The following is a 69,043-nucleotide window of genomic DNA, read 5'->3' on the forward strand; positions in this document are numbered from 1 at the left end:
GAGGGAACCCGTGCTGGCATCCATCCAGGGAACAGGGTCCAAGCCAGTGCTGGGTCAGGGGAGCTGGAGGAGGCAGGACGAACAGGGACATCCTTGGTTCACCCACGGATCTGTGGCAATCCCAGGGCTGGGAGAGCTGGGACAAGGGAAATGGGGGACCCCCATGCTGGGCTGGAGGTGGGTGATTCTGTCCAACATGGGCACAGCCGGACTCTGAGATTTCCAGCAGTGGGGAATTGGTAGGGAGACACCTTGTCCACCTCTGGAAAGGTGGTGGCATCTCCCAGTTCCAGCCTGGCCAGGGGCTGTGAGCCCCTGAAGCATCTCAACCTCTGGGGAACTTTGGGGCACTTGGAGCACCTCGTCCTGTAGAGCATCTCAGGGCACCTGGAGCACCTCATCCCTTGGGGTCACCTAGGACACATCTCCTGGAGCACCTCAAGGCTCCTAGGACACCTTCTACCATGGAGCACCTCATCCCCTGCAGTCCCTCAGGCAAGGCCACTGGCCACTGCCAGTCCCAGTGCTGAGCAGCATCCTCCTCCAGCAGGTTTGCTGACACATCTTCCCACCACAGGCCATCGACTCCTGGCTGCCTGGCAGCCTGGCAGGGGCTCCTGGGCAGTCCCCTCAGCTCGGGCAGTGCACATCCATGTGTCCCTCCTGGAAGACATCGAGCCCAGGAAGGGTCTGGGCTGGGTCATGACGATGAAAACGTGCTCTGATAGCTCCAGTTTGCTCTGGGTTATCCGAGGGGATGAGCTGTGCTGCCCCAGAGTGCTGAGAAACCACCATTTTCCCTCCTTCCACTTTGAAGTTTGAGTTTTCCAGGCAGCCTTAAGCAGGGCTGGAGCTCTCCCAGAGATGCCTCGTGGCTCTTCATTCTTCCCGTCTCTCCTGCCTGCTCTCCTTAACTCAAAACAAGAGCCGCTTGAGGAGGGAGATGCATCCCCAGCATCCCTCCTCTCTCCCTTGCAACGAGCACAAAATAGGTATGGGCCCCTTTTCCAGATGGAAACGTGAGGCCTGAGGATGGATAAAGAGTTTTCTAAGGCTTCGGAGCAAGGTGTGGACAGCGCTGAGAATAGCATCGCGAAATCTCAACTGCCAAGCCCTTAGCCTAACCAGAAGGTTATTCTTCTTCCCTTATGCTCATACATATCCATTAGGATGAGACCATATGTGTGAGATGTAGATGAATTTCTTTCCTCTTGACAAGTCCAGTTGGTCTTCCTAGGTAAGGAGATGGTGGTCTGTTCCCATCCAACTCCAGGCTGGCTCTTTGCCGTGATTTCTTCGGTTGTGTTTGCCCCGGAAGAAATGGAGCTACACATCAGAGCTTCAGGCCTAACTCTTCTCCACACACCAGTTCTTTCGATGCCAGACATCCCTGGGGGGCTGTGGAAGTACCCCCGGAGCGTGGGGAGTGCAGGGAAGCTTTCAGCCAAGGAGAGCAAGAGGGTGGGATAGGGCAGGGGGAAGGGCTGCTGGCCTGTGCCCAGCCAGCTCCCAGAGGGATTCCTGGGGAAGGGGCGGCTTCTGCGATGGCAGGAGCAGTGGGTGAGTGCAGCCCTGAGCTCCTGCTCTTCAGCTGGCTGCACAGGACGTGTCCCAGAAGACCTCGAGGGGACCCTTGCACACCTCAGCTCACCCAAGACCTGGGGGCTGCCCTTGCAGCTGAACTCTGGTGTTGAGAGGTCCCTCGAAAACAAAGTGAGGAGAGAGATCTCGGAGGTTTCAGGTGGTTACAGATGTGATGTGAGACACATCCAGTTGTTGCTCAGCTCCAAAACTTCCCACCAGGAGGAAGAGAGGCCTGGACAGAACTGGTCCTTTTGACACGTCACCATCCATGAGAGGTTTCAGATCAGTGCAGGGCTGACATGGTGGGTGGTGTTTGGGTGACCAAGGGGGGACAGTTTCTCACACCCAGAGCCAGGTCTGTCAGCCCCTTCCAGAGATCAGTGCTGCTGCTGATGTCTGCTGTGGGCAGAGGGGAAGGGGGTGGGTTCTGGGTGCTGCTCCAGCCTGTGAAAGTCAGGGGGTGATTTTTTTCTCAGGGTGATGGAGCTGGGCAAAGGAGACCAGCCTGAACAGAGAAAGCTGCCTTTGAGAACCCCAGAATCACAGAATTATGCAGGCTGGAAAAGCCCTCTAAAGACACCAAGTCCTGCCATTAACCAACACCACTGTGTTTACCATGTCCCCAGGTGCCACATCCACATGTCCTTTAACACTTCCAGGGATGGCAACTCCACCACTTCCCTGGGCAGCCTGTCCCAATGCCAAAGTCCTTTCTGCAAGACAAGGTGAGCATGTTTCACCTCCACAGTGTCCTGGTCAAGGCTCAGCTGCAGCGGTGTTGATGGGAAGAGGGGATGTGGAATTGAGGGAAATGCATCCAGGTGGGATCTCACAGGGGAGGGACCCCATGTGCCTGTTCTCAGAGGCCTCATGACCATGGGAGGTGACAGGGCATCCCCTCCTCCTCCTGTGCCCACAGACACTGCTGGCTGCTGGCCCACAAACAGCTGCAAACTGGATTTTATGCTACACTTTCCAGGCTTCTCCATGGCCTCCATTAAACACAGACATGCTCAGGTGGCTCTCACCATCATCCTCAGCATCCCAAATCCCTGCTGAGGCTGTGTGCAGCACCTGGGTGCGGGAGCAGGGGGGTGGAGTGCTGGGCAGGAGGCAATGACCTGCCTTCCACAGTGGCCAGGAGGAGGCCAGCAGGGTTTTCACCCTCTTTCTCCAGGGCTCCTGACTCAAGCATGCCCAAACTAGCTCTTGCCATAAGTAACTTTGATATTTCCAGTGGAAATCGTGTAACTGGCACGTCTGCTTTTAAAATCAGGGTTGCTCTGACCTTTCTGTACCCTTGTTTGTGTGGACAGGCAGGAGAGGTTTGGAAAGCCCCATCTGGCTCTGCTGTCCTGGTGGTGACACGAGGAGGGACCACATTGGGCAGGTGTCCTCCCATCCCAGGTGCTGGGGCTGAAGGATCCTGTCCCACCAGGGGCTGGGGATGGCTTTGAGATGACCACAGGGCTGGCCAGGGGATGAAATGTGGGAGAACATGGGTGGAGCAGGAATAATTCCCCCGTGGAGCCTGGCTTGCTCTGCATTTCAGCTCCCAACTGAAGGGCAACATTCTCTGGTCTGAGAATGGCTGTTTTCATGTCCCTGGTGTCTTCCCAGAGCTGGCTGCTGAGCCAAGAATCTCTAGGTAATCACTGGGGAAACCCTGGTGTTAACCCAGGTGACCCAGGACCAGTGTCCCCTGCCCGGCCATGCCCCACAGCACTTGCCTGTCCCTCCATCCATCGGTGCAGCTTGGGCAAGGCTTCCGTGCCCCCCACAGCAGCCTCGGGAAGGGAAGGGATGGGAAGGGATGAGAAAGGATGGGAAGGGATGGGAAGGGATGGAAAGGTAAGGGGTGGGAAGGGAAGGGACGGGAGTGTGCCGACGTGCCCCAGCCCCGCGGCTGCCCGCCCTGCCTGCGCAGGCAGATGGCTTTTGCAGGGCGCTCCGGATGTTGGAGCCAGGCTATTTTGGACCACGTGGGCGTCTGAATTCCAGGCGAATCCCCGGCTCAAAAAAAAAAAAAAAAATTCCCATCGCCTGCCAGGGTCCCCGGAGGTGGAAACGCTGCAGTTCGAGTGTCCTCGTGGTTCTCCTGCTGCCTGGCACGTAGGCGGGACTCTGGCTGCAGCCCACCCGCAGCACTGACCCCCTGTGCCCGCTCTCCCTCCCCCTGGCAAAGGCTGGGACAGCCGTGCTGTCCCTCGGCACGATGTGAGCAGCTCCTCAGCCCCCTGAAGGGCCAGTTTGGCTGCGGGTCTGGCTGTGCTTCCTTCCCTTCCCGCAGGCTGGGGGATGCTTGCCGGGGCGGGGGGCTCTGCTCAGCACGCTCCCCCCTCGCTCCACCGTGCCGGGGTGGGACAGGACAGAGCGAGAGCGGCTTCCTGCCCTTCTCCCAGCCGCCGGCGCGGCGTCTGTTTGCTTTGAGGCCCGGGTCCCTCCTGCCAGGACATTCCCGGGCAGCAGCCGCTGCCGTTTGCACAGGAGCCAGGGGGACATCCCGGACCCCCCCCCCCCCCCCCCCCGCCCACAAAAGGCGGTGGCTCACCCCTGCCCCGCGTCCCCCTCCTCGAGCAGCCCAGGAACCCACGCTGGGCTCCCACGAGGGACAGGAGCCATCCCGTGAGCCCGTGTCACCGCCCCGGTGCCCTTTCCAGGAAGGGGTGGCCGGTCCCCGCGTGGCTGCGGCGTGTCCCCGGTGAGCTGGCCCGGCCTCCGCCATGTGGGAGACAGCTGGGGTTAAAAATTAACACAGCAGCCTGAGTTACGGGGCAGCGGGGCCCGGCGGAGGGGATACGTGCTGCCCGCGGGACCCCCGAGCTGGGACTCAGGGCTTGTGTCACAGGAAGGTGGGGACAGCCGTGTCCCTCCAGCCGGGGGGCTGCGGTGTCCCCTGCGCTTGGCACAGCCCCGTGCCGCTGCAGCAGCCCGCTGAGCAGGCTGCCGGGTCACTGCGACCCGGGCTCTGGGAGGTCGGCACCCAAAAAACACCAGCTGCTCCAGCCCTGTTTTCCAGCACCAGCAGGACCAAGGGGTTCGTAGCAGTTTGAGTCCCGCTTGCCAGAATGGGGGGGTGTCTCCCAGCATAGCACCTGGAGGGGCTGGGGTCCCCCACGCAGCCCCCTCCCCAAAATCAGGGATGCCACCAAGGACCTGACACAGCATCTGGCTGGATTTGGGTCCCCTCCACCAGGAGACACCCAGCACCCTGCACGGAGGAGGTGACAAGGCGGTGCCGGCTCTGTAACCCACTTGGATGGCAGAGGCTGGGCTGGGGGAATTTGGGGCTGGGAATTTTGAAGGTGTGTTTGAGCTCCAGAGACTGTTGGGATGCATCTCCCAGTCATGCAGCCTTGGCAGCCCTCCAGCCACTGTCTCACCGTGTCCCAGTGCCACCCTGGGGAGGGGGGCATGGACCTGCATGACCCCCCCTCACTGCTGCGGGGTCAGGCTACTCTGTGACACCTCCATGTCCCACCCCCAGGTATTCCTGGCTCTTCTCCTGGAGCTGGGCAGAGCTCCTGGATTTGTCCCCCAAGTGGGGAGGGGGCAGTGCGGCCCCCACTGCCAGAGCCCCATGCCCAGCACTGGTGGGGGAGATTTTGGCCCTGGCTCTGGCAGGCAGCGAGCAGGGGCAGTGCTGCTGTTTGCTGACAGGTTTCTGCCCTGTCCCTGTGCCCTCTGTCCCCATCCCCTGTCCCATCTATCCCTGCTCCCTGTGTCCTCCATCCCTGGCACCATCACTCTCCTGTCCCTTCATCCCTGTCCCATCTGCCCTTCATCCCTGCCCCTATTCTGCTCACCCTTCAACCTTGTCCCACTCGCCTCCCATCCCTGTCCTGTCACCCTCCCTTCCTGTCCCATTTGCTCATCATCCTCGTCCTCATCATCCTCCACCTCTGGCCCACTCACTCTCCACCGCTGTCCCCCTTGCCCTCCATCCTCATCCTCCTGTTCCCCACAGCCCCCAGCTGGGGAAAGGCTCCAGGAGCAGATTGGAGGCTCAGGGACCGTGTCCCCTGTCCCCATGTTGTGGGGATCTACCTGTCTGGGAGCTCTGGGGGACCCTCCTCTGGATTTGGGGGACTCCCTGTGCCTGGAGAGCTGGGGACTGGGCAATGGGAACACTGGGGAGCCTGGAGGTTTGCTGGGGGCACTGGGCTGAAGCCGCAGCTTTGCTGCTGTCGCTGTCAGCACGTCCCAGCTTGGCTTTGTGCCTCAGTTTCTCTCCTCTTTGAGGATTCCAGACCTCAGTAAAGGTGATTTGAAGTTCTCCAAACACTCTGAGCAGTGAAATGCTGCTGCATTTGGGGACCTTCAGTGGGTGGCAAAAGTCCAGGTCCTGCCACAGGCCACAGGCCCTGCCTCGGCAAGGGGGACATCAGCAGCCTGTGGTTCATGGCGGCATCAGGGGGTTGTGTCAGGTCCTTAAAAATTGCCAAAAAGGGGCAAAGAAAATGCCCTTGGTGAAGCCCCCGTGGGTGAGATGGTGGTGTATTCTGGGCAGTGTCACCTGGAGTGGTGCTGTCCCTTCTCCCGTGTCACCAGTGCCACCCGCATCCCGTGTGAGTGGCACAAGGCTCCTCTGCCCCTTTTTTGGGGGGCCTGAGAGGCTGAATTGTGGAGGGAGGAAGGTTGGGAAGACACTGAGAGGGCCAGCAGAGGAGCTGAAAGGGTGCCCAGGAGGATGGGACCGCGCTCCCCCATCGCTGCCACCCGGGAGGGAGATTTTTTGGGAAGCTGGAGCATCGTCACAGCACCCGCGGTTGCAAATCCCAGTGGCTAAATCTGCGAGAGGCGCATAATTAACGAGACGTGGATCAAATACAAACAGCGCATCCGCGCCTCTCTCCCCCCCCCCGCCCCCCGCCCCATCGCAGATTTTTTTTGTTTCATTTCGAGGCGGGAGCGGGGTGGGAAGAGATTTCGCATTCCTGTGAAAAAAAAAAAAATCAACGGCAACACAAACCCAGTTTCATTTTTGTCAGGGTTTCTGCTTTTGAGAGGGTTTGGGTATTTTGCTGGCAACAGAAAAGGCTGCAGGAATTGGGGGTGGTGGGTTTTTTTTGGGCTGTTTGTCCCTGGAAAGCTGCTCTCGGCTGAGGAGTGGGGATTTAAGGATTTTTTTTTTTTTTTAAACTTCCAATATTTCAGTGCCCACAATTCAAACGGGAGGAAAAAACCCAAAAAACCCAAACCCAACAACAACTCTCCCCCTCAGGAGCAAAAAAAATTCTGGCGAAAAGTTGAGCAGGAAACTTCTGGGCCAAGCATGTTATCCCCCCCGCGGGGCGAAACCTCGGGATTTGTCCCCTCCCTCCGGCTGACTTATCGGACCATCGATTATTTGCTGTTTATTCAGGGGGATTTCAGCGATGTCCCGCTGTGGGACCGTGAGGTCCCTCCCGGTGGCGGCAGCAAGCCCGGGGCTCCGGGACTCCGGGGTTGGGGCTCCGGGACTCCGGGGTTGGGGCTCCTCTCCCAGAGCGATCCTTGCTGTGCCCCCGGGCGTGCGGGGGGAACCCGGCACCCCTCAGTGCTCTCCGCTGCACCTCGGCTACCTGGGTGTGACCCTTCTGCCAGCTGCACCCCACGGGGGGACCGAGAGATGGGAACACTCCGTGGACACCCCACGGGAGGGGGAAGAGAGGGGCGGGCACCCCACGGAGAGATGCAGAGGGATGGGGGACGCCCCACACTGGGGACAAGGGGTGGAGCGGGGGGGGCATGGGCAGAGGGATGCGCACCCCCCGGAGGGACAGAGGGATGAGGAACATTCTGGGGATGTGGATGCACAGGAGGGTGTCACCCCTCGGGGAACAGCGGGGCGGGAGGAGGTACAGCTGGGTGACAACCCCGAGAGAGGATGGTGACATCCCACTGGGCATCGGTGGGGATTGGGGGGGGCACGCTGAGGTGGATGGGACATGGGTGGGGGACATCACGGCATCACATGGGCTACACAGTGGGGTACAACCTGTGGGGGACAGGTGGGACATGGAGGGGGTACGAAGAGGATGACATCCGTGGAGGTGGATGGGACGCGGGATGGGACATCCCGCCCGTGTGTGACATGAGGGGTTGGGACACCACGGTGACACTCGGGGGGGCGGGGGGGGGGCCAGCAGGGACACGGAGGGCGACACGCCACGGCAACACCCGTGTCGGGTGTACAGCCCACGGACGGCACAGCACAGTGACACCCATGAGGACACGAGGGGACACACCGTGCTGACACCCACGGGGGCAGCTGGCACCCGGGGGAGGGTGGGCACACCACGGCTACACCCGTGACGGGGAGCGTAGATGATCCACGGGGGTCACAGCGGGATAAAACCCCGCGGGCGGTGTGTGGGACGCGAGGGTCACGCTCCGTCCCCACCCGCGGGGTCGGCCGGCGCACGGCTCGGCGGGGTGACACCCGTGGGGGCGGCGGGGACCCGGGGGATGGGTGTAGCCGCTCGGCGCTGGGGGTCGGGCGAGCCGGGGCGGGGGATGCTGGCAGTGCGGGCGGCGCGCTCGCGGGGCGGCGGGGGGCGCGCGCGGCGTGTCGTGCCGTGTCGCGGCGTGTCGCGGTGTCCGGCGGCGCGGGGCGCTCGGCCCGGTCCGGTCCGGGTTTTGCCGGCAGCCGCGGGCAGCGGCGGCGGCGGCGGCAGCGCCGTGCAGCGCGGAGCGGGGGCTGCGCACTCCCAGAGCGAGCGGCGATGTGGAGGTGGGTGTGCGGCGGCGGCGAGGCACCGAGCCCGCCTCGGCTACCCGGCCCCGGCCCCGGCCCCGGCCCCGGGCAGGTGCTGACCTCCTCTCCCTAGCCCGCTCCCTTCCCCTCCTGCCCCCTTCCCGGCGCCCGGGCAGCCCCCGCCGCTCCCGGCAGCGCTGCCCGCAGCGCGGCGGCTCCCGGACCGCCGCTCGGTGCCGGCCCCCGGGGCGCTCCGGCGGCGGAGTTGGGGTGGGGGGTGTCGGGGGGCCGTCGGAGAAAGGGGAGGTGGTGGAGAAGAAAAAAGTTTGGCGGGGGGACCCGCGGCTCGCCCCGCCGCCCGGCGCCGTGCCCGGGCTGCCCGCGGCGGCGGCGGGGCCGGAGCTGGCCGCCTGCCCGCCTGCCCGCGTCGGGCCCGGCCGGTGCTGCCTGCGCGGCGCCCGAGCGGCCCCGCCGCTCCCCGGGGATGGGAGGGGAAGGGGGGGACGTCGGGGTAACGAGCAAAGTTTTTCTCGGCGCGACTGAACCCCGCTGCCGGTACCCGCAGCCCGGCGGGGATGCGCCGGGAGCCGTGGGGAGGGATGGAGTGAGCCCCCCACGTCTCCCCCCTCCGCCGCCCCGGACCGCCGCGGCAGCGCCCGGTGGTTTCCCGGGTGACAATGGTGGCGGCGGGGCCGGGGGGCGGCGGGGGCGGCGGCGGGGGGGGGAGGCGGTGGGCAGCGGGGCCGGCACCGCCACCCGCGGCGGGGTTCGCGTGGGGGGTGCGGGGGGAGCCCCCACCCGGTGCCGGTGTCCGCGCGTGGGTCGCTCTCTCCTCCCCGGGCTGCGCCGGGCTCCCGCGGCAGTTTGGCTCCGCCAGCGGTGCCCGGGCGCGGGGTGGCCGTGGGAGCGGCGCCGCTCGCCATCGCCCAGCCATGTGCGACAACTCACCCAACTTTATCGTCCCCCCCCGCGTTCCCAACGAAACCCCCCCACCTCGCCCCGCTTCGCCGTCAGACGGGATTCCCAATGCCCCTGCTCCCCCCTCCCGCCTCGGGGAGGGCACCCCACGCACCCCGACACCCATCGAGCCGCCGCGATCGCACCGTGGAACATCCCTCGTTCGCACCGCCGTGGGTGCCACCAGCCCCAAAACCACCGTGGGGGCTCTGGATTGTACCCGAATTTGGGAATTACGGCCTCAAACTCCTCTGAACCGCGGCCCCATGCGCCCCATGGAGGTGTGGGGTGTTTTGTTGTTTGCTTGTTTTTTTTTCTTTTTTTTTTTCCTTTCCTTTTTATTTTAATTTTATTATTCCGTTTTTTTTTTTTTTTTTTTTTTTTGCGCCGCATCCCGCAGCCGGCAGCGTCCTTCCTGCGGGGCCGGGGCTGCTTCGGGTCGGGTTATTCTTTGCTGGGATGATTGATTGGGGAGAGGAGGATGGGGGGATGGCATGGGGGGTTAGGGGGTGGGATGGGGATGGGAGGGGGCATCCCACGCACAAACAAAGCTGCGCACACATCCTGCGGTAACGGCCCCGCGTGTGCGCTGACCCGGCCGGGCAACCTTCACCCCCCGCCGCTCCCTGCCGGGGGGGCTGAGGGAATGATGGGGGATGCCGTGCTGTGGGAGGGCGGGCGAGGCCGGCTTTGGGGGGGCGTGGGGGGGATGCCCATCCCGGCTACCTGGGGCGCGGAGCCGGGGCCGGCGGAAGTTTTGTTTCTCTGGAAACGGGCCCTGCTGTGTCAGCGGCCCCTTTGTGCCGCTTTGTCCGCGCCCCCCGGCCCCCGGCCCGGCGGCGGGGCCGCACCTGGGGCTGCGGGGGGGCGGGGACCCCTCCGGCCTGCCCGGCCCCCAGCGTTCCCCGGCCCCCGCTGCTGCCCGCGGGCTGCGCTGCATCCCCCGGCGGGGCCGAGGCGAGGGGGGTCGGATGGGAAACGGGGAGGGGGGGTGACTCTCCCCGAGGTCCCGCGCAGCGGGAGCGCTGGTAGGCATGGAAACCTCGCTCCGTCCCTCCGTCTGTCCGTCCGTCCTTCGCTTTCCCAACGGGAAAAGCTTCGGGGAAAACGGCTCCTCCAGCGGCCCCCGCGGGGCCGCCGCAGCGCATCACCACCGGTGGCGGTGTCACCCCAAGTGTCCCCGAGCTGGGTACCCCCGGAGATGCCCCCGGAGATGCCCCCGGCGCTGCGCCCCCTCCCCGGTGCCGGTACCGGCGTCGCCTCGGCGCGCTGGCAGATGTCGCGCCCTGACCTCGGGGACGCCGCCCGGGGGGGCTGTGGGAGGGATGTGGGGGGGGCGGGGGGACACACGGTGACGGGACGATGGGGACGGGGACGCGCCGGCGTGTGACAACAAAAGCAAAGTAACAAAGGACCCGCCGGTGCCGTTCAGAAGTTGGTCCCGGCGCCGTTCGGGGCTCGGTGGCCCCGGGGGCAGGGTCGGGGGGGGCTGTGTGCCTGGCGGGATGCGGGGGCAGGGGGTGGGGGGATTGTGCCGGGCGTCACGAATGTCCCCGTGTCCTCCCCCCCCGCCTCGGTGGGAAGAGGCAGGAGCCGGCCGAGGCGTCCTTGACATGGATTTTGTGGTGGGGATGCGGACCGCCGGCATTGCCCGCACCTCCCTGCGCTCCTGCCTGTGCCTCCTGCCCGTGACACGAGGTGCGTGGGCAGAGGAGAGGAGCTCTGGGTGCTACACCCCAAAATTCAGCCTGTCCCACCTCTTCCTCCTCTGTGGCAGAGGTTTGTGCCAGAGGAGATGCTGTGGAAGTGTGTGCGTGGGTATTTTGAGGATCCCCGACCCTGGGGGTCCCTCAGCCGCCGGCATCCCCTGGTGTCACCAGGGCCTTTCCAGACAGGTGGCAGCAGTGCAGGTGCTGCTTGTCTGCGACCTGGGGATGCTGCAGGGTTTGGGGGTGACATCCTCTTCCCAAAACTGTCCCCTCTGACAAACCTCCTGTGTGGGGCACTGGGGGGATGGCCGGATCCAGGGTGCTTGGCCCTCTCAGCCAGCACCTGGCACCTCCTGGTGTGTCCATGCAAGGCTTGGCTGAGGTTGGATCCAGCCCCAGCTGGTCCCAGACCCTCCACCTTCCCCAGCAAGGACATTCCCCGGGGTGGCCACCGTGGGTGCCACCGTTCTCCTGCCTCCCTGTTTTGTTTTCCCAAATCTTGGCTGTAGGAACAACCTCTTGATTAAGTGTATTAATAGTTAAACTTTCAGCTCATAGCTTAAACTCACCAGACCACGAAAAGCTCCCTCCTTTACTCATGCTCTGGTGCTCAACTAAAATATTGCACTCAAAAGGCTTGGGGTTTTTTTTTCTTGTTTTTTTTTTTTTTTCCTCCTTTCCCCTTCCTTTTCCCCTGACTCCACTTTGACTCCTGGGAGCATTGGGGGGTCTTATGTGAGTCCCAATTATCACTGCTGCCGCTTGCAGCCACCTCTCTGCACTGAGCCCAGGCATGGAGCATGGGTGTCCCCAAAGTGATTGGTGCTCTTGCAACTCATCCAGGCTGAGGAGGAGGATGGGAGCCACTGCCCCAGGACGAGGCTGGTCCTCCACCCACCTGGGGACACGAGACTGGGTGGGCTCTGGTGGCTTGGGAAAGCATGGAGGAGCTGGCAGTAGATGCTGTGTGGCATTGGCTGTTTTGCTGCCAGGCAGGTGATGGGGAGAGAGGAAGGTGGGAGGTTCAACCATGCCAAGTGCAAGGTCATGCACCTGTGTGGGGACAGCCCCCAGTCCTGGCACAGCTGGGAGGATGGATGGGCTGGGAGCAGCCCTGTGGAGAATGGCTGGGGGTGCTGGTGGGTGACAGATGGGACATCAGCCAGCACTGTGCACTCACAGCACAGAGATGAGTGTAGCCTGGGCTGCACCACGGGCAGCAGCGTGAGGAGAGGGTGCTCCCCCTCTGCTCTGCTCTGCTCTGCTCTGCTCTGCTCTGCTCTGGTGAGACCCCCTTGGGGCACCACATCCAGCTGTGGGGTACCCAGCACAGACAGATGTGGAGCAGGTCCAGAGGATGCCATGGAGATGGTCCAAGGGCTGGAGCCCCTCTGCTCTGGAGACAGTCTTGGAATGTTCTTCTCTGTAGAGAAGGCTACAGGGAGACCTTAATGCTCTTTCCAGTGCTCAAAGGAGTTTCAAGAGAGCTGGAAAGGGACTTTGGACAAGGGTCTGGAGTGACAGGACAAGGGGTGAGGGTTTTAAACTGTAACAGGTCAGGGTTAACTTGTACATAGGGAAGAAATGTTTTACACTGAGGGTGGGGAGGCCCTGGCAGAGGTTGCCCAGAGAGGCTGTGGCTGCTCCATCCCTGGAAGTGTTCCAGGCCAGGCCAGACAGGGATTGGAGCAACCTGGGACAGTGGAAGGTGTCTCTGCCCATGGCAGAGGGTTGAAAGGAGGGGAGCTTTAAGGTCACTCCCAACCCAAAGCATTCTGTGATTTGGTGCAGGGAGCAGTGGTGTGGGAGGGGGGTGGCTGGAGGAGGAACCACCTCCAAAGGTGGCCAGTGGGAAATCCCAGGCTGGAGTGGAGGAAATGTGAGTTCACTGCTGCTCAGCCACGAGGATCAGCTCTGCAGCTGCCTTTGCCTTCAGCAGAGGGACGTGTCCTGCTGGGGAGGCTGGGGCTCGCCATCCTGGGGGCTCACTGGGGAGCATCAGGACATGTGGGTGAGGAGCAGCCTGCATCCCTACCCATGTCCTGTGTCCCTTGGGACCCCCGTGGGGCTGGAGCACCAGGAGAGCTCCAGGGACAGCAGGCAGCAGGGCGGGGTGACCCCAGTGAGTGTCTGAGGGTGACCTATGGGTCCCTTCACCTTTGGGAAAGTCCAGAGGGCACATTTACCCTGCTCATGGGCCCTCAGGCACCTGACATCCACACTCAAAAAAGCTTTGAGATCTGTCAACATCTCAGTGCTGGTGGTGTGCCCACCCTGTAGTGTCTCTTTTTGGGGTGCTGCAGTGCTGGTCCCTTTTATATTCAGAGTGATTTCATCCCTGCTTGTCTTTCCCCATGGCTTGCAAGCAGGTGGAGTGTGTTGATGGTCCGAGATGACAGCCTGTGCTGCACATGGGTGGCAGCCTGTGATTATGTGGATAAAAGGATTTTTGAGGTCAGAAGGTTTTCCAGTGGCTGCCTTGGTGTCCCTGGTTTCCACCGTCCATGGAAAAGGGACTGGACTAATGGCTCCCAGCCTGAGAGCTTGCCTTGGGATGTGTGGGTCTGGCTCGATGTCCTTGTCCTGGAACAGTGTCACTTGTCCCAAGGCATCTTCCATCACCTGAGCTGGGACATCCTTTGTGCTGGGAGGATGAGGATGCATCACCTGCCCAGTGATGCTGACAGCCTGGTGGCCCAGGCATGGGAGGATGTGTGTCAGCTGTGACCCTGGAAGTGGTGGCAAAGAATGAAAAAAGAAAAGCTGTTTTCTGATTTTCCAAGCAGGATGTGCTTTTCCATCTCCACCCTCCCAGCTCTGAGAGGTGGGAGCTGGGAAAGGGCTGGGGTGACGGGCCCTGCCCTGTGATATTTCGGTGGGGGCACAGTGTGGGTGATGGGTGGGACCTGCCCACGGGGTGAGATGTACCCTGTCATTTCTGGGTCACTGCTGAGATGGGCTTCATCCCCAGGGTCTGATGGTCACCTGGGTGGTGGCAGGGCTGGGAACAGTGCTGTCCTGGCCTCCTGAGTGTCTCCAGTGGGGTCTGGTGGCTGCTGCCACCCGTGATACCCTCGGCTGACCCTGGCACGCATTTGCTCAGCTGAGCTCCCTGGGTACGGTGCCTGCTGGAACAAGGGCTGGGTCGGTGCTCAGGTGTGATGAGTTTGGGCATGTTCCCCTCTGGCCTGCTCTGCTGCTGCTGTCCCTGGTCACCTCCTGGTTTGTGGGCGTTTGATTGTGGTTGGAAGCAGCCCTCGTTTGATGGATGTTTTGGTTTTGCCTTTGCAAATCTGCCTTGAGCCCATGTCTGTGCTCCAGCTCTCTGTAGGGATATCTGGGCAGTATCTCTCTCCCAGAGTCTTCCACGTGGAGTTGTTGTCCACGTCCAACCAAGCAATGGAGCTCCATCCACTCATCCTCCGGGTTCTGTCTTGGTGTCCCCAAGGATCTTGCTGTCATTGGTTCTCACTTCCTTTTGCTAGGACTTGCCCTTATGTTTTTTGTGCCTGTTTCTCTCCCTCAGAGATGGGATTTTGGGGTCCAGATCCAAGCCCAGTGTCTCATTTGAACATCCTGAAGGCTGAGACGTTCTCAGTTGAACATCCCAACCCTGAAGGGTCCCAAGTGTTTGCAAATCCAGATGTTCTTACCCTGTAAGAGCTCCTATTCCTCTGCCCCTACTTGCTGCTCAGAGGCAGCTTCCTGCTCTCCTGCCACTCCTGGACCTGCAGCAGGGCCAGGAAGGACCATTCATGTCCAAGCAGATTTGCTGACTTAGGAAGGGTTAATGAGCTCTGTGGGATCTTGCTCCTTCTGTAGACTCCTAGAAGAGTTTGGGCAGGAAGGGACCTTAAAGGTCAATCTAGTCACACCCCCTGCCATGGGCAGGGACACCTTCCACTGTCCCAGGCTGCTCCAAGCCCTGTCCTACCTGGCCTTGGACACTTCCAGGGATGGAGCAGCCACAGCTGCTCTGGGCACCCTGTGCCAGGACCTCCCCACCCTCACAGGGAAGAATTCTTCCTAATATCCAATCCCAAACTTTTGTCTTTTAATTTTAAACCCTCACCCCTTATCCTACCATGATAGGCCCTGGTGAAAAGTCTCTCTCTGACTTTGGTGTAAGCCCCTGTAAAATGCTGAAAGGTTTTTCAGCAGGTCCAGGCCTCACCTGGGCCATGGGGAGGTGGCAGGGGCTGGTGGCCGGGACATGGCAGCACATTAGGTTATCCATCTCCACCTTTCCCTTCTGCCTCTGCATCGCACCCTGCTGGGATCACGGCGGAGAGGCAGATCCCAGCACCCATCCATCACTCCCGGGGTGCCCGTGGCTGCTCTGTGCCCGTGCCCCGCTGCCAGCCGGGGACTTTTCCCCCAGTTCCCGTGGCCGCTTGGAGCTGTGGCCGAGGATCGCTGCCTGGGAGCCGGGAGCGCTCCTCTTGCCCTCTGCTTTACCTTCTGCATCCCACTAATCTGATGACCGGAGGTATGCGAAGCATTTCAAATATGGCCTCGTTAGCTGGCTCCGGACAGAGCACGCCAGAGCCGTTTCTTCACACTCCTGTTGCAGCCCTCCCTCCTCCCACGGGCATCCCGCTGCTGTTTGTCCCGTTGTGGCTGGGATCGGCACAGCCGCCTGAGCCCATCCTGCCTGGCTGGGGAAGGAGCGTGTGCTGCTGGTGCCTGTCGGGCTCTTGGACGGTTTGGGAGCAGCACTGGGTGTGTGGGTGAGGGGTGAGCGTGTGCCAGGGATGGGGGTGTCCCCTCTGCCCCACCCTTGGCAGGTGTTCAGTCCTCCCACAGTGGACTCGGTCCCCTCCAGGACCTGGAGGGGATTCCATGGCACATGTGACAGTGGTCTTGGGGAGTCTCAGGGAATCTGAAAGGTATCAGGGTGGGGGATGTGGGATGGTAGGTGCTGGCTGGACACTGAACTGTGAGTGCCAGGCTGGGCTGCCCCTCCCCACCTTTCCCTCCTGCATCCCTGGGAAATACCCAGTGTAGGGAGTGGACTTGGAGGGTGCACTGTGAGAATGGGTGCAGGGGAGAGGGGATCCTGGTATCCCCATGGAATGGGTGCTGTCCAAGGGGCCTGCAGCCCATCTGCATCTGGCTGGCCAGCGTGCTCCTTGCAGGGCTGCCATGGCTCTCATCTCTGTGTCCCTGGGGTGGCAAGCAGAGCATCCCATCCATCTGTCCATCCGTGTCTGTCTGGGTCTCCCCGTTCCCTCCATGCCCGGGGTTGGCACAACGTGCTGCCTGCTGGAGGGGACTCCGCTGTCACCTGTGCTGCCAGGCTCCCAGGGCCAGCACTGGTGGGGACCCTCCACTCTCCATGTCCCTAATGTCCCCTGCCTCAGCACGGTGACAGCACGAGCCTGGCACCATCTCCCCATTCTGCTATTTAAAGCTGGGGCTGGGGGCAAAAAAGATAAGCGCGGAGGATGAAGATGATGATGATGGTGGCTCTGAGCGCCCTTGGGGACAGCTGGCCCCGCATCGGCGTCCCCGGGGAGGGGATGCCATGGCCTGGCACAGCCGGGCACAGGGCTGGGAGCTGGACGCCAGGCGTTTGCGCTTTAATGCATCAGGACAGCTTGCAAATTCCAGGCTGGCGCGGCGAGGTGCCGGGCCCGCGCTGCCACAGCCGGTTAGCTCGCCCAGCGCCACCGGGGCGCGACGCCCGCGGGGGGCTCGGGGCTGGGCACGGCTCCTGGCAGCCCCGGCTTCCAACCGAGCCACGGCACAGCTCGGGGGGCAGCCCCGCTGGGAGAGGGGCACAGCGGGAGGTTGGCGTGGAAAGGGCAGATTTGTAGGGGTCTGTGTGTCGCCTGTGTGCAGGGACCTCTGTCCCCTCTGTCCCCTCTGTTCCTCTCCTGTCCCCCACATGGGCAATGGTGTCTGATCTTCTGCAGGGAGCCCTGTCCTCAATCTGCCAGGGCCCCTGTCCCCCTTCTACAGAGCCCCCTGTCTCCTCATCCGTAGGGACCCCTGTCCCCACTTCTTTAGGGACTCCTGTGCCCCCTTCTTCAAAGCCCCACGTTCCCTCCAGGCATCCCTGTCCCTCTGTTCTGCTGAGAACCCTGTCCCTTCAAAGCTCTGTGTCCCCTCATCTGCAGGGACCCCTGTCCCCCCATATGCAGATCCCCTGTTGCCCCTCTCTGCAGAGCCTCCCCTGCTCTCCCAATTCTGCAGAGCCCCGTGGCCCCTCCATCCACAGGGATCCCAGAGCCCCCACATCCATGGGAACTCTTGTTCCCACAACCCCCCAATTCTCCCATCTGCAGGTCTGGGTTGATCCCCAGTCCTGCCCCACCAGGGATGAGCTGGAGGTTGTTGAGGGGCAGCTGGTGCCGTCTGAACCCCCGGAGAGGGGGTGACCTTTCATCTCTACACACGGGTAAACTGAGGCAGGGAATGGCATGGAATCCTCTCTTAAGAAGTGATTTCTCATCCTTTCCCTAAATATTCCCCCAAAATCTGAGCCTGTCAGGGGAGCCAAGACCCCCAGGCTTTGCCCCTACCTGCCCATTACTGTGTGATCTCCTTCCCCCCATCCTCACATTCAGATTCCTTAAATAAAAAGAGCCTTTAAAAAGGTGTATTGTTGGGAAGAATTCACCTGGAGTGCTAATTCCGAGGCACCCTGGGGCTATGGGTGCTTCCTGGACCTGCTCCCGAGGGGCTGGTGGAGGAGGGGGTCCTTTGGTTTGCGAAGGCGTTGGGGGATTAGTGGGAGGATTGGTAAATCTGACCCCAGGTAAAGATTAAGTCCCAAAAAAAAAAAAAAAAAGGAAAATCGTTGTGTTTTTTCCCCTGTGCCTGATGCACCGTGAAGATTAAACTGGGATGAGTCTGTGAGGCAGCCAGTTCGATTAGGGGTGGGGGGCAGCAGGGAGGGATGTGAGATGGGGCAGGGATGGGGGCTGTGTCTGGGGGTCTGGAGATGCCAGAGATGGGGGGAAAGGGGAACCTGGGGGAATGGGGGAGGCCTGTGGCCAGTCCCCCAGGGGTCCCCAGGCTGCCTGTGGTTGGTGCTTTGGGGGACAGCCATATCCATAACCACTGCCAGCCTGATCCTGGAAAGAGCTGGCACTGGGCTCTGTGGGGGCGGCTTCAGCAGCTCATCCCAAGGGCCCAGAGCTCGATGGACAGGGCTGGTGAGCACCCTGGCAGTGGAGAGTGAGTCCTCCATAGCCAGCAGCTGCCTCCTTTGGAGGTTGGATGTGTTCTCATCACACCCATCCCCATCTCATCTGCATCCCACAAACCATCCCACAAACCATCCCACAAACCATCCCACAAACCATCCCACAAACCATCCCACAAACCATCCCACAAACCATCCCACAAACCATCCCACAAACCATCCCACAAACCATCCCACAAACCATCCCACAAACCATCCCACAAATCATCCCAAAAACCATCCCACAAACCATCCCACAAACCATCCCACAAACCATCCCACAAATCATCCCAAAAACCATCCCACAAACCATCCCACTAACCATCCCACAAACCATCCCACCATGCAGCCACCTCCAAGGATGACCAGGTGCCCAATATTCTTTACCTTGCTCCAGCCCCCCACCCTCCATGGCTCTGGGGCTGGGGAGGTTCCCAGCAGAGCTCTGGGAATCCTGTCTGTCCCGCTGCCCTGGGAAATGATGGGAAAGGGGACAAGGGGCTCCCTTCCAGGACACAGAGTGAGGGACATGTCCCTTCCCACAGCCAGCATGTTGGGAAGGGATGGCTTCCCTGCCATGGTGCTCCTCTGTCCTTCTGCTGATGAAGGGGCAAAGGAAATTGGGGAGCCCCCCTGAGGGCTGTCTGGCCCTTCTGAAGGACTGTGTGACCAGTAGGTGGACTGGGAGGAAACTGGAGTGGCTGTCCCTGGGGAGGACCATGGACTGGCTGACCCCTCCTTTGGGATAAGGCTTTTTTGGGGGCTGAGCACTGGCTTGGGGGTCAAGCAGCACTTTGGGGTGTTGAGCACTAGGTCGAGGGGCTGAGCACCGTTTTGGGGAGCTGGCAACTGGTTTGGTGGTCAAGCATTGTTCTGGCTTGGGAGTCAAGTACTGATTTGGGGGTTTGGTGTTTTGGGAGGCTGAGCACCAACTTGAGGATTATGCACTATTTTGGGAGGCTGAGCACCAGCATGAGAGTCAAACAGCATTTAGGAGACTGAACCAGCTTGAGGCTCAAGCACTGTTTTGGGGCCTGGACTCCAGTTTGGGGTCTGGGCAGCAGCTCAGTGGCTGGTTCAGGGGGCTGAGCACTGCCTTGGGGGTCAGGCACTGTTTTCAAGGGCTGAGCACCATCCCAGGGGTCAAGCACCTCTCTGGGCTGTTCAAGACCCTCTCAGGGGTTCAGTGCTGGCTTGGGGGGATGAGCCCTGGCTTGGGACTTGAGCACTGTTTTGGGAAGCTGAGAGCCAGTTTGGCCACCAAGCACCAATTTGGGGGGCTGAGTACTGGCTCAGAGGTTGAGCAGTGGTTTGGGGGGTGGTTTAATGCTGAGCCCCAGTTTGAGGGGCTGGATCCTTCCTGAGAGGGCGAGGGGGCACCCCACTGAGGCTGTGATCCCATCTCATGTCCCACACCGGGGTCTGGCAGTGCCAGGGCAGGGAGTTGTTCCTGCTCTGTCTTTGCTCCCTGCCCTCAGCACAGAGGAGCCTCTGGATGGGGAGTGCCAGGAAAAGCTGGCTCTGGGTCTCCTTGCTGTTCCAAGTGTGTGGGCCCATCCCAGCCCTTCCCTGCCTCAGTTTCCCTCCTGCAGTGGAAATGGAGCATCTCCCTTCCTCTTCAGGGGTCTCCCCGCTGCCTCCTGCCCACAGTGTTCTGGCTGCTCTCCCACTGGGCTGCCACAGGCATCCCTGCCCAGACAGGGAGGGTCATCTCCATCCCCACGTCTGGTGGCTGGGTGCTGGTACCCTGGGTGTTCCCCTGGGGGCTCGGGTGAGGTGGGTGTCCTGGCACACCCTCACACAGCCAGCTCTCTGCTGGAGCCTCAGCCTGCAGAATCCACCTGCCTGGAGCAGGGTGGGCCTCAAAGTGGTGTGAGGAAGGGCGTGGGTGGGTGCAGGGGCACTGTCCCTGCCAGCTGAACTGCTGCCATCGGAGCGGGGAGAACCGTGCTCCCCTTCCCAGGGGTCTGCAGGTCTGGGGAGGAGAAGAGGAGCACAAGATGTCTCCATCCATGAGGCAAGGAGGGCATATTCTCTGTGCTTTGCAGGTCACCTTGAGCCCTGCTGGCCCTGGCTGGCCTGGGAGCCCTTCTGACACCCTGCCCATGCCTGGGCCAGCAGCAGCTGTGCCATGCCCTCTGCCCCAGGCAAGGCAAGAGGATGGACAGGGCTTTTTCCTGGCCTCAGGGCCATGCTGTGTCCCAGGGCTTGTTCCTTGTGCCAGCACCTCCTCTGGAAGCAGCCTTGGGCTCCTTTCTTCCTGGGGGTGCAGCTCCTTGGATGCTCCTCTCCTCCAGATGGGTGGGGGACACATCCAGACCAGGAGGAGAATGCCTGTGGCTCCATGCCCAGGGTCTACATCACCCCATTGGGGTCATGGCAGTGTCATGGCCCCACAGGATGTGTTGATACTGGGAGCTGGTCAGGGTGTGATGGTGGCAGGTCTCCTCATAGGAGAGGGGTGCCAGTGGGGACACAGGTCTTTCATCCTAGAGGACAAAATCATGCTTTTCCATCCCCTGGCTGGCTTTGCCCTGGGATGCTATTCTTGGCAGTACCCCCAGCTGCTTCCCAAAGCTCTCCTGGGGGATGACCATGGGGTGAGAGGTCAAGGGTCTCCCTGTGCCCACCCCAGACCTGCCCAGGAACCCCATCCCAGAGCTGGAGTGTGTGCCCTGTAGTGGGGAGTCATCCTGGGTCCCTCGGGAGCAGATGCAGCACACCCAGCCTCACTGCCCCTGAGCACCCACCGCCATTCAGTGGGTGAAACAAGGAGAGACTCGGGAATCCAGGGTTGGAGAAAGGCCTGGGGGTGCTGGGAGGGAGGGGGGGTGGGAAGGGACACGGTGCCCCAGGCCAGGATGACATATCCTGGGTGATGCCGGGATGCTGAGAGCATCCCTCTGAGTATTCCCCCGGGAATGCGGCCCTAGGTATGCGCGGGGGGAGGGTTGGGGGCTCCAAAAAACACAAACCCTCTGAGCCCTCAGGCCTGGCAGCGCCACGAACTCATCTCAAGGGTGAAAACAGCGGTGGGGCCACATCCCTGCCCGGCTTTGCTTCAGCCACATCCTGTCGGGGGCGGGGGGGATGCGTGGCCCTGGAGGGACCCTCCGGTGGGCTTTGTGCCGGGGGGGCCGTGTCGTGTCGGAAACCACGTGGCTCTGGGGCTCGGGGCTTTACGGGAAGCGAGGGTTGAGGCGAGGGGCAGCTCCCATCCCCCCGGGATGGCTTGGCCGGGGCTCAGCTCTGGATCGGGCCCCGGGAGCAGCTGCCCCGCGGCGGCGGCCGCCGCTTCCCGGCAGGCGCGGGGTGAGGGGGGGACGAGGAGCCTCCGTGGCTCCCCGGAGCAGATGGTCCCTCGGCAGCAGAGAGAGCTGCCCCTTCCGCATCGATTACCCGGGCCGGCCGTTTAACGATCGCTTTCCGGGGTTAATTAAACTCTCCTCGCCGAGGGCGGCCCTACCTGCCTGCAGCCCTGATGCACCCCCCCAGAAACGGGTGGGGGACGAGCCTGCGCCTGGAGCTGAGCTTTGCTTCCAAGCCAAACCTTAATGCCCATCCTGGAGTGCTCCTTCTCCCCGGGGCACCCGGAGCAAGGTCAGCTCCGAGTCTGCCCGTATCCATCCCGCTTTCCAGGCAGCACGGGGTGCTGGAGCAGAGGCTGCCCGCTGTTTTCCCCTGCCCGCCGGTTTTTTGGGAGCTCCGCGGGGTTGGGTCTGCGCCCACCCGTGTCTCTGTTCACAATGATTCTGGAGGAAGGCGTCGAGAGCTCGGCGGCAGACGGCGGCTCCGGAGCAGCACGGCTTTGCCGAGCGGGTCGCAGCCCTGGGATTGTCAGGAGTTGCTGCTTTTTGCATATCTAAATGTGCCCTTTCAGCCGGCGCTCTCGGTCGAAACTGCCATCTTTTGCCTCATTGTCAGCCTCGCCGAGGTTACGCATCGTTTGCTGACTCACAGCCTCCTGCTCTAATTACTCGTTCAGTTCCCTCCCCGGAGCCGCCCGGTCCCGGCACATCCCTTCCCGCTGCTGCTCGGCCGGCCGGGGGCTGGAGCCGGGGCATCCCCTCGGAGCCGCTCCCTGCCCCGCTCCCTGCCCCCGGGCATCGCTCCGCGGCTCCTGCTGCCCGTGGCTGCTCCAGCATCCCACTGCTCGCAGCCCTGGCATGGTTTTTTTTGGGGTGCAACCGGGGCATCCATGCAAACCCCCCTCCCCTCACCCATCCCTGCCCGTGGGCATCTCCCCGAGTCTCCAAGAGCTTCTCTCCTGCTTGCCTGCTCCAGCTTCCCACGCTCACCCCCCCATTACCCTGATGGTTTTGGGGTGCAGCCGGGGGTTGGTGGGGGCTGTCAGGGCAGACACACTGCGCAGCCCACCCACCGTCCGTGCTCCATGCCGGGGGGGCTCCAGGCTGGCCATCCCCCCGGGCATCGCCCCGCTGAGGGATGCTCGCCCCCAGGCACCCCCCGGGCTCCCCAGGAGCCCCCCCTCGGCTGGGACGAGCCCCGCGCTGAAGCCGTAAGCTGAGCCTCTTTGATCCCTGTCCGATATGATCAGGGAAGCTCTGAGCCGGGCCCAGTGTGATTTCCAGCGTCGCGGGGATTCGAGCAGACGCCGCAATTACCGATGGGATCGGGCTGATCCCGCTCTTGGCCTGCTGCTCCGCGCTGGCTGGGGTCCTGTCTGCCAGCAACGGGGAAAGCACCGCCTCTGACCTTTTTAATGTTATTATTTTTATTATCATCATCATCAAACTATCCCCCCTATCCCAGGCTTGCCATCACTGTCACGCCAGTGGGAAGAGCCTGCCCTCCTCTCCAGCATCTCCCTTTTTAGATCCTTACACCTTCCAAGGTGAGGGGACCCAAAGTCACCCATCCCAGCAAGCCAGACGGGTGCAGGGGCTCAATTTAGCTTTGATTAACTTGATTTTTTTATCTCCCTCTGTTTCTGAACGGTAATATCGAGGTGGAAACAACATCCCTGCAAATCCATCTTGCTAAGGGAGGTGACACCAAGCCGGGTAATCCGGTGGTAAGGACAGCGCTCCGACGGGTAATGCAGCCGTGCTTGCCTTGGAAGAGGAGATATTTTATATATTTATATACCAAGGAAAAAAAAAGAGCCGTGTATGTGTTTGCACAGGCTTCTGCCTGTCACAAAATGGTCCAACCACGCATCTTATCTCGTAAAGCCATATTTTGGCCCTTTTTTTTCCCCCCAAGAAAGTGAATTTTAAGCGCCAGGAGACAGTGATGGTTTCTTTGGAGCTGTTAGGATCTGCCATGTACAATAAATCTGTCTTAGTTTGTGGATTATTGGCCCAATAGACCGTAACAGCTCTGTCAGCCCCTCCTGGCGCGCTGTGTCCGGCAAGCTCAGCCTTTGGTGGGTTTTCCTGGTTTTTTTATTATTTTTCAGCAGGAATTTGCTAAGGATTTTTCTGTGCCATGTGCGTGTACAGCAGCTGATAGGGAATTTGCAGGAGCTCAGTAACGTTCTTAGGTTTTGGGGTATTTTTTTTTTGCTTTTTAAAAATATTTCCCCTCTGGAAAAACCTAAAGACACAAAGTCCAAACCCCCAAAACAGGATGAAGAGGAGGGCAGAGCCTTCCCTGCCAGAGTGCATCCAGACAGGGGCTGCCTCCCCAGAACTTGTGCTGGTTGAGAATGGGGTTTGGCTGAGTGGGGTTTTACTGCTTTCCAGTAGGATTTTCCCTGGATGGCCCCGCTCCTGCCGGCTGTTGTTCCCAGTCCACTGGGCTTGATCCAAGCCTGGAAAAACAAGATTTCCAGGGGATGGCGTGGGATGATGTGCTGGCCCCCCCAGCCTTACCAGGCTGTGTAGCACATGCTCCTCTCGCCTTCAGCCTGAATTTGAGGGGGTCTGAACACTCCAGAGTGGGGAGGATCTGCAGCTGGTCCTGCCCCAGTGACAGGCACCCCCTGGTCCTGCTGCTCAGCGTGGCCCTGGGTGGTGATATGGGGTGAGATGTGGGGTGCAGGTGTAGGGTGAGATGTGGGGGTGAGGAGTGGAGCAGGAACCACAGTGGGGTGCAGGTGTGGGGCACAGGTTACAGGTGCAGGCAGGGAGGTGCGGGTGCCAGGCTGGTGGCATGGCCGGGGGGAATCCGCTGCAGGGCTGGGGGGGGGCACACATATCCTTAAGGAGAGCAGGAGGAGGGATTTGGGATTTGGGATGGCGAGGGAGCAGGCTGAGCGCTCGGTGCCGTCTGGGACGGGGCTGGCGGGTGGCCCCTGGCACGGCGAGGCTGCCAGCCCAGGATGCCTCTGAGTCCCCCCGGGCGCTGCGCTGGGGGAGCTGCTCCGGTCCCAGCAGCTCCCTAAGCCCATTAAGAGCTCAGGGAGCCTTACACCTCGGGGGGCTGCAGCAGGGACTTGCACTGCTTCAGCTTAAACCCCTTGAGCTGAAGCGGGGGTGCTGCTGCGGGGACACGAGGACGCCCGCGGCCATCCTCTGGAGACGCCCATCCTGAATCCCCGACGTGGCTGCCGGCTGCTTCCCCCGGGATAGTGAGGGCTGAAGCCCTGGCACCAGGCTTTGTTGCATTGTTAAAATGCATTATCAGAGTGAAAAAGTACATTTTTTGTCTGAGAAGTCCTCAGAGGAGGATGTTCCCCATCCGGGTGCTGTCGTTCAGCATCACGGTGTGCAGGAGAAAAGTACAGGGAGGGCAGGTAGATCCATCTGGGATGGGGAAGCCACACTGGTCGAGGGGAGCCTGGTCAGGAATTGCCTGGGAATTTTTCTACCTTAACCTAGATGTGCCTTATGTCAAAAGTGTCAGGAGCTATGATAGTAGGAAACCCCCTTCTCCCCCCTCAGAAGGTCTTTGTGAAGTTTGTGGGATGAAAACAGCTTTGTCAGAACACTGAGGGAGACATTGAGGACAGTCCCCAAAATTCCAGTGGCTCATTCCAGACACAAGGATAGGTTTCTTTTTGTTGCCTCCACCACCACCAGGTCCATATCTGCTGGTGCTCCAGTTTGTTGGGGAATGGATTCTGTGGGTGCTCCCTGCCCAGCTCATCCCACAGCTCCTGCTTGTCCTGCTCGGGCTCATCCTCCATGGATGATTCCTGCAAAGACCCTTCTGTGTAGGACCCTCTGGCATGGGGAAGAGGGAGGAGGATGGGGTGGAGGAGGCTGGGGAAGCAGCAAATCATGGAGGATCATCATGGAAGCTGAGAGCCAGCAGTGGGAACCCATTTGGTTGGGAACCCTGTGCTCTGGAGCTTCTCTCCCATGCCAGGAACTTGCCAGTGCTGCGGGAAGACCCATCTGGAGAAGGGGATGTGGATGTTGGGTTTCAGAAAGGATCAGACCCTTCCCTGGTGAGGGAAGATGGTTCTCTTGCAGGGGGGTCACCAATCTGGCAGGCAGGTCCTGGGAGCAGGCTGGGAGTCCTGAGCCTGCCCTGGGCTTGCTGGAGAAGGGCTGGACCACCACGTGGCAGGCACCAACTACACCCAACTTGCTCCTTGTCATTTCAGCCTGCCACCTGGGAAGTGAGGGAAGGCAGAAGCATTGAGATCTAGCTCTGGTTTTAGTGAAGTCCCTCAGAGCTTGGGGCCAGGAAGGAGCAGTGAGCCCAGACAGAGGCTGACACCCTGCAGTCAGTCCCCTCAAAGCACATCTCCAGTGTGATAAACCCTTTCCAGCTCCCACCAAGTAGTGTTTCCTTCATGTTTCAGCTTCCCCAGGCTGGGTCTTGTGGCCCTTCCCTATCTTCCTGTGTGTTGTGACAGCTTGTAGATGGCTTTTTCCATGGCTGCTCTCCTCGAGGTCATGGAGTGAATGCACTGTGAGTCCTGCAGCTCTTTCAGCTCCCATCCTGACTCATGCTGTGGCTGCTGGTGGTGATGGTGACCCCTTCCTCCTTCCCAGGAATCCAGCTCTGCTTTCCAAATCTTCTGGGGTTGGTTCTTTAGGATGTCCAACCTTCCCCCACCTCACTTGTGCTTTTTAAGAATGGCAATAGAATCGGAAAGTGCTTTGGGTCAGAAGAGACTATTGTTCCACCCCCTTCCACTAGTCCAGGTTGCCCCAAGCCCTGTCCAACCTGGCCTTGAACACTTCCAGGGATGGGACAGCCACAGCTGCTCCAGGCACCCTGTGCCACCCTCACAGGGAATTTCCCCCTAATCTCTCATCTACCCCTGCCCTCTTCCAGTTTAAAACCTTTGTGCCTTGTCCTGTTACAACAGGCCATGGTGAGAAGCCTCTGTCCACGGATGCTCCATACCCCTACATACAGAGAGCCCACGGTGGGGTCTTGTGGCTGTGCAGGACCCCCAGGGACAACCTGAGTGTTCCACAGCAGACCCAGTGTTTTCTGCAGACAGACTGGTATCTGATCAAATACAGAAGCTCCCAACCTGGCCCTGCCACCCCATCATGGGCCTGAAGCTTTTCTGGGAACAGTTTTCCAGGACCAGTTTTCCCAATAACTCTTGCCAGCAGGTTGCTCAGCAGTGCTGTTTCTCTATCCTCTATTGCCATGTACAGGGAAGGAAGATGCCTTTCATTTCAGGCTGATTCTTGAAGCATTAAGAGACAACAAAGGTATCCAAGAGGAATTTCTGAAGGGGAGCTTGGCTTGGGTCAATCCAAACATGTCCTCTGGCCTTAGGTGTGTTTGCTCTCCCGAGAGCACGCTGTGTGTTGGGTGCAGGTCTCCCCAGCCATGTCCTGGTTGAAGGCAGACCTTGTGTCTGAGGACATTTGGTCACCACTGATGCCAATGTTGCAGTGTCCCCACCACCAGCCAGGACGGGGCACCCCTGGGGCTCCCTGATCCCCAAGACATGGTACAATCCCTGCCTGTGGCTCTGCTCTCCTGATGATCAGATGCTGGTTGCTCCCTGGGATCCAGCAGGTGCAGAAGGGAGGAGCATCATCTTCCTCTTGATCCCAGGAAGCTCCAACGTGCCTGTTTGTTTGGGTGCTGTGTTAACAAGCTTTCCTTGACTCCCTTGCCCTAGAGTGTGTGGATGGCTTGGGAGATCTGGGTCTACTGCTATGGCCATCCAACATGGAAAAGCTCAGGGAAGGGAAAAAGACCGTGAGAGGTGCAGGAGAACTGAGGACCAGTGAAAGCAGCCCCCGAGGTGTTCCCTAGGGTGAACCAAAATGGTGGAGCACCTGCCAAGCATCCCAGTCCTGGAGGTGTTGGCAGCAAGTGTCCCCATCCTCTGGCACCAGTGTCCTGGGCAGCACCCTGCCCTCTGCCAGGGCTGCAGCACTCTCCTTTTACTCAGCACCTTCCAGCCTGCTCGCCTGTGCTGCCTGGAGCTGTCCTGGGCTCTCTGTTTCCATCCCCAGTGCCTCCAGCAGGGTCTGGTTTGCAGCAGGGGTCAGGCACCTGTGATGTCTCGGGGAGCAGGAAGCTCTCGGGGTGCACAGCAGCGAGCTCAGCTTGTGTCTGAGCTAGAGAACACCAGGGTTTGCTCTGTGTTATTCTGGATCTAAAAGGAAAAAAAAATAAAAGGGGTTGCTCTTTCCCAGTTCCTGCATTTCCTGAGAGCAGCCTAGCTCCTAGCTTATCTTCAGACAGCCTCAGGGGTATTCCCTTGGAGTTTGGGAGTTTAATCAGGCATTGCTGGGGCATGTGAACTCTGCGGCGAGTCGCTGTTCCCAGGGAGGGGAGCGCCTCTCGCAGATATTTGGGTTGGCGTGCCTGGGCTGGGGGCTGGGCTGGCTGGGAACGCGCTGCTGCTTTTCCTGGGGATGCGACAGGGAATGGCTGGGGGTGATGACCTGCCTGCCTGGGAGGATTGTGGGCAGGGGGGGTTCCCCTGGACATCCCCGCTGCAGGGCTGCCTGGGCTTTGCTGTGCTCCTTTGGACCTTCCATCCCCTCCAGTCCTGCCTCTGCCACCTGCCTCTTTTCCTTTCAAACCCATGGATTTTCTTCGTAGCATCCTAGGTGAGAGCTTCTGCTCCACACCAGCTTGCCTGATTATGACCTGGTGCCCTTTTTCTGGCCCCTCTGGCCATAACCTGGCCCCGCTGGTCTTTTTATTTTGGGTGATTTTGAACTGGGCAGAGAATCAGAATTCCAGTGGAAATGCCCGACGCCGGGCTCTGCTTCACCGGTGGAATCGAGGGCTTTGTTGCTCGCTCTTTCACAGGCAGTATTTCTTTTTTTGGGGGCTGGATGTATTTCTGGCAAGTAAAATGACGGATGCTCTGTTTCGTTTCCAGTGGCAGCGTTTCAGATTCCTTGCTCCAGGGCAGGAGCCGAGCGAACTCCGATTCCAGAGCAGCTCTGGTACCTTGGCAGCTTAAAGGCCACGGGGTTTGCTTGAATGACAAGCGGTGCTGAGCGTGGGGAAAGCTCGGGAGAGGCAGTTTTGTGCTCATGCCTTCCATCTCTTGTAGGAGCGAGATCCCACGGAGTGGGGAGAGGCATTTTTATCCTGTCTTCCTGCTCTGCAGGCAAACTGGGAGGTGGTGGAAAGATGTGGAGAAGGATGGCAAGCCCTGCCTTGAGGGGATACTCCCTGCATTGCTGCTGGGGACATGGGGAGAAGCAAAGTCTTGAGGCATTTCTGTGTCTTCTCCCTAGGAACATCCTCTTGGACGCTCTTAGCCCAGCTCTGCCTCCCCTTGTACCTGTCTCAGCAGGATAGAATCATAGAATCATGGAATGGTTTGGGTTGGAAGGGACCTTAAACTCATCTCATTCCAACCCCCAGCCATGGGCAGGGACACCTTCCACTATCCCAGGTTGCTCCAAACCCCATCCAACCTGGCCTTGGACACTTCCAGGGATGGGGCAGCCACAGCTCCTCTGGGTGACCTGTTCCAGTGTCTCACTAGTGGCTCTGTAGTGATCCAGGTGTGGATCTCAGGGGCTGGCTGAGGTGCACCCTGCCATGTTGGTGAGCTCCAAGCTACCAGGACCTGCCAGCAGGGCTGGCCTGCTGTTGGGATGCTGCAGTGCTGGGGGTGAAGTGTGGGGAGTAGGAGTCCACAGCCCAGGGGATCAGGGTAGGTTGGGGATCTGTCTTCCTGAATCTACCTGGCTTTTTTTGGCTTCTCTGCATGGACCTGAGACACGTGTGGGTCTGTGGGCACGGCTTGCCCATCCCTCAGAGACCTCCCCTACACTTGGTTTTAGTGACAAAGAGAACCCTGACTGCTGCCTGCCTCCCAAAATCTGGACCCCAAAACCTCTCAAGCCTCGCTGGCCCACCGGGCTTACTGGAAGCAGCTCCCCTGGGCACCAGTGAGGATGGGATGGTACCAGCCCCATCACTGTGGTGAGTTTTGGCTGTGCTCAGCAAGGCTGTGGGGCTGGGAAGAGACCAACTCGGTCCCCCTGAGGGCTCTGGGGTGCCTCACTTCCCCCTCCCAAAGCTGAGCTGGTCTTCCCCCCACCAACCCTGGCCAAGCAGCCTTCCTCCCCTTTCTCTTCTTCCTCCTATTTCCCTCCTGCCAGCGAGGCCAAGCAAAACGCGGTGCTGACCAAAAATAACAACCGCCAGCAGATCCAGACAATGGATAAACCCCCGGTGAGGGCGAGGGCGACCCGAATCCTCCCAGAGGAAGACGGGATTACTCGCCGTCCTCTTAGACATCTGTCAATAGCTGCCGTCTGCGGACCCGCTTTCCGACGGGGCCGCCGCCTTCCTGCTGGGAAAAGTGGTTCTTCCAAAGTGGTTGCCTTCAGGAGCAGGGATCATGGGCATTTGGGATCTCATCACTAAGCACCATCAGGTCCCCACCACCCATTAATGGCCAAACTCAAATGCACTGAGATGGCCCCGATGCTCTTGAGTGGTGACAGTGACACAGGTGCTGGCATGGGTGCACCGGCCCATCCCGGTGCCAGCTTCCCTGGGATCTGGAGCAGCCTCTTGATGTGTGCTCTGCCACCGTGGAGCTGCCTGGTGGGATGTGGAGGGATGGGGTTTTGAGAGAGCTGGGAGCACAAGGGCACCTCTCCAGGCTGGAGCTGTTCTTGAAGATGGCACTGATGGATTTGGGCACTGCTGGAGGTGGCACTTGTGGTGGCACTAATGGATTTAGGCACAACTGGAGGTGGCATTTGGAGGTGGCACATGTAGACTGGAACACCACTGAAGGTGGCACTGGTGGCTTTGGGGCTCTTTGCCATCCAGTATTCCCTTGTGACTGTGCCTACAACTTTTCCCCTTGTTTTTAATCAACTCTGCCCATGCTGGGTCTCTGTGACCTGGCTGTCAGTCAGACCCCAATAATCGACGCTGTAATTGCCCCATCTGTTAACAGAGTGACTCACACATCTCAGCTTGGCCTGGGCAGGCCATGTGTGGGTTTCCCTGGGGCAAAGCCACCTTCAGCCCCCCAGCTCTTTGGGGGTCCTGCTGGGATGCCCGTTGTTGTTGGCTTCTGCCCCTGGGCAGTGTCTGCCCCTGCCCACCTGTCCCCGATGCCCTGGGGTCATTCTGCCTGGTCCCCTGAACCTCACAGCCCTGAATCACCCTGGGGACCTCACCTGGTGGACACAATGTGGGGAACTAGTTGGGCCAAGGAGTCCCTCCAGGAAGGTCTGGAGGAGATTTACAGAGGACAGGGGGCGTTCTGCTGGGCTGGGATTGATGGCGCATCTCCGGGGCGATGCCAAGCCGGGGGGAGTGGGCGAGCGGCAGAGCCGTGCCACGGCGCGTGAATGTCAGATGCTGCTTGGCTGCGAGCTGGGCTCGTGCGAGAGCAGATCTGTTCAATCCCATTTGGAGAGGGGGGAGAGGCAGGGGGGGGCTCTTCCCCAGGCTCAATCTGGTAGGTTTTAGTTACAGTCATTTTAGGATTTGGGCAGCGAATTGGTGCAGCTTTGGCACAGGGGGGGATGGATGAACACCGAGGCTGCCAAGCCTCCCTCATCCCCCGGAATTGGGGTAGGGGGGGACCACGCAGGTGGGTGCAGCCCCCGGGCTGAGCAGTGTGGCCATCACCCGGCTCTCTGGGCAGCAGCTGGGCGAGTGGAGGAGGGGAGGAGGTGCCTGGCGTTGTCCGCAGGGCACCCGCAGCCCTGCAATGCTCGGGTGGACGCTTCAAATCGCGTTATCTCCATAACCGCCCGGCTCTGGCCGCTCCGAGTGGCAGCGGAGATAAGTGGATTTCTAGGGAGCGCCTGGTCGTCTGACATTTAAGACTCCTTAATCCGTAACCACCACCCCGCGGAGGCAGGACACAGCCACATTTCCCAGCTGGGGCAGCCCCGGGCGCAGGTCGGTCCCTGCAGTGGTGGCTTCAGCTGTGCCAGGGCCACACGGTGAGGTTCGGGGAAGTGCACGGAGGCAGTGGTATCCCTGGGCACTTCCTTGTCCTCTCCACCATGATAAGCTCCTTGGAAGTCCAGGGCACGTTGGTGATAGGCTCTGGGCTGTCTTCTGAGTCAGGCATCCGGGTGTGGCTATGCTGGCAGATTGCTGCAGCCATGGGGCTACATGGGAAAACCCAGCAGCAGTGGAAGAAAATATGCCCTTGCTGGATCCCTGGTGGAGGGAGCCCACCTGGGGAGGTGGCATCACCTCCTGCCTGCTCAGCAGGATGTGGCATGGCCTCACCACGCTGTCCATGAGGGTGTGCTTGGCAGGACACATCCTGGCCCACCCTGTGTATGTGTCCAGAGTTGCTCCTGGGGGACATCGGCGGGGCCGAGTGGCTGCCTGCGAGAAGGAGACGGGTGAAAGCCACTCTGTGCACCATGATGATTCACCATCTGTTTCCAGGGCAAACTCCAGATGCTGGATTTAATCTTCCATAGCCTTTTTAATTCAGGAGTTGGCTTCTTAACATCCCTCAGTGCCACCTCGGCAGCAGAGACAAGCAGAGTGGCTGCCACGACTGGCCCTTCGAAGGATGTTCTGGAGCACAAGAGATGAACTATGTCCGTGTGAGTTGCCCATCTGGCAACCTGTCATACCTTGACCTGTCGTACCTCTGGCTCCTTAACCCACCCAGGGTGAGCCTGAGCATTCACAGCACTGCCCAAACCTTTCCCAGGCCCAAGCCTTCTCCAGGCCTCAGTGTCCTCTCTTGATGTCTGGAGAAAAGGTGGTGGGTGATGGTAACTTCCATGGCTACATCCAGGAGTGGATCTTCTGGCTGGACCAGTTTTTGGGAGGATGAATGCAGAGAGCAGAGCTTGGGGGCTGCTGGGTTGACAGAGGTGATGGCTTGCAAATAACAGGCTTGTCTTTGCCTCAGGCACCTGATTATCAGGCACCATGGATGGGTGTCCTGTAGGGATAATCAGCCTTGGGAGATCATGGATTGATTTTTCTCTTGGTTCACCTGCTGCTGGACATCTGGCTGGTGAGGCTGTGGTAAGACATCACTGCCTGTTTCAGCTGACCTGTGTCACCTGGTGGAGGGAACAGCAGGTTCGACTGTGCTGCAGAAATGGGCACCTGGTAGCTGAATCAGCTGTTGTGGCGCTGGGGTCGGGGCTGCTGTGAACCTTGTTCTGGTGGGCCTTGTTCTCCTGAGCCTCCGACCTGGGTTGCTGCTGGACCTTCTGCCTTGTGACAGTGCTACAGGGCCGTGGTGCTGTTGGACGCACTGGGTGTCTCATCCCAGGATGTGTTTCAGACACCAGGATGCCTCCAGGGTGTCTTGTGTCTCCCCACGCATCACTTCCACCACCTATGGTCCTGTGCTCCTGGCCATCTCAAATTCCTGTGCCAGGGCACCTGAGGAGCACAGGGACCACCTCCAGCTCCTCTTTGGAGCTGCAAGGGGAAGGTGCCTCTGGCTGCAGCCTCCCTTGACCTACATCTTTCCTGGGATGCCTTCGAGAGGGGCACACGCTGGCGGTGGGTGCCCTACTTTGGTCGGTCTGTGGCATGGCTGAGTCCGTCCATCTGTCTGTCTGTCCATCCATCAGCAGGGAGTGATGCTGGTGGGGAGGAGGTGGGGGGGCCATGCTGGGCGGGCGGCCACGCGGCGAGGGGGAGGAAGTGGGGACAAAAACGCTGAGGAGGGGACAATTGCAGCCTTTCTCCAGGCTGAAAAGACGCCGGGGTCCCTTCCGTCCTCGTCCTCCGTCTGCTGCGGGCGGACAAAGCCACCGCCCCCAGTGCCCACCCAGTGCCCAGGGATTAGAAAAAAGGCGAATTTTGATTTTCTCCTTTTGTTTCTGGAGCCCGGGAGCAGCTCAGCTTCAGCTTTGCTGCTTTCTTCTCCCTTTACGCCGTGTCTGTGCACGGCTGACCAACCGGCGGCTTTTCTGGGAGGAGGGTGATTTATTCAAAATTAAAGGAAAGCAGAAGTTCTTTCTTGAAGACGAGACTTTTTAGGTCGGCGGGAGCTGGTGGCTTTCCAGCCATGCAGTAAAAACACAGGGGATCCAGCTGGAATTTGCAGCTTGTCATTTTTTTTAGGAGAAGCGAAGCTCCTCTCCTGCTCCCCTCTGACAGTGAATGGTGCCTGTGACTAGGGGTCTCTCAGTCCATCGCCTGGCAGGGTTTATTCGGACCACCAGGGATGATCCTATTGCAATCTATATTTATTTTGGCGTTGTCAGGACTATTGCAGTGCAGTCCCCTGTGTGCTGGGGTGCAGGGAGCCCTGGGGCAGAGCACAGGAGGTGAGGGGTGGTGTGGTGCTGAGAGCTGGGGGAAGACCCGGGTAGAGGAATTATCCCATTTTTTCCCCCACAGCTGCCTTGCCCAATCGAAACATTCCAGGCTGATGGGAGGCAGGTCTTTGGGGTGATCCCATGGAAATCATAGAATCACAGCATGCTTTGGGTTTGAAGTGTCCTTAAAGATAATCTCATTCCACCCCCTGTCATGGTCAGGGACATGTTCCACTAGACCAGGTTATTCCAAACCCCGGAGTAACTGGATAACCCTCCAATCTGGCCCGTAGCATTTTCAGGGTTGGGGCAGCCACAGCTTCCCAGGGCAACACATTCCGTGGGTGCCATCCCTCACCCTGGGACCCCCTGGCCTCTGGACCCTGGACCTGGCAGGGGGTTGGTTGCAGGGGAGGAGCAGCGTCCTGCAAAGGCTTGGGAACCCCTGGGTGTGGGTTGTGGACTGGGGCCTCCCGACCTTGGTGGTGTCCCCTTGAACCCTGGCGTCCCTCCAGGCTGTTAAGCTGCCCCGTGCAAAGGCCCGGCCGAGGGAGCCCATCACGTGCCCCTTAATGCGGCGGCCGGGACTAAGCACCTTCTGACAGGGACCCAGATGACGCTGCCCGGCGCCTTCCCCAAGGGATGGGGGCCGGAAAAGGGGCAGAAACGGGACGGGGGGGCCTTCACCGTCTTTACTCGGGTCAATCATAAAGAAGGGATTAAGATCATTAATTCCTCCCCCCCGCTGCAATTAGCCGGGCAGCGGCTGGCGAGGAGCAGCGATGTCTGCTGTGCTGGGTGGTCCCACGGTGGCCGGGTGGGGGATACCCCCGTTTTATGTGAACTGGCCACGTACCCCCAGCACCCCGGCCTGGGGTGGCGGGTGAGGACAGTGCGGGGACAGATCTGTCGCGGCTGGCACTGCCGCGGTGTCCGGCGCCTGCTGGCGCGGTGGCCCCGGGGGCTGGAGGGCAGCGCTGGCTGCTGCAGATGGTGGGAGCTGGCCTTGGAAAAGCGTGGGTCGGGACAATGGATGGATTGTGTGGTGGAGCCGCTGGGCATGGCTCGGTACGGCTGGGCACCGCTGGGCACGGCTGGGCACTGCTGGGCATGGCTCGGTACGGCTGGGCACGGCTGGGCACGGCTGGGCACGGCTGGGCACTGCTGGGCACGGCTGGGCACGGCCTGGCACGGCTCGGCATGGCTCTGCGCCACACCCCGTGCCAACAGCGGGCACCCCCTTGCTCCTCTGGGCTGAGCGCGGCCACGGAGCCGTGCCCGGGTCGCTGCGGGTGCGGGGAGCTGCTCCGGGTGGGCTGGGTGACCCTGTCCCGCAGCCGCGGGGGCTCGGGGGGCTGTGCCAGGCTCTGCGCCCATCGCCCCGCTGGGAGCGGCTGCGAGCGGGGGCTCAGAGCTGCTGGCACCCGATCCTGTGGCGTGGTGCCACCAGCCAGGGAGCCCGCATGGTACTTGTGGCTGCAGGAGAAGATGGGAACCGGTGGAAACGGTGACCACGGCGTGGCTTCAGCTGGTGTCCTCCCCACTTTGGCACCCGGAGCCCGCAGTGCGGCGGTGGGGAGACCCATGCGGGCCGGACCCGGATCTTAGCCAGGGCGATGCAGAGCATCTCCAGTGGCTGGACACCTCCCGTAGCTCCCCGGCACGGCGGTTCCGATGGCACAGGGCGAGCGGGCAGGGTGGCTTGGCTCCCTGCACGGTGCGGGGCTGGCGGAAGAGGCGCAGGGCCGCAGGAAAGGCGGCCGCGGGCAGGAGTGAGATAAAACCCCCGGGCGCTTTATCTCACATCCTCCCGTCCGGTGCTTTTCCTGCCGCGCTCCCCGCTCCGGCCCCAGCGCCCGTTGCTGTCGGCACCAAGGTGTGACCCGTCCTGAGGTTTCCAGGGACAGGTTCCCCACCTCCCCGGCACAGGGGACGGGTGGTTCAGCTTCGTGGCAGCTGCTGGATTATCCTCCAGCACCCCGTCAATCCTTCGGGGTGCACCCCACCTCACGGCTGCCCAGCATCCCCCCGCCTGGCGTGGAGCGAGATGCTGGGGAAGGGCAGCAGCCCGTCCTGCCGCCGCAGCCTTCCCTCTCCACGTGGCCTGGCGAGCTCCCGGCTGGAGACCAAGCCCTGCATCGATCCGCGCTGCATCTTAAATCCCGCAGCAGCTGAAGCAAGCGGTTTTCAGCGCCAGGGCGAGGGGGGGTTTCTCCGTGGGCGAGCCGGCTCTGGCACCGGAGTGAGACACCGGGGCTGCTTCCGCAGCCGGTACCACGGTACTTGGCACAAGGACCTTGCCCCCATCAGCGTTTTAACAAGCTCTGCCCGTGGGAAAGGGTCCTCCTGGGCTATTGTGGGGTTCCCGGGGTTGCACTGGAGAAGGGGATCCAAAGGGTGATGGATGAGCAGGAGTGGGGTGTGGGGGAGCAGGGATGCCGCTCGCTCTGCTGCATCACCCCTACACAGGAGTGAGTGTCTCAGCAGAGCTTTCCACGTGTGGCCACATCCCTGTCTGGGCTCCGGAGAGGAGGGTGCTGGGAGAGCCAGGATGGAGGGATGGGGTGGGCGAGGGGCATCCTCCCAGTGGCACCCTCCCCCAACTGCCGCCGGGGTGGGGACGTGGGTTCCTGCTCCACTAAGCCCTGCAGCTTTTCTCCTCTAAAGCCTGATTACTTGGCGGTGCCTGTGTGCGTGCGTGCTCGGGAGGGAGGAGGAGGAGGAATTTCACAACAACAAGTGTTTGCAGCCACACTGGGCCCAGCTGCCCTGGAGTCGCCCGGGGGACAGCAGCATAGCATCCGCTCCAGGAAGGCTCTCGCTGTCACTGCTGAGCCCGTGGCTCTGCTGGAGCAGCTGGGCATGTGTGCTGGGCATGCTGGGGCATGGCAGGAGGTCAGCACTGGGGCTTGGAGGTGGATGCTGTGGCTCCCTATGGGGTTGAAGGTGGGCACCGCAGCTCCTGATGAGGCTTGCAAGTGCAAGCTCCAAGCAAGCTGCAGCTCCCTGTTTGGTTTGGAGATGGACACTGCAGCCCTTGGTGGGGTTAGGAGGTGGATACCATGGCTGTCCATGGGATTTGGAAGTGGATGTTGCAGCTCTTATGGGGATTTGGAGGTGAACACCATGGCTGCCCATGGGATTCGGAAGTGGATGCTGGAAGTGACTCAGAACTGGATGGTGCAGCTCCCTATGGGATTTGGGGTGAACACTGCAGCTGTCGGTGGGGTTTGGAGGAGGATGCTGTGGATCCCTGCGGCACTTGAAGGTGGACACTGCTGCTCTCTATGTGGCTTCCTTCCCCTGCTCAGTGCTGGCTCAGGGACAATGATCCAGGAGGAGGAGGAGGAGGAGAAGAAGGGGTGCAGCCTAGCCTGAGCTGGGTGAGCAGCATCCCTGGGACTGTGGGAGCTTGGGTGTTGCCTCCACGGCACTTGGCTTGGGGTATTGAGAGGAGCTGCAGGGTGGGAACCAGGCACGCCTTGCATGAGCTCCAGCTGCTGGCCCGGGAACATCCCGCTGGCGCCTGCGGTCCCATCCGGCGTGGGGCCGCACGCCGCTGGAGCGGAGCGGGAGATGAGCCCCGTGACTTCCCTGGGGCTGCTGTCCCTGGGGGAGGAGAGCTGGGCACAGAGAGTCTTTAAGCATCGGAGTGCCATTGCTACCAGGCCAGGACTTCCCCTGTGACCCCCCACTTCTGTCTGGATGGTGACCCTTTTAGAGAGCAGCGGAACGGATCTCCACCGAGGTCCGTTCCCTGGAGTTCCTTTGTTTGCAGCGCTGAGATTTTCATGGCAGGGGGAGGAAGAGCCGCTTTGAAAAGCCCGTTGGCTCTTGCCAGCGCTAACTCTCTTTTCTTTTCTCCTTCCAGAGCCGCGTGGTGTGTCCCAGAGCCGCAGAGTATGTCTGTGCACTGAGAGCACCCTGAGTCCTCCGCAGCCGGCGCGGGAGGAGACGCCCCATTGATGCGCGGTCCCGTCTGAGCGTCTCCGGCGGCTGGCGGGCCTCTGCTACCAGAAGGGCTTTGGGGATTTTTCACCTTGGCATTGGGGAGGGTTTTTGGGGTTTTTTTGGTTTGGGTTTTTTTTTTTTATTTTTGTTTTTTTGGCTTTTTTTTTTTTTTTTTTTTTTTAAATTTTGGGGTTGGTTTGGTTGTTGTGCTCCGGGCACCATGTCAAATTCGGGCTCCCATCAAGACACTGGGAACAAGCCAGAGACAGAAAAAAATAACCAAGATGACTCTCAACCCCCTGTCAACTCCGAGAGGAGGAACAAAAGTGGAATAATAAGTGAACCTTTGAACAAAAGTCTTAAGAAGTCCCGTCCACTCTCCCACTATTCCACCTTTGGTAGCAGCAGCTCGGTAAGCGAACATTCAGAGAAAGGCAACCCCTTAGCTAATGGCAACGATGCGACTGTGGATAAAAGTCATTCTACCTCAAAGCACAAAAACATCTCTAGTATGCTGAGCAAATTAGACCGGATGTCGGAGCTCTCCTCAGAAGGACAGACCGCCCTCCAACAGTTTGCTCAGTCGACAGAAATGCTCAAAAGAGTGGTACAGGAGCATCTTCCTCTAACAAGCGAGCACGGGACTGGTATCTCTGACATGGAGGCAGTCTCAGCTGCAGAGACAATGAACGGCCCCTCTGATTTTCCTTACCTGGGGGCTTTTCCCATCAACCCAGGCCTTTTCATTATGACCCCTGCCGGCGTGTTTCTGGCAGAGAGCGCGCTCCATATGGCTGGCTTGGCAGAGTATCCCATGCAGAATGAGTTGGCATCTGCCATCAATTCGGGGAAAAAGAAACGGAAAAGATGCGGCATGTGCCCGCCCTGCCGAAGACGGATAAACTGCGAGCAGTGCAGCAGTTGTAGGAATCGCAAAACTGGCCACCAGATTTGCAAATTCCGAAAATGTGAAGAACTCAAAAAGAAGCCTTCTGCAGCACTGGAGGTAACCGGCCCCTCTCAGGCACCCTAACCCTTCCTCGGGCTGCGCTCCTGGGTTTGGATCTTGCCTTAGATAATAAAACACCTGGTACTTCTTACTTTTTTTTATTTTTCCCTTTTCCATTAACAGCTCACACCCTGAGATGTGTGCTCTGCCCAGTGCCCCCAGTCCTCACCCCCTGCTATGTACTGGGGTTGGTTGATGTGGGGAGGGGGGCTGGGGTCTCTCCCTGGGGTCCCTGGGCACCCTGGACTTTGCTCTCCCCTTTGCAAGCACAGGCAGCAGCAGGGCTCTGCCGGGGTTTTGGTGACAGCATCCCCTGTCCTCAGCTGGTGGCAGCTCCCTGAGCTGGGGAGCAACATCTAACCCCAGAGGAGGGGGATGACATTTTGGGGCAGACCTCGAGGTAACTGGTGATGATGAAACCCGTGGCCATGGTGCAGCCAAAGCCCAGCCCCTCAGCTCACTCCGCTCTGAGCAGGGGCACAATGATCCCTGGTTTTGGGAGCAAACTGCTGCAGTGTGCACTGGGCAGCATCCCCACTGGAGTGGCTGTGCTGGGTCTCTCTGGGCCAGCATCCCTCTGGGGTGGCCAGGATGGGTCCCTGAGGCAGCAGCCAGATTTCCAGTGGCAGCAGCACTCCAGTCCCCACTGGCAGTGCTCCTGTTTCAACACCCAGCAGAGCCAGGAACGTCCCTGCTCCTGCTGGGGATGCCCAGGTGTGAGCCAGGTGCTCGGGCTGTCACTGCCCACCGTGGCCTGCTTGTGGATGTCCTTGGCTTTGGGTTGGGCTGCCACCTTGCCAAATCCACTGGGGAGGGGTGACATTTATGTGAAGACTACAGGAAAGGTCTGGTGGCTTGGGTTGTGTGGGCCTGAAGCTCATTAGGGGCCGTGGGCAGCTGCTGGTGGTGTGGTGTGGCAGGGCAGGGCTGTCCCATGGACACGCTGCTCTGGCAGAGCCTCCCTCTCCCTGCACACCCGGGTGTGAAGCCAGGTTCGGTTTTCAGGGGTGAAACACACAGGTGTGAAGCCAGGTTTGGTTTTCAGGGGTGAAACACACAGGTGTGAAGCCAGGTTTGGTTTTCAGGGGTGAAACACACAGGTGTGAAGCCCCCTGTGCTGAAGGCAGGTTTGATTTTCCCATGAGATGACCCCACTGTCAGCCATGCCGCTGTGCTTCCTCCTTCTGGTGAGCACATCCCCATGGAGAGACAGCAGAGGCTAAAAAGTCACCTGGGCATAGCTGGATCGTGCATCCTGGCACGAGAGTTTTGCCCATCCTCTGGTGGTCCCAATGCAACCAAAGCCTGCTGCTCCCATAGCCACGTTCTACGTTTTTCAATTAGCATCAGCTCTGAATGAATACTGAAGGGAAAAAAAAATCTATTTGGGCGGTGGGGATGAGGAGAGGGGGACTGTGTCTTTCAAAAACCGCTGTATTGCTAAATTATATTCTTGTTCTAATTTGCTGAGTCAGTGATCTGGAAAAAGGGAGAAAGGGAAGAAAAAAAAAAGTTCATTTCTTCCAAAGAGTCCTAAAGCGGGTCAATAGACTCAGAGCTCGCAGCAGCTGGAGAAGTCTCTCCCTTCTCCCAGTGCTGGGTCTGGGGGTGATAAATAGCACCAGGAACCCATGGAACTGTCACCTCTGTGATGGGTTTCTCCATCTCATGACTGGCTGGGAAATTGAGGCCACTGAAATAGGGTTCTGCATCTGGTAGAGTTGGGCCCCACCAGAGCTGAAGTCCCATCCCTCCTGGGCATGACCAGGTGTGTTGAGGCTCAAGAGAGATGGGTTTGATGGTGGGATGGACACCTGGGCAGGACTGGGTCACTCCAGGGCGTCACCATCCCCTTTTCATGACAGACCATCCCCTCTCTCAGAAAATCCACTGGGACCATGTGTTGACCTTGGTAGGGCTGTACAGGACTGTGGCTGGGACAGGGACACCATGGCCCTGGCTGATGTCCCAGGTCACCTGGGTCAAAGCTGGGTTGTTAAATCTAACCTGTCAACCAGCCTTGCTCATACATTGGGCCAGCTGTAGGGCAACCACCAGCACCTGTGCTGGAGACGTGTCTGGAGAGGGCCAGGATGCAGAGTTCCCTGGACTGCTGGTCCTGGTGGGGTGCCATCACACCTCTGCTCTTGATACTGGGGCAGAAGGGGCCATTCAGTGGCCCTTCATATGGGGCTTTGTGAAGCACTGTCCCTGTCTGTGGGGGGCAGTGCCATTGCCCAGGAGAGGGACAGTGACTCTGTCCTGCCACCTCGTGCATCCAGAGGAACGTCCTCAGACAGCCCAGACAGGGGCTGCAGCTACAATTAAATGATCTAAAATCAAGCAGTAAAAAAAAAATAGAATTAAACCTTTATGGCAGTGAAAAAAAAACGGGCTAAATCCCTCAGCTGCCGTTAAGCTTTATCTGCACATCTACAGAGCCTGAAGAACCGGTCACTGCTGGTGTCCCGCTGTGCTGGGGTTGCCTGGGGCTCTGAGACCGGCGAGGTCGGGTGTTAGGAGCAGGCAGCAGCACGTCCCTGCACTCACCAGGCTCCTCTGGGCTCTGCCAGCCCCAGCAACCCCGGCTGATGCTGTGGGAGCTGCTGGCCAGCCCTGCACAGGTCACCCTAGGCTTGTCTGCAGAGCTGTAGGTCACAGGAAGGCCATGAATAGTTGGGGTTTGACTCACCAGAGCTGTTCTCCATCCAGAGAAGCTGTGCTGAAGTGTTTTGGTGCCCCAGATAGTCACTGTCACTCTCATGTCAGCCTCACAGAGACTGGCCACGGAGGACAAGGGGTGAGGGTTTTGAACTGAAGAAGGATAGATTTATGTTGGACATAAGGTAGAAATATTTGTGATTAGGATGTTGAAGCCCTGGCACAGGTTGCCCAGAGAAGCTGTGGCTGCTTCATCCCTGGAAGTGTCCAAGGCCAGGCTGGATGGGGCTTGGAGCAAGCTGGGCTGGTAGAAGGTGTCCCTGCCCATGGCAGGGGTGGAATGAGAGGATCTTTAAGGTCTCCTCTAAACCACTCTGTGAGTCTGTGATTGTGGGGGTGAGGGGATCTCTCCTGGGCATCCACATTAGAGCTGATTGTCCATCTTCCTTTAATAATAAAGGAGCAGAGGTATTTATCAGACATCTCCTTCCAGACCCAAGAGGAGCCCCCTCTCTCCTCTTTCCTCTCCTCTGGGTTGATGGATCTGGGTGGGTGGCCCTTGCTGGAGGGTCCACCCTGCTCTGCCCTGCCTGTTCTGCATTCAGTGCCTTGAGTGGGATCCAGTGTGGCCAGCATGGAGTGCCACAGCCCTGTGCATGGCTGGGCACAGGCACTGTGCCTCCCCAGATGTTTGATTACGTGTCGTAGACACCTTGAGGAAGGGGCGATGCCTGAGGCTTGTGACCGCCCCAGCTCCTCCTCAGGGCGTGCTGGGGGCAGGAGCAGGTGAGATCTGTCAGCAGCCTGGTGGGCACCTCCAGCTCTCACCCATTCTGGCCCTTCACACCCCTGCCCTTGTCCATGCCCCGTGTTTGGGTTGCGCCTGTGGAAGGGGACACCCTGCAGGGATGGGGTGATGCTGCTCTGGCTTTTAACTGAGGCTTGGTAGGTGTCTTGATCCAAGAGAAGGACCCAGTGAGATCTGGTGGACTCCTGCATAGAATTAGGAACCAAAATGTGTCTGGTTTGACTCTTAGGATGCTCCATGAGGTGTCCCAGCCCTGCACATGGGCTCAGTATTGTACCCCTTGTCAGTCTGCTGGCCCACGCCTGTCACTGCACCTGAGGCCTCTTTCCCATTGGTGTTCCTTGCTTGTTTGGAGATGTGGGACCTGAAGGGTCCTCTCAGGTGATTGTGTGGTGATCCTGTGGTGACTGTGTGTGGCTGGCACAGCTCAGCCTTGCTTGGGGGCTGTTGGCACTGAGAGACATTGTGGTCCTTGCATACTCCACACATGTTCTCATGAACATTGTGCAGGCTTTCCACCTCATCCAGGTGGGAAATGTCCCTGGTTCTCCTTCCAGAGGACCCTCGTGCTACTGGGGCATGGCCCCACACCATTCTTCCTGGAGGTGGCTTCTAAGAGATCTTGTCTGTTGTTGGGCCCTTTGTTGGCTGTGGGGTTGAGCCTGGTGGGACTCAGCCCTGTTCCCTGTGAGGTGCTGAGGTACCTGGTGGTGCCTGGGCTTGCTCTCTTGGGGTCAGGGTTGTTCCTTGAGGCCGACCACGTCCCATGTCCTGAGCAGCTCCTGCTCTGGTGTCCCCAGGCCCATCCAGCTCCTACTCCCTGCCCCAGTTTCCATCCAGATACGCTCCTAAAGCCACCTGGTGGCTGGGCTCCTGTCCTCTGGGTGTCTGTCTGTCCGTCCGTGGCAGGGACTGTGGGGGCTGGCAGTGAAGGGAGTGTGTCGGGGTGTGCCAGGCCATGCTGACCACTCACAGCCCGGCCACTGTGCTGACCAATGTGCCACTGTGCCAGCTGCAGCACGGGGACACGGGGACACGGGGATATGGGGATGTGGGGACACAGGGACACAGGGACACAGGGACACAGGGACACGGGGACATGGGGACAGAGGGACACAGGGACACAGGGACACGGGGATGTGGGAACAATGGCTGAGCTGGTGCCCAGCCAGGGAGGGGTGTGGCAGCAGGGGGACCCTGCTCTCCCTCCTGCTGTCACCGTGGGTTGGGAATCTCGGGATGCAGAGCTGCATCAAGGGGTGCTGAGCCTGGGCTGGATCTGTCCCAAGGCCGGGGACCGCGGTGCTGGGTGGGGGTGAGGGGTGGGTGCCCAGCCCTGGTGCTGAACGCCTGTGCTGGACCCGACCTAACGCCTTGTCCCTTCTTCTTCTGTCCCCCTCCCTGTCTCTCTTCCTTTCCAGAAGGTGATGCTTCCTACAGGAGCCGCGTTCAGATGGTTCCAGTAGGAACGGGAATCCCAAAGCTCTGTCATCCAAGTGCAATGTCACTGCTTGCTTGTGTTGTCTCAGGCAAGGGATTTTTGGCTGAAATGAATGGATGCACCTGTGTCTCTTTAGAACCAAAAATATTTTCTCGCAAATCTCATTCCTGTTTTTATAATTTTTTTTTCTTTTTTTCCTTTTTTTTTTTTTTTTTTTGCGTTCGTTTTAACATCTTCGAGTCCTAGTCAGACATTTAACTGCTTTTCAAATAAAAAACAAAAAAATAATTAAAAGAAAAAAACAATGGATCTGTAAAGTACCAAGACTTAATAGACAGAGTATGGACAATCAGTTTCTTTCTGTGTTTTGGTGTTGATGTTGTTTATGTGTGAAAGATGCAGTACTTGTGTAGGGAATGTAAATTTACAGTAACCTTTTAAAATCTAGTTACTAATAAGCACTACTGTAATTTAGCACAGTTGTTTAATTGCACCCTCATTTATACTTTTTATTTGATTCTTTCCCATCATACAATAGAGTGGATAGTTTCTAGAATGCCTCAACTTCATGTTTATAAATGAGAATATGTTTAAAGCGATGTAGTATCCCTTCTCCTCGCCATTCACCTCTGGAAGTTTAACCCACAAGAGGGTCGGTATAAAAGGTGGAAGAAAACAATTGCTACACAACTGGCGGAATTGAAAAAAAGGAAAAAAAGAGTAAAAAAAAGAGTAAAAAAAAAAAAGAGTCGTTGTTAGTTTATTAATATAGAACAAGAAACGCTGCGTACAGAAAATCCTCCTAATCGCAACGGTTTACTCCTAGAAGTAATTTTTGTAAACTTACAGAAGTTAAAATCAAAATAAAACAAATATTGCAGGACCTGTGCTGAAGCAGTTACGCAAAGTGATATTTCTCTTCTGTTCACCCCCCGTCTCTCCAGCTCTCTCTCCATCATTAAATTGAAATGCTGTTTGTAATGTTTTAGCGATCCAGGCTGTTTTTGTGAATAAAATGAATGCATGTTTTGTGTCATGATTTCCAGCTTGGTTATTTCTCTCCCAGCCCTCTGTCCAGCCCTCCAGGCCCCCCCAGCAGTGCTGGTGGCCCACGTGCCATGGTCCTGCTGGCTGTGGGGGGCTCGCCAGTGGTGATGCTGGAGCGTGGTGGGACGGTGTGATGAGCTGAGCTGGAGTCACCCCGGCTGCTAAATCCCCACGGTTAATCCTGGCAGTGGCTGGGCTAAGCCAGCCTTGGCTCCTCCCGGGGATATTTCCCAGCTTGACCTGCCTGGAGTTTCACCCAGCAGTGCCAACACCATTTGTTCTGGTGAAACAATATTAACGTGCCATGGAGAACCACGGTGAGGCTCGTGTTGTTGGGACAAGTCTAAAATGAGCTCCTAAAGGTGAGTGGGTTCTGGGATGGCTTTCCAGCCTAGCCTCATGTGGCTCATGATCCTCATACTGGATCAGCAGGAGCTGTCAGGGATGGAGGGCATGTTGGATGGGCTCAGCCATGGACAAACCATCGGGTTGCTGCCAGTGCTTGGGGTGCTGTGCTGGGAATCACGCCAGGCAGGTGGGCTGGGAGCCTCCTACCTGTCCCCTGGATGTTCTCCAGGGTCATCCCAGCCTGGCAGGAGGTGGATCCGGCTGGAGCCGGCAGTGCTGGCTCTGTCTTGCCGGGAGGAGGTAGCGAGAGCCTTTGTCCCCAGCCAGTGTTTGGGCCAGCATCTGTTGGCCAGATGTGCACCAGGAGGAGGGGGGTGACGGCGGTGCGTGGGCTCTGTCCCTGCTGGGATGGAGCAGAAAGTCCTTGGGGAAAACTGCCCCAAATGCCCTCTCCAGCAGCATTCCCCCAGCTGCAGCTCCAGGTGGTTTGGAGCCAGGCACCCTGGTCACTCCAGAGCCTGGAGTGCTCACACCCAGGGCTGTGTGTGAACGACTGCAGCACACGGTGACAGCGATGGAGCTGGGCCAGCGTGGTGAGTGACACAGCTCAAGGCATGCAGGGACAGACAGACAGACCCTGGTGGTGCCCCAGCAGGGCTCTGCTGCGTGGCTCTGCTCTGACCAGGGTGGCACTGGCAGGGGGCTGCTGGGAGCTGCTTCCCAATCCCTGTTGTTCACACAGCCGAAAGCACTTAGCAGGAATGTGGTGGGGTGTTATGGGAAAAAGGAGTCTGGCTGGTTTCTTCAGGACTGTGGCTAAGGGTTGGGGCTGTGTCAAGGCACAGTCCTGGCACCTGGAGGGAGCCAGCCCCTACCCCATGCTGGGACAGTGTCCTGGAGAGCAGCACACAGAGCCCCTCCCCAGCCCTGATCCCCTGGGGAGCTGAAAGGGAGGTGCTGCTTCATCCCACCCACAGCTGGGGCTGGGGACTGCTGGGAGTGTCACCCTGGTGTGTCACCCACAGCAGGGCTGTGCTTGGGGCTGATGTTGGCTTGGGGAAATGCCATTATGGCACAGCAAACCTCGCTGTGCCACGCTGACAGGGAGCTGGCAGGAACCATGGGTGTTAGCAGGAGAGATGGAACTGGCAGGGGAGGAGAATGATAGCAGGGGTATGGAGCTGCCAGGGAGGACATGGACAATAGCAGGGGACAAAGAGAGCCCATGAGCCTTGCCCACGCAGGAAAACAGGTCTGGGAGAAAAGAATCAGATGTGGGATTCAAACCCTGCCTGTGAGTGGGATGGGGTGGTGGGGAGGTGGGATATGGGGTGCTGGGTGCCCTCCACCCCACTTGCAGCTCATGCCCATGCTGGGCTGCATCCCAGCCTCCCAGGTGAGTGTGTAGGAGGATGGCCCTGTGCTGGCCCGGAGCCCTGCCTAACGAGCAGGACCTCAGGCATCCCCCGAGGGTGAACCCATCCTCTCCTCACCCTCCTCAGGCACAGCCCCTGTGCTGGGCCATCCCCACAGCTGCTGCTGGGGAGGTGGCACCCAGGGCCGCTGTCCCCAGGGTGCCCGCTGGCAGCCAGGTGACAGAGGGCACATGGGATGATGATAACGAGCTTGGCACGGCGCTCAGGGACAACCCTGGGCGCTACCACCAGGGCTGGCCTCGAGTCTCTCTTAATTAACATCCTCATTAAACAGAGTTAGCAGAAGGGCAACCAAACCTGCCTGTGGCCCTGGGGCGTGCTGTCACAGAGGGCACAGCCGTGTCCCCATCCCTGCTCGGCCTCGGTGCCGTGGGAGGGTGCAGCAGGTGATGCCAGGTGAGGCCAGACCCTGGCGTGGGGCTGGTCCAGCGGCGATGCCAGCGGTGTTTTCCACGTGGAAGATGGAAAGACTCGTGGAAGCCTTGGAGAGGATGGATTCTGGGGTGAGCTGCAGCAGGAGGTGGAACCTCCACAGTGGTGCCAGAGACACGTCCTGTCCTGTCACGGGGGCACCCCAGCACTTTGTGGGTGCCGGGCTGGGCTGCAGGGTGTCACCATGCCGTGTCCCCCGCGCTGGCTCTCAGCCTGGCGTGGTGGGCTGGTGGCCGCCTCGTCCCGCCATCCCCTGGGCTGCAATTAGCAGGCTGACCCCGGGCTGACCTGCTCCCCCGGCGTGGGGATGGGGCAGGATGCAGGAAGCGCCGAACAAAATGTGCTTCAGCTGAGCCGGATGGCGGGTCCGCCGTGAGCGCCGCCGGCCAGGCGTGACCTCCTGGGGTCCAGGACACCGAGGGGACAGGGACACCGAGGGGATGGGGACACCGAGGGGACAGGGACACCGAGGGGACAGGGACACCGAGGGGATGGGGACACCGAGGGGATGGGGACACCGAGGGGACCAGGACTTGGCAGGGGAGGCTGCAGGGCCTTGCTGGTGGGGTGGGAACCTCCATGAGCACCGAATCCTGGTTGCTGGCAGGGGACACAGTTCACAGCCACCACTCCAAGGGGAGGGTGGGATGGTGGGATCTGCAAAGGTTTCCTTGGTAGGGTGTCTCCCTGAGAATCAGACCTTTGGATATTGTTTTTCACAAGTTCTAGCCACTTTCCCAGGAAAGTAACTATAAACATAGGTGTTTATACATTCCATTAAAGATTTGCCTTTTGATGGATGTCTCTCACGGCCAGGGTGGTTGGGAAGGTGTTAACCTGACTATCCAATCCCTGGTTGTGGTCAGAAACCTATAAATACTGAAAAAACAAATAAACTCTTCTTCTTTCACCACACCTCGAGCTGAGTCTGTGTGAATCATTTCATGTCCAACAGTGACAGTAGGGACACATCACATCCCCAGGGGGCTGTGGGGACAAGCCAGCCCCGGTGCCAGGGGCCCATCCAGCATCTCTGGCATGGCTGGGTACTGCCCAGCATGTCCTGGGCTGAGCTGACACCAGTTTGGTTGGGGTTTTGGCAGCCCCACAGCAGCCAGAAGGGACCGATGCAGGTGTCCTGGGGGCCCCCAGGCACGGGCAGCTGCAGGGGTTGCTCACTGTCACACACCTGGCTTGGCTCAGGCTGGAGCCTGGGGCTGCTGGGACAGCTCAGTTGGGACCATTAATCTAAATCAGCCTCCCAAGTTCTGCTCACTGCAGCTGGCCAGGTGACCTTCCCTGTGTCACACACATCATGGCAGCTTTCCAGGCCCATTTCCAGCCTGGGCTGAAGTTCTTCCAAAAGGTTGTGGAGTTTTTGAATTTGGGCTAAGGATGCCTCGTCTCTTTGCACATTCTCCACTGGGAGTGAGCTGTGAGAAGCTGTGTTGGCTCCTTCCCCACAAATATTGCATGCCAGGGTGTGGGACAGGGGAGGAGGGTCCCACAAGGTCTGTGGGATGCTGTGCTGTCTCTGCACCAGAGCAAGACTGAAAAGGGCCTTTCTCAGGGAAGAGGAGCCATGGGAGACCCTTTATCCATGATAAAGGTTTGACATCCACATCACTTCACCTCTGGGAATTCCAGAATTCATGAGCAACCAGCACACCCTGAGATCTCCCCATGCCTGAGCTGGGGCAGGAGGATGTTTACCCAGCAGCATCCTTGGAAAGGACTCCGTAGGTGGAAGCTGACACCCATTCCTGCATCCCGCCAGCCCACCCTGGGATGAGCTGTGTCCCCAGCAAGGAGAAGCTGCAGCTCCAGCTGGCCAAGGGCCCTGGCTGGCCGCCCTGCTGCGGCTCTGCAGGAGGCTGGGGATGTCGCTGCAGCCATCACAGGGCTCTGTCGCTGCAGCATCACAGAAACTGCCTGAGGTCCTCCTGCCCTGGGGACCGGAGCACCACCAGGCCTGGCATCCTGCCTGCAGCTCCATGGGGAAACTGTCTTGGTTTGGGGTCTCAGGTGGACAGGTCACCTGTGTCAGGACACCCCACAGAGCGGGTGACTGCTTGGGGTGTGCTGGCTGTGCTGGCATGAAGGAGGACACCTCTTCCATCACCCTTCCTTCAGCCCCAGCAGAGAAACACAACACCCAGCACCCCAGGACCGTTTTGCCTGGTCGAGCCATGGCATTCCTCTTTTTGATCACGATCAATGCCTGATCATTCCTGATGAGCACTTGGGTGCTCCCCGATCCGTGCCGCTCTCCCAGCCAGCGTCCGCTCGCTGCAAAGCCCACGCCAAGCCACGGCAAGTCCCGCTTAATCAGGGACGGGCTGCTGTGCCAAGGCCGGTTTCAGCACTGCGTCAAGATGTTTTAAGGCCAGAGCAGTCAGGATTTGTGAGAAATAGGTCGGCCTGTGACAGCAGAAGGAGGCTACTCAGTGCAAGACGCGGAGTTATCGGGCAGGGGAGGCAGCGGCTGCGCGGCGCGAGCCTTCAGCCCTTGGGTGACGATGGGCGGACGACAGCGGCCGAGCAGGGGCTTAGCAGAGGTGACAGGTACCACCAGTCCGAGCTGGGGGTTTGCAGCCTGCAGCCTGCCTCGCTTTTGGCCAGCCATTGGTGCTGACAGCATCATCGCTGGTGAAGCATCATTGCTCTGGGGAGCTGTGTCTCCCCCCACCAAAATGCTGTGGGCAGATAGAGTGCTCGTGGAGGTGTCCAGATGGTACCACAGGGACACAGGGCCAGGCTGCCCTGCCCTTGTCCCCTCAGCCAGTCCCACAGCCCCCCTTGCACCTCTGACCCGGGCTGGAGGATGAGATGCTCATGGGGAACAAGGATGCCCTGCCCTCTCCTGCCTTGCCTCTGAGCCGCCTGGGCTGGCTTCTCCTGCAGCTGGCTTCTCCTGCAGCCACTCTCCCCGAGCCCAGGCAAGGCTGGGGCAGGCCTGCCAGGAATGGAGGAGCTGCTGCTCCGTGTCTTGTTGGCAAACCCGTGAGCCAACGAGTGATTAGAGCAGGTTCTACTAAACCCAGGGTGGGTGCAGGAACGGGGGAAGCATGGATGAGACCTCCCAAATCATTAAAATGGTCCATCTGGTCCCACCTGCTCTCTGGCTTTGCCTGTTCTCCTACTTCTGGTCGAAGAGGAACGGTGACCAGGGTGTTCCACAAGGCCACCTCCTGCCATTGGGATTCCCTGTGGACAAGAAGACAACAGCAGCACCACCCTCTCATCCCTGCACTCACCAGATCACAGCAACATCTTCCCTGGCAGAGCCCTGGGTTTCTCCAATCTTCTCACCTGCCCTTGCCACTGAGGTGTCACTCTCTTGTCTTGGGGGGCTTGGCAGTGGGCAGGGGGTGATTCCAGTGCCCACCTGCCTTCTGTCCTGGCAGGCTGGGACCTCAGCAAACCCAGCCCCAGGAGATGATGCCTCCATCAGTACACCCCCCTTGACCTTTACAGTCATTAATTTCTGCATTTTACCTCACGTGCTGGCCCTGTGCTTCGTAAAGCTCCTCCAGCAGTGGTACGGCAGTGACCCTGCCCACCTCCAGCAGAGCTCATTTTCCAGCTCTGCCAGTGCCCTAGGCAGGAGACTGATGCCCGTGAAGACCTTGCAGGTCCTGCACCTCTCTCTGGCAGAGCTGGAGTGAGCAGGAGTGCTTGGCACAGCTCAGCACCTCCCAGCTGTGCCCTGTCACCCTCTGGGTGCTCACGTGCTGGTGGCATCTCTACCACTGGCATCCTTCCACCTTGCCACGGTGGGCACAGGTCTCCTACTGCCCGTGAGCTGAGCACCAGCCAGGTGGGAGATGCTCCCCCAGCAAGACTCTGACTCCCTGAGCAAGAGACGCCCTTCTCCTCACTCCAGGCTCCACTGAGCCCCAGCTCCTGCCTCTGCTGGGCTGGGAGGGCTCCCACCAGCAGCATGGTTCGCTGCCCTGCCGTGAGCCCTGACATTTCTCCACCGAGACAGCCGCAGGGGGAGGTATAAATTGGCTTTGCTGCAAGTGTGTGTGTGTGATGGGGCTCCCTGCCCCCCAGCTCCAGCCCAAGGAGAGCCTGAGCTGGCTGGTGGCCCTGTCACCTCGGCTGGAGCAGGGTTTGGCCGTGGTGCCTTCCAGAAGGAGCAGGAGCATGGCAGGGGGTGATGTTCAGGGCAGCTGAGGAGGCAGAGCCACTCCTGGGAGCTTGGGGGGGAAGGGTCCAGGGCAGGGAAAGACATGAGGGGATGGGGAGTGCAAAGGAAAGAGAGAACACTCTTCCTTTAGGCAGAGGAACAAGAGAAAAGGGCAGGAGAAGAGGCAGGGAATAGGGGTGGGAAAGGGACACAGCAGAGATGGGAATCCTTGGAGAAAACACAATCTGTAGGGTGGGGGGAACGGTGGAGGTGCTCCCACATCCTACCAGTCCCCCATGAGATGGGCCATCAGGGACCCGATTGCAGCCCCAAGAGGCAAGAAGGGCAGCAAGTCAGAGCTGGCTCTGCAGAGCGAGCGGTGCCAAGGGCTGCGGGGTGGCCACAGGCATCCCAGAGATGGCTGCTGGTCTGCTCCCACCCTGGGGACACTCTGCACCCCGGGCCACCTCCCCAGCACGGTGCAGAGCTGCCGTGTCCCCACACCTCCATTTTCTCACGTCTCCAGACAAAGTGACCGCTTATCCGCTTGGGTTTCAAGCTGTGTGCACAGCCCCGCGCTCACCCCTTCGGCTGGACACGGCAGGAGGAGGAATGCGACCGGGCAGGTTTGTGCAAACACAGGCACTGCGTGGTCCCCCTCGCTCTTTAGTCTGGTAAGCAAAATCAGCATCTAATCCAGATCAAACAGGACTTTAGCTCCTGTCAAAGGACTGATCCCCTATTCTGCCCAGGCTGTGGTATTTAAAGGGACACGGCCAGGTTAAGTGTAGCTGGAAACAAAGGGTTTGTGAAAATCATCATAATAAAAATAACAACAAAAGCTGGGAAAGATTAGTGGGAAGAGAGACTATAATGAAATATAACTGCCAAAGAAAACTGTGGTTAATGGAGACATCTCCCATGAGCATTTGAAACCTCAGGTAGTGGAGGAGGAAAGAGGTAAGTGAAAGCACTCAGAAACCAGCAGAAAACAAACCAGATTGTTCCTGGATCAGGAAAGATCTCTCTTCTCCTCTCTTCTCCTCTCTTCTCCTCTCTTCTCCTCTCTTCTCCTCTCTTCTCCTCTCTTCTCCTCTCTTCTCCTCTCTTCTCCTCTCTTCTCCTCTCTTCTCCTCTCCTCTCCTCTCCTCTCCTCTCCTCTCCTCTCCTCTCCTCTCCTCTCCTCTCCTCTCCTCTCCTCTCCTCTCCTCTCCTCTCCTCTCCTCTCCTCCTCTCCTCTCCTCTCCTCTCCTCTCCTCTCCTCTCCTCTCCTCTCCTCTCCTCTCCTCTCCTCTCCTCTCCTCTCCTCTCCTCTCCTCTCCTCTCCTCTCCTCTCCTCTCCTCTCCTCTCCTCTCCGGGAGCAGTGCCATGGGTCACAGCCCCCTGGAGCTCCAGGATGTCTCCCCAGCCTGGCACAGCCCTGTGCCACAGCCCCAGATAGGATTTAGCCACCCGACTTCTCCTGACCTTAATAACTGGTGCTGACTTAACCGGGAGTCTGGTGGCTAAATCCCGCGTGAGTCTGGAAGTGTAGGAGTCAGTGTCACAAGTAATTTATTCCATGCACCTCTCAGCCTCCTAAACTTGGGGAAGCCACTTCTTAACACAGATCCTGGTGCTGCCACAGCCCTGGTTGAGCAGATCTGCAGCAGCCTTTCTTTCTCCTCTTCCCTCTTTCCCTCCCAGCTGCTGGCCTGCCCAGGCTGGAGAGCAAAGCCCTGCTCCCAGCCCAGAACAGGCACCTTCTAGACCCAGAAAAGCCACAAAACTTTGGAGCATCCTTCAAGCTTTGGACGAGTCTCAGGCCAGCCATCTCCAAAGTGGGGCAAGATGCCCCCAAAACCACGACTGGAACAGGTGCAGCCCCTACAGGCAAGGTCTGGCTCACACATGGGCTCTGCACATGGATGCTGCATCCTGGGGACCTCAGCCTTGCTCCGTGGATGTTGCCAGCCCAATGTGGCCCTTCTGCCTCACCCCAAACCTCTGCTCTGGTGTGCTGAGGTTGGAAAACCAGAGACAACTCTTCAGCTGGGCTCTGTGGGGCTGGAGCTGGGTGAGTGTGGAGGAGTTATGCCCATGGAAAGGGAGGGCCGGGCAGTCCTGCTCCACTGGATGCAGTGTGCAGAAGCCTTTTCTGAGGTTTCTGGCTCTTTTTCAGAGCCAAAGAGCTGGAGGCTGGTGGGGCCCCACTGAACACAGCCCTCAGGCAGGGGTGTCCAACCCCCTGTGCTCAGAGCTGGTGCATTTCTCACATCCACATCCCTTACTCTGCTCTCCATCGTGACCAAACCCAGTGGCCTGGATCTTTCCCAGGCATGACCACATGTGGGTTACTCCCTGTCCTTCAGCATCTGCTCAGACACTGCCAGCAACCTCTGCTGTGCCATGGGGATGCTGGGCACTGCAGGCTGTGGCACAGGCAGGCAGGAGAGCTCTGTGGGCAAGCAAAGGGGTGCAGGCAGGCAGCAGGAGGGCTGGGGATGGAGGGAGGGTTTTTCAGCTGGGCTGGCCTCGTCCCTGCTGCCTGCAGCTCGGGATGGATCTCCCTGGCAGGGGAGTTCAAGCTGGGTTAAAGCCACTGCCACAGCCTGAACATCACATTCATATTCTAGTCACAGTTTTTGGGCATCTTTGCTTTTCTTGGCAGTGTCAGAGCTCCAGGACAGCAGGGAAAAGAGGGAAATGGACCTCACTTGCCATGTCTCTGCTACTTCAGCTGTCTCAGAGGAGTTTGCTGGTTGTCCTGAGCCACGTCTGCGTCAGGCAGAGCTGAGCTGACACCCAGGACAACCTGGGCTGGTGCATTTGCTGCCTGGGAGCCTTTTTGTTCCTCCCACAATCAGGTCACAGCCTGTCCCATCAGGGTGAGGCAAGTGAGGCACAGGCAGGGCTGGACGTGCCTGTGCTGCCCAGCACAGACGCTTGTCAGCCCAGCAGCAGCTGCAGGAAGCTGGGGACCTGCTCTGGGGCTTTCCCTCTGCAGCCCTTTTGAAGGGCAGGCACAGGGCTGGCACCTTGCCCTGGGTGCTCCTGGGCAGGTGCCACCCCAGGCATGTGGGACAGTTTGGGAATATGGCTCAGGAAACACCTGATGAGCAAACCTGAGGTTGTCAGCCTTGTCCTGCACCTTCCTCAGGCTCCTGTGGATTTCTCTGGTCCCAGTGATATTGTTTACTTTCACTGCCTCCTTCTCCAGCTGCTTCTGCAGCTCTGCTGGGAAGTGAAACCCTTCTGATGGTGTGAGGTCCTGGAGGAAGCTGTTCTGTCTGCAGCATCCGTGGCATCATCACCTCTCTCTGCCCCCAGGTGGGATCCAGGACGCTGTACCCGCACGGCCGAGGTGTGAGGCAGGTGAGTTCACACTAGAGTTTGAACTGTGCTGCAGGTGCAGCTTTCAAACCCGGCAGAGAGAGAGATTAGGGGGGAAAAAAATAAATAAAAATGAAAAAGAAAACACAAACATGCCACCTCCATCTTGCAAAGTCCTCGAGTCACATCACAGGGCTGGCAGCATCTCATCCCTACAGACCCTGGCTGTGTCCATCCCCCAGGCATCAGCTGCTGGGCACAGCGATGCTCCACCATGCCCACCCTCATGGCTGCCCTCTGCTCCCTGGAATATCCCAGTTTTCCAGAGGCTGAGCAAATTCTGTGGCATTTCCAGGCTGCAAGCTACTCTGCAAATAACCATTCCCAGAGGTTGGTAATTCCCCCAAATGCATGTGCAGCTCCTTGGGAAATGGAGCAAGACCCAGCACAGCCATCTCATTCCTGATTCCAGGCAAGACAGTGGGAAAGCTTCATGGTCCTGCTTGGTGGGCAAAGCTCTCTTCTCAGAAATGAGTTTTTGCTTAAATTTTGGAGAGAAAAATGTAGTCTGACTCAGCCACAAAGCATGGAAAATTTCAAGCAGGCACTTGATGTGTGGCAAAAAGTATCCTTGGGCTGGGAGAATGAGTGGGGTTGTATTGTTTGGGCTGTTAAATCAAAAACCCAGGGGAAAGAAATAACTTTGGGTCAACCCAAAATGAACTGTTCTAGATATTCTTTCTGAAACAAAAAAGTGTTGCTTTGAACAGCAGGAGGCCCTTGGTTTTATCCACTACTGATATAAATGACTTCTCTAGATGGCAAGTGAAAAGTTGAAAAGTTCCTCTAATACCAGAGAAATCAAAAATAAACCCTGCTCTTCCCAAGGTAACAGATGCTCCTTGTCCTTTCAGATGGAGCCCAAATTCCCAAATGAGAGAATGACAGAATATCCTGACCTGGAAGGAATCCACAAGAGTCATTGTGTCCAACTCCTGGCCCTGCAGAGGATAACCCAACAATCCCATCTTTTGTCTGAGGGCACTGACCAAGCACATCTTGAGCTCTGTCATCCTTGTGGCCATGACCACTTCCTTGGGAAACCTGTTCAGTGCCTGGCCACCCTTGGGGACAAGAACCTTTTCCAAATATTCAGCCTAACTCTCCCCTGACACAGCTCCAGCCATTCCCTCAGGTCCCACTGCTGCTCACCAATAATTAGACAATAATTACAAATTATTAGAGACAAATAATTAGAGCCCCTCTGAATCAGAGATTTTGCTGATGAACTATCAGTGTTAACAATTCCAGCCCGCCTGGGAAGTTGTGGATGGATCCGTGTTGGGATCTGCCCTTCCTACGTCAACACCCAGAGGATGCAGAGCGCTGAGCAGCCTTTCCTGCGTGTGCTGCTGCCGTCCTGCTGGGCTGTGCAGGGAGTGATGGCTGTGCAGGGAGTGATGGTTGTGCAGGTTTGATGGCTGTGCAGGTTTGATGGTTGTGCAGGTTTGATGGCTGTGCAGGTTTGATGGCTGTGCAGGGTGTGATGGCTGTACAGGTTTGATGGCTGTGCAGGTTTGATGGCTGTGCAGGTGTGATGGCTGTGCAGGGTGTGATGGTTGTGCAGGTTTGATGGCTGTGCAGGGTGTGATGGCCGTGCAGGGAGTGATGGTTGTGCAGGGTGTGATGGCTGTGCAGGTTTGATGGCTGTACAGGGTGTGATGGCTGTGCAGGTTTGATGGCTGTGCAGGTGTGATGGCTGTGCAGGGTGTGATGGTTGTGCAGGTGTGATGGCTGTGCAGGTGTGATGGCTGTGCAGGGTGTGATGGTTGTGCAGGTTTGATGGCTGTGCAGGGTGTGATGGTTGTGCAGGTTTGATGGCTGTGCAGGGTGTGATGGTTGTGCAGGTGTGATGGTTGTGCAGGGTGTGATGGCTGTGCAGGTTTGATGGTTGTGCAGGGTTTGATGGTTGTGCAGGTTTGATGGTTGTGCAGGTTTGATGGCTGTGCAGGGTGTGATGGCTGTACAGGTTTGATGGCTGTGCAGGTTTGATGGCTGTGCAGGTGTGATGGCTGTGCAGGGTGTGATGGCTGTACAGGTGTGATGGCTGTGCAGGTGTGATGGCTGTGCAGGGTGTGATGGCTGTGCAGGTTTGATGGCTGTGCAGGGTGTGATGGCTGTGCAGGGAGTGATGGCTGTGCAGGGAGTGATGGCTGTGCAGGGTGTGATGGTTGTGCAGGGAGTGATGGCTGTGCAGGGTGTGATGGCTGTACAGGTTTGATGGCTGTGCAGGTTTGATGGCTGTGCAGGATGTGATGGTTGTGCAGGGTGTGATGGCTGTGCAGGATGTGATGGCTGGCTGGTGCTCTGACCAGGCTGGGGGCTGGTGGTTCTCTCTCCTGGCTCTGCCCACAGATCCAGCTCTGGAGCTGGGAAGCAGAGTGGATGGGATGTGCAGCTCTGGCTGTGGCTCTGGCTGAGGCTGGGAGGGACGGGAGACCCTCACTGGGAAAACGTCAGGGTATTTGGTTCACGATTTCCTCTCCTCGCCGAGGCAGCCTGCGAGAAGGCAAGGAACTGGGGCAAGTCATCCCTTCAGGAGGTCACAAACAGCCCTCTCCTCCTGGAGAAGGCTTTCCAGCCCAAATTTTGGGCCTCTTTCGAGAGGGTGTGGTTCTGGGCTCCCGTGGAGCTCTCATCCAGGCAGGATCTGGCTCACTGGGGAGAAAATTCTGCCCTCCACCTCCCTGTCCTCCTGGCTCAGCTTCACAGCTTGCCAGTGGGGTTTGGCCAGGGGGACACATTCGTCCTTTTAGATGCCTCCTCTCACCTTTCCTTAGCGCCAGAGCCTCTCGGGGGTGTCCCCCAGGTTGGGACAGCCTCTCACCCCATTCCCTGCCCGGGGGAGCTCCCGCAGCTGCCCTGCTTTGTGCTCTGCTTCCTCGGCACCGCTTATGCAAGAGCCTTTGGAAGCGAGACAAAATTACAGCGGGAAGAAATCATCGCACGGCTCTGGTGGGAAAAGATATTATCCTGCGTTGCCAGCGAGACCGGCCGTCGGCAGGTAGGGCCCGGAGGAGCGCTGCGTGGCAGGATGATCGCTGATAAGATGCCGGGTCCTGCTCCGATGGCCTCGGGAGAGGGAAGCGCTGTGCCGTGAAGCTATGGAAACAGCCAGGCCGGGTGCGGAGCGGTAATTGGGCCACTCGCATCACCGCAGGTACCCCGGCTCTTTGTGTGCCGGGGAGAGCGCGGCTGCGGGAACGGCCCTGGAAAAAGTTGTTCCATTGGAAGGGCTGCTCTGGCGGCAGCTGCCCCCCGGCCGTGCCCCCTCCCCGGGCCCCCGCCCTGCCTTTGAGTCACCTCGGGGCCGTGACGGCCGCATCCGCCCCGCGCCAAGGTCACGCTTAAAAGCATTGGACATGGCTGGGCGCGGAGGTGGGAGAGGCAATGCACAAGTCGCATCGCGTTTGAAGGAGTTGCGGCCAGGGCAAACCTCCCCAACGTGCCCTTCGAGGAAGGGGGCTCCCACCGCCTTTCATTATTTGCCAAGAAACGTAAGCCCAGAGGTCCGTGAAATTGTCAGGATGTGTGAAATCAGGCACCGCCGGGCAGCTCTCCTGCGCGACCATTTTAAATATTTAACGCGTTGATTATACAACATTTGTATTGAAACGCCGGTGTGGGCCCAGAGCCGGGCTTTGGGGAGGGGAGTGGAGGGGGGGATTTGGGATTTGGCCACCCTGCCCTGGGCTCCTGGCAGCCGCCGCAGCGCCGGCGGGGGGGCAGCGGGGAGCCTGTGCGGGAGGCACTCAGGCGGCGAGGCGCTCCTGCTCGGGAGCCTCCGAGTGACAAACGCGCTCAGGAGCAGGAATTCATTCCTGTAAATATGTTTGCATTATTTATTTTAAGCATTTTTATAAATCATAATAGGAGAGACATCTGCTGTTAAAACTGCAAACTGCATTCATGCCTAGGGCAAGGCGGGAAGAGGTTGTTTTTTTTTTTTCCTCCCCGGGAAAGCTTGGGAAAGTTTGGGGAGCACGGCAGGTTTGGGGGCGTGGGGACAGGGGGAAAATGTGCGGAGGCATTTTCTCGGTGGGAATTAAATATACCCGTTCCCTCCCGGGGGCTTTATTTACGTCCTTCTCGCCTCCTCCACCCCTCTGGCTTTTGACACCTTTTTTTATACGGGCTTTATCATGAGGATGGCATCTCCCTCTCGCCTTCCTGATGGCCAGAGAAGCTGGGACTAAAGCACCCCACTCCTCTGCAGAGAGAGGCGGGCACATGTGTGTGTGGATGGGTCTCGTTTCCCTCGGGCGCAGTGGGGAGGTCCAGAGGGGGATCCAGCACCTCTCAGTGACGGCACAGCACCAAAAATAAAAATAAAAATCCAAATCCCTCTCCCCAACCAGGTGGCATCTGCAGGTCCCTGGAGCCGAGAGCTTCTGGAGACGGCGGTGGCTGGTTCTGGGTGAGGGGAGGAAGCTCCGGGTGACTCTGACTCACCGCTCCGCAAGATTAATTGCCGGGCGTCGCAGGAGGTTTATCACTGCCACCCGCGCTCGGCGCGGCTGCGGCTCCTTCTGCCCGGGGAACCGGGGCGAGGAGGGGGCTGTGGCACCCAAACTGGGCCGGTGGAGCCGGTGTGGCCCTGCGAGGGGGAGGCCATGTGGGTATCTGCCCTTCGCACACCCCAAGCGCCAGCTCAGGTGCCCCAGGGTGCAGGGGGGTCCCGTGTCTGATTCCTGCCCGGGTCTCGCTGTCCCCTGCCTCAGTTCCCTGCCCCTCAGGGCAGCTGTGTTTGAGTTGGGCTCTCCCTGTTGCACTTGGCTCCTGTTTCAGAGCCCTTCTACCTTGTGGAGAGGCCCCACCATGGGAAACTGGTGGCAAATCCACTCTCTCTCCAGCGCCCATCCAGACTTCCCCTGCGTCCTGATGTCCTCAGCCATGCTGTCCTGCAGCACTGACAAGCTCAGCAACTGTGATGAACAAAATCTTTTACATAATCAATAATTAATGTCTGGGGTTTCCAAGCAGCTAATTAATCTCCTGGTGAATCGTGAAAAAAAAATGTTTAGGCTAAATGTGGGTGTTTTCAAGCCAGGTGAGCAGAGGTTCACGCTCAGCCCAGGCTCTTGTGTTAACCCACATCCATCCCTGGAGAGCTTCTTGCTCCAAGTGATGCTGTTCATTGCCAGAGTGTGGACAATATTGATCATAAATATTTGCCTAATGAGATCATATCTGCTTTCCAGCATATGCAGGGGGTGACCTCAAAAGGCCGGGTGTCCTTTGGGTGAGCTCCCAACGAGCTTAATTGTCTCTGTGAGTGTTGCAGCTCTGGAGGTGACCTGCACTGGGCTGTGTGAGGGGTCAGGTCAGTCTCAGCAACACTGGGATTACTGGAGGCAGGGAACAGACCTTTGCTGGGCCTCATCAGAACCTCCCAGCCCAGTGCTCCCACCCAAAAGCTGGGAAACACAAAATACAGCACATAAACAATTCAGGTTCCAGCCTTAGGCAAAGATTTGATAGGATTTTTCTGGTCACTGGTTGCAGATTCAGGGGAATATCACAAGCTTCATCCACCCCATTCCCCAATAGATTCTGACTTGGGAAACCTCTGCTAGGTTCTCTAGAAGCTTCAGCAGCAGTTGTACTCAGGCATGGCAGCCCTGCAATAGCTTTGACCCAATTTCAGGCAACCTGAAGGGTTGAAAAGTCCTCAAAGCAGCGAATTCTCTCTGCAAATTTTGGGAAGCCTGTGTGGTTCTCCCCTGCTGGAGCCCTGTGAGCTCTGGTAGATCAATCCCAAGGCAGATCTGCAGCCATGGCTCCTCAGTGGTGACCAGGGACAGAGATTTGCATCTCCCATCAGGTTCCTGACAAACGTGCCTGGGCACTGGTCAGGTCCAGGCTTGCTGCAGTCCATTTCTGTGTGAGCAGGCTATGAATTTGTTCTCCCCAGCTCTCTGGCTCTTCAGCTCGTCCCAGAATAGCCAAGTCAGTGACTCGTGGCTCATTTTGAACGATTGCCAAGCAGCTGCAGCTGTCCTTGACTTTATCTCTGCTCCAGTGTGGCTTTGCCCAGCTCCACAAGTTCACACTAGGAGACTCCACTCCCCCTTCCCAGAATAGAAGACATCCAGGGCCCAGTGTCAGCAAGTTTAGCAGCTGTGGGAAGTGTTATCCTTTGAGCAATCAGTAATTAGCCTGGTTGAAAGGCCAGAGTCCTTGTGGCTAATGAGTAGCTCGAGATGAGCCCTACAATCTCCTGACCCTCTTTAAGTTTTGCTGGTGGCTTCCAAAAGCTTCCTGGATTGCTCTCACCTTTATGCCAGCTCCCAATGGCCTTTTGTCATGGGAGTTGGTCCTTTCCAGCAAACCCAAAGCTCACGGTCACTCTTGCCTGGTCACCTCTGGTTATGTCCTGTTCCTCCTCACAGCGCCTGTGTTTCCATCACACCTTCCACAGCCCTGCTCCCTTCCAGTCTGCAGCCTCCCCATCCACAGCTGCACATCTGGAACTGCTGTCTCTGTCACCAGGGCTGGCCTTGGTCAGTGCTGGCTGAAGGTCACTGCTGGAGCTGGAGGGAAATGGTTGACCATGGCTGATGATGGTGATCCCCAGATCTGCTCCTGATGGATGGAGCTCACTCCTGTGCCTCCAGCCCCTCTTAGTCTTGCTGTCATCCTGGATAAAGATACAGCTCACCTCCTGGAGAGCCCACCTTGACCATGTGAGCGCTGATTTTTGGGTTTGGCTAGTGCTGAGGGTCTGTGAAATCAGCACAGAGAAGATTCAGCCAAGGGGAAGAGGCTGATCAGGCAGCAATTGCTTCTCTGTGCAGATACTTTGTGCATTCAGCCACTGGTTCCTCAGGAGCAGCATGGAAAATCAAGGCATGGTGGGATTAACAGATTTACCTGAGACCTCTGGAGCCTCCTTTTCCCTTGTTTTACCTATTAAGTATCTCTGCTTCCCTGCCTTGCAGACAGCAGCTTCTTCTCCTTCAGCGTTGTTCCAGGCTGGGAATATTCACAGCCCTGTGTTATCTGGTGTCAGCAAAGAGATGGGAACATCTTGGACTGAAGTCAGTTGATTTATTGTTCCCGATTCTTAGAGCAGCCCAGAGTATGACGGGATGGGATCTTCTCATTTGCTGTCACTTGGAGTGGGATTGGAGTGAAGAGGGTCACGAGAGTTTGAGGTAGTTCTCCTTATTTTACTTTTATTTTTACTTTCTTTTTTCTTTTATTTTTTTTTCTTCCCCCTCTTCTTTCTGAAGGTAGTTCCTCCCCTTTCCAGGATGTTGAGAACAGCAGTGGGATATTTATCCTTGAGAAGGGGAGGATTCAGAGGGATGTAAAGCAGCTGTGCAGTACCTGTGAGGAGGTGTTTGAGAAGACAGCCAGACCCTTCAGAGCAGTGAGAGGAGAGAGACACAACAGGTATGAGGTAAGTTAAGAGAAGTTCAGACTGGTGATAAAGACACGTTTTTTTTCCATGAAGGCAGCCAAGCACCAGCAGCTTGCCCAGGAAAGCTGTACTGTCTCCATCCTCTGAGGTTTCCAAGCCCCACTGGACAATGAGGTCTTGCAGTTGACCTTGCTTTGAGCAGAAAGTTGAACTAGAGACCTCCCGAGGTCCTCTCTGACCTGGGAAATTCTGCCACTTCATGTTGAGGTCAGCATTCCAGGACTGCTCCACCTCCTCATACAGTGAACTCCAAAGCAGATTTTTAGGTTCCTGAAGGCTGGAAGCAAGTGGCTGAACCATGTCTAAGGCCATGGATCACCACACACTGGCTTCATAAAATCATGTAATTAAATCCTGGAATGGTTTGGGTTGGAAGGGACCTTAAAGCTCTTCTCATTCCAACCCCCTGCCATGGAGGGACATCCTCCACGAGACCAGGTTGCCCAGAGCTCCCCCAGTTCTGCACTAGGACATGGATGGAGCCATCCCTGGCATCTCCTGGGCAGGGCTCTCACCCCAGGACTGTCCCAGGTATCAGAGTGAAGCAGAAGGAGAACCACAAGGTCTGGCAGCCGCCCAGCTGTCCCTGAGCCAACAGGAGCCAGCAGGATGCCCAGAGATGGCTCCTGCCATCCCCTGCGCTGCTGCAGGCCAGTCTGGAGCGCTCAGGGACCCGAGGGAGGCTGCGCTGGTTGAGTCAGTGCCTCTGAGCTCAGCCTCGTAAAAACCCTGCGGACCACAGAGGCTGATGTGCAGCACAGCCACGGCTCCTCCCTCCCTGTTTTCTGTGACCTCTTTGCGAGGCAGCTTTTGGTGCTGAGGTTCACATCCTCTCCAGATCTGCTGGCTATGGCAAAACGAAATTGGCTCTGCACAAGCTCCCCAGCTCCACGTGCACTTCCCAGCAGAGGAGATGGGGAGGGCTAAAATTGCGGTGTGCTGGGTGTTCCTGTCAGCAAGGCAAAGCTCACCTGGGGGATGCTCAGGGTTCCTTCAGCTTGTGCAGCTCCTCCCTCCCAGCCCAGCTCCCCCCTCCCAGCCCAGCTCCCCTTTGGGATGAGCGCTGCTTTGAGTGGGGAGTGCCAGTTCTTTAGCAACTCGACGTCCAGAAAAACCTGCAGTCACAGAACTAAATATAGCCCAAGAGAGGCCATGAATATGGTGACGCAGTCTGGAAGTGGTTCCTGGCTGTTCTCCAGCAGCTGGGAGCAAGGCATGTGGCTTTGGCTTTTTAGGGGCAGTGGTGTGCAGGGGAGGTGGGGGCCAGGGCTTGGCAGCACTGTGGGCTCGAGGGGGTCTGCATCCCAGCACAAGCTGGTGGGGTGAGGCAGCAGAAAAACTCGCGGTGCTTAGGGCTGGGAGGGAGTTTCAGTGGTACAGAGACCTAGTCCAGGATTCACTCAGCCGGAACGCCCTGGAAGATGGGACTTGGAGAAGTTCTGATGTGGAGACTTGTGACTTTTCCCTGTGGTTCAGGACCTCCTTTGGCCCTTAACCAACAGTGCTGGTGCTCCTGTGAGGGTCACCCCCTGGTCTCACCCCCTGGTTTCCTCCAGCCTGAGGACTGTTGGGTCTCCTGGGCTACAAGACCTCACCAGAAGGGATGCACAAACCATCACCACCACCTGTGGCTCCATCAGGGCCAAACCAGGAGGAGCAGAAGACAGCAAGGAGCCCCCAACCCCACCCATTGCAGGGAAGGCAGCTGGAAAAGTGCTGGGGAGCTGAGGCTGGACACCACGCTCAGCCAGGATCTCCTCCGGCACAGGGAGGTAAAGCTGGCTCTGGCTGGGAGCTGGAATGGAGTCACTGGGGACTGAGCCTCGCTGGGTGCCACACTTGTGCTGAAACATGGTGGGGGTAAGGTTTGGCCACCTCTGCCTCACTGTCAGCTGCTGGGAGCATCCCCAGGCCGGACCATGGCACTGTGTGTCCTTCCTCTTATCCCTGTGGCAAAGGGATAAGAGCTCTCCAAAGCTCTCCAAAGAAGAAATAAGGTGCAAGAAGGGATATCTCCAATCTGGCCTCCAAACTGGCCCTCAGAACCTCCCTGCTGCAGGGGCTGGGCCCCATTTTGGATGGCTCTGGAATGGCTCTTCCTCCTTGCTCAGCCCAGGGAGCTCCCAGGGCTGTGGGACAGGGTGCTCTGTGGGACAGGGTGCTCTGTGGGACAGGGTGCTCTGTGGAACTGCAGGGCTCCAGCCAGGACATGCTGTGGCCCTGCTCATGACCCAGAGCCACACTCCGTGCCTGGCTGCTGAGTGGGAGCCTCAGGAACCACTTCCAGGATGAATTGTAGGTCAGATTGACAGCATTCTGCCCACCCAGCCTTTTGGGGTGTGCCTGAGGGTGCTCACCCTGGTCAGACCCTCAGTGTGCACTCCAAAGAGGGAAATCTGCCCTTGAGCCTTGCTGCAATGTGTCCTCATGGAGGGGATCCTGCAGAGAGCCAGGTCCTGTGCCAAGGGAAGGGCAGGAGACTGGCAGAGCTGGTCCTCACATCCAGAGTGGGCTGGGAGCTGCAGCCATCACCTCATCGTGTCTGGGTGTGCAACCCTGTCTGCAGCTGCTTTCCTTGGACAATCTTTGCCACAGTAACAGCTTGATTTTAACTCTGGAACCTACTGATGGGAACCAGAACCAGCTTCTGGTCTGCCCCACTATTTCTCTGAATGAGTCTCATGCCCAAAAATCCCATGTGAGCCTGGGGAGGACAGCAGGAACCACGTGCCACTGTCCTGGGTGGTTCATTCTGTGGACAGCCCTGGAAAGCAAGGCAAGAGGCTGAGTTTAATGCACCCCACAGAGCTTGCCACATCCCATTCCCTGACTGCAGGAACACTCATGGTCCTCCTCGCTGATGTTGGGATGTTTATGGTCAACATTTTGGGAGAGGTGGGTGACCTGCACCTGACAGACCCCTGTCCCAAACTGTCCCAGGTGCCCCTGCCGCTCCTCTGGATTTGGGTTTACCCCTTGCCTGCCCAGGCTGAGATGCAGAGCCAGCCTCCTGTACATCAAAATATTAATCTGTAGGTTTCAGAGAGCTGAAGGAGCAGAGAGAGCCACAGCGGGAGCGCTGGGAAGCAGACGGTGCTGCTGCACGGAAATCTATGCCCAAATGCTCCATATCATATCATACAGCATATGTCTAGAGACAGGCCAGCAAATCCAGACCTGAAAATGTGTATAATTGCCAGGCAGGACTCTGAGACTGAAAGAGCTTCAAAGAAAACACAATTCCTATGTGTTGAGAGCAGTGTGGTGGTTCTCTGGAGCTCAGTTTAGTGGGACAGACCCTCCCCTTGCACGTTACTTCAGTCCTTGCAGAGCCTGAAGGTCAAACCTGGCTCTCTCACTTGCACCACCTTCAGTATTTGCTGGTTTGGCTCAAAACCAGAGTTTGCTGGTCTTAGCACAATACACAGTATCCCAGAATCATGGGATATCCTGAGCTGGGAGAGACCCCTAAGGACTATGGAGTCCATCTCCTGGCCCTGCACAGGACAGCCCATCAGTCACACCAGGATTCTCTTATATTTCCATCTATTGTCCCATATAGCTCTTTTTGCCTTTTCCTCCTCTCTCTGCAGCTTAGTTTTCCCAATCATTGCCCAGAAACTGCCCTGGAACAGTGGAAAATGCTGTTGCCATCAGATTTTACCCTGGTCAATGGCACGTGGCCTGGAGCTTAAAGGGAGTCCCCCAGTCACAGTGAGAGATTCCCTGGAGAGCCAGCACTCTGCCCTCCCTGGTTCCCAGCACAGGTCCTCAGGCAGCAGTGCCACCACCCTCTGCTGTCACACACTCTTGTCCCCGTGGTGGGCACCACCTTGAGGGCAGCCAAGCCTGCAGGCAGTTTGGGGGTGGCATTAGGTGGCCTGAATGATTTGTATGGGCTTCAGAAGTGACCTGAATTGTCAGCTGCCCACTTGAATTGGGAGCTGCCCAGGGGGTGCCAGGCTGGGTGCTGTCCCTCTGGGGACACAGACACCCTCACAGGGCTCCTGCCAGCTCTGGGCTTGCACCAGCAGCAGAGCGATGCCTGGGCACACCCCAGGCTGGGAGTCACGTCCCTCTGTGGGAAGGTCAGTCCCAGGGGGAGTGGGAAACCTCATCCCAGCTTCCCTCTGCACCTCCCACCTCCTTTTCTCTGTGGGATGTCCTCTCACATCCCACCCTAAGCCCTCCTGGCAGTGCCTCCAGCCCCATCCCTGCAGCATCACCTCCCCAGCCCCAGTCTCCCATCCCTCACTTCCAGCACAGGGGGAGCCTCGGGGCTCTCCCTGTCTCTCCTTCTCTTTCAGGAGCCAGGTGAAACCCAGCAGTTTTTAGGATCTGTGCTGGCAGAGAAGAGCGAGCAGATGGTGCCCTAAAATCCCCGCGCCCCGAAGAGTGAGCTAGTGATCATTTGTGAAGCACTTGAGATCTATTTTTTTCCCAGACCCTGCTGAGCCTGGCGAGGACTATAATTGCAGCCTGGACTGGCTGGAGAGGGCAATACCCGGATGGGCTCCTCGCCTTTCAGGCTGTAATTGGGCCCTGGCGATACAAAGCACAAAAGCTCCTTCCTTTCCTTCCTGTTTTGCCGGGCTCCCTCCGTGAAACCTTCCCCTGCCTGTGCTGGAAAATATGTAAATACCAGGGCATGGGAGAATTGCTCCCTCGTGCCTGCGTCACGTCTGAAATCCCCATTAAAAATATATGTTCCAAAAAGAGCACCTCTGCACCGAGCACAAACTCTCCTGGCAGTGGGGGCTGTTTGAAGGGAGCGGATCAAAGGGAGGAGGCACGGAGCGGCTGTCCCAGCTAAATTAGCAGCAGGGATGGGGGTTTTGGAGGCTCCACAGGATCAATAGGACTATCTGGAAATGCCTGGCAGTCACGCAGGAGGTTGGGATTCAGCAGCGGGGTCTGCAGCGCTGTGCTGCGGCTCGGCTGGCTGTGCCAAGCCTGGGGAGGGATGCAGGGAGCCAAGGAAGGGGGATGTGAGGAGGGGGGAAAGGGGCTGCAGGGCCACGGGCTCACACAGCAATAAGCAGGTTTAATGAAGAGCCTTGAGGACATCCATCTCCCCCAGCACCGGTGGGATGGAGTTCTGGTGGCATCGCCTGCCTGGCCCTGTCTGTGAGGTCCTGTCCCAGTTTGGGGTATGGTGTGACCAGTGAGGAGAGCAGGGAGTCCACTCACATCCTCCTGGCTCCTCCTCTGCCTCATGGCCTTGGGGCCTGGGGAGATAATTACACATAAATTTTGTTGCAAAATCTCCTCTTCAGCCAGGCAGGGGACAATAATTTGTCCCAGAGACCCCGTGTGATGAAGGAGCTTTTCTGGGCAAACTGACAGGGCTTGGAGGATCTGGGAGGTGAGGGCTGGTGATGCCTCTAGTCCTGGTCTCCTCCAGGAACACCCTTGGGGAAGTGCCTGGGGCTGGGGGAGCCACAGGGCTCTCAGGCTGGGCACTGGGATCTCTCACAGCTCCAGCCGGTGAGAAAGGGCAACCCACAGAGACATTTTCTTCTTCTTCAAAGGAATTCAGTGTTTGGCTGGAGCGTTCAAAGGAGATTTAAAAAGAGAAGATAAAAAAGAAAGTTAAAAGCTGCCCAGTGAGGGGTGGAAGCGGGAACGTGGGGAGAGATCAGGGGCAGCGCCGGCAGCAAAGCAAAGGCAGGACACCGAGAGAAGATGAGGAGAGCCTTCATCCCACAGCTGCCCAGCCAGGGCACGGATTCCCATCCTCCAGCATCTGCATCTGTTGTGGCCATTTGAAAGCTGGCTCCTGGCATTTCCAGAGCCCTGCAGAGCCCCGAGTCTGCGGGAGGAGTGGGGCTGGAGGCAGCGGTGGGAGCAGGGAGCCGTGCCTGGGGGAGTGGGAGTGGGAAGGGTGGGATGAAGCAGGGACGCAGAGCAAGACACCGGGAGGGAAAATGTTAATCAACTGCAGTGCCTCCCTGAAAGGAGCCAAATGTAAATGAGATAATTAAGCTATTATTTAAAGCCGGGAGACGGTGGGGACAGGCCCGGGGTGGCCGGACTGCATTTTAATCAGCTGCTTGGCTGGGGCTGGGGAGCCCGTGCTGGTGGTGCCCCTGCCTCTGCATCCCTGCCTCTGATTCCCTTCCTCTGCATCCCTGCCTCTGATTCCCTGCCTCTGATTCCCTTCCTCTGATTCCCTGCCTCTGATTCCCTGCCTCTGCATCCCTGCCTCTGCATCCCTGCCTTGGCTGCAGGCTCCGGGGTTATGGAACAGCCCCTCTGTGAGCCACTGTCAAGCCCTGTCCCCACTGCCCAGCCACTGCCATCCCGTGTCCCCAGGTATCCTGCCAGGTCAGGGGGCAAGGGGCTCAAGTGGGGGGTATCTACACCCGTGTTAGCACCTTTCTGGGGGGTTTTGTTTAGGCTGCAGGAGCCCCTCTGGTGCCTCAGTTTACCTGCTCTCACCGTTTTGGATATTAAAAGCTTGTAATGAGATAAGCGCTGCTGGTGGGGATAAATCCACCCAAGGAAAAGCAGAATTTAAATGCCCCAGTGCTGCTGGCCAGACTGGCTTTTGGGAGCCTTTTTTAACTGTCTGTGGTGGAGTTACCAGGTGACCAGAAGATGCTGAAGCAGTTTCCCCAGCTCTGGAAGCAGCTCTGAGGTTCAGAGATGCTCTCAGCACAGTGGGGAGCTCCAAGGTCACTTGTGAACTGCCATGAGCCAGCAAATGGGGCAGAACAGAAACTTCTCCCTGCATTTCTTTGTTTTGGTCAGGGATGGAAAAGAAAACTATGTCCAAAGCCATCCATGGTGCCTTCAAGGGGCGTGAAGTCATTTTGTTCCGTGTCATTGGGACCATCCTTGCTGGTGGCGGAAGATCCGACTCCAGAAAGCAGAGACTTCTGAGCAGCAGCAGGGAGAAAATGGGTGGTTGTGCACTCCTTTTGTGATTTTTCAGCTGGGATGTAGGTGAAACATGGTTAGTAGGGGCCAGGTTCAAAGGAAACCCGCGGAGATGTCTGTTCCATGGAGCAGCCTTAAGGAGAGCTCCACACCGCACGGGGAGCGGCTGCTCCCACTTCGCATGGGGGGTGTGAGAGTTCAAAGACACAAGGAAAAAGCCCATGGAGAGCTCTTAAGGAGAAAGGCAGCACCTCTCTAGCTCAGAAATCCCTGCTCCATGAATGTCTGGAGATCAGGGGAGCAAGCAAATGTTACACATGCCAGCCACGTTTGTAATCGCCTCCCCAGGCACCTGGCACTGGCCCCGATGGAAAAGGGGG

General features: G+C 58.4%; 1 protein-coding gene and 1 long non-coding RNA gene across 3 annotated transcripts; both read left to right on the forward strand.

Moving 5' to 3' along the window:
- The first annotated feature begins 8,225 nt into the window (after positions 1-8,225).
- On the forward strand, positions 8,226-44,624 carry CXXC5 (CXXC finger protein 5). Its single transcript, XM_005523452.3, has 3 exons — positions 8,226-8,299; positions 37,586-38,671; positions 43,565-44,624. Exons 2-3 carry the CDS (start codon positions 37,886-37,888, stop codon positions 43,607-43,609), a joined length of 831 nt encoding a protein of 276 aa, XP_005523509.1. The 5' UTR covers positions 8,226-8,299; positions 37,586-37,885; the 3' UTR covers positions 43,610-44,624.
- A 12,667-nt stretch (positions 44,625-57,291) lies between these two features.
- On the forward strand, positions 57,292-66,435 carry LOC106628218 (uncharacterized). Of its 2 annotated transcripts, none has more exons than XR_015774051.1 (3): positions 57,292-57,359; positions 61,591-61,760; positions 66,048-66,435. It is a non-coding gene; the product is annotated as an uncharacterized LOC106628218 (long non-coding RNA). The 2 variants fall into 2 exon arrangements; XR_001331498.2 differs by having other exon boundaries at positions 66,089-66,435.
- The last annotated feature ends 2,608 nt before the right edge of the window (positions 66,436-69,043 follow it).

Source organism: Pseudopodoces humilis, chromosome 17 (genome assembly GCF_049639895.1).
Source record: "Pseudopodoces humilis isolate 2021_Gansu_Grassland_sample_001 chromosome 17, ASM4963989v1, whole genome shotgun sequence".
Lineage (NCBI taxonomy): Eukaryota > Metazoa > Chordata > Aves > Passeriformes > Paridae > Pseudopodoces > Pseudopodoces humilis.

Coding starts and splice junctions, on each gene's coding strand:
- CXXC5 (XM_005523452.3), top strand. CDS start 37,886: ATGTCAAATTCGGGCTCCCATCAAGACACTGGGAACAAGCCAGAGACA. Junction 38,672..43,564: donor AGCCTTCTGCAGCACTGGAG/GTAACCGGCCCC, acceptor CTTCCTTTCCAG/AAGGTGATGCTTCCTACAGG.